The following is a 52079-nucleotide window of genomic DNA, read 5'->3' as shown; positions in this document are numbered from 1 at the left end:
ACTCTCACTTGTTAAGAGCTCCTACAATGCATGTTAGCACTTAGTTATCTAGTTCTTCCCCAGCCTGTTTCACACTGGCAGGTGATAACCCAGATTCCCTGTGTTCATTCATCTCTGGTCCAAGCTTGCTTCCCTGTGAATTGTGATGACAAATTTCTCCTGATAAGTCTTAAGTCTCAGTACAGGGGAAGATCTCTATTGCTGATTTGCTACGGTGATGCCTTTGAAACCCTCTAGCTGAGCTGATCTAGAGTTCAAGTAGGGTCAGAAGCTGTCTTTGAGACATTATGTTTGTCTGTTGAAGTGAACAGCTGAACCTGTCTCAAGGTGGAGAACACTCCAGTTCTGCTTGCATGTGTTCTGAGCACCCCTGAAACCTCCCTCAGTGCATCTGTGCTGCATCTTACTCATCTTGAGAAGCAAAACAAAAGAAAACACCAGGAAAACTCTGCAGGAGCTGCCTGTGGAGCCAGTGCTGCCCAGAGGTAAACTCTGGAGAAACAAACACCAACAATCTTTGGAGTCCCATGGCAGGATCTGTATTGGCAAAGCTGACATCCAGAGGAAGGTTCTGAAGGGCAAGGAGGTGCAACATGAGGACCAAGCTTTCCAAGACATTTGTCAACATGTGCAGAAAGGTACTTACTGGAATATTCAAAAGCACTTAACTGCACAGGTCCCCTAAGGGTGCTGTGATGGCAGGGCAGTACAGCGGGTACCAAACACTGAGGCAGTTAGCATGAGCACTGAATATGTGAAAGCAGGGTCAAAAGAGCAAAAGCCCCTCTGAAACAAACATTGGGACCAGTAAGGCAAAATTACATTTGTTTGATTTCTGCCATAACAGATCTGTAAATTTAGCAATAAGTTTACTAAGGAGGATCTAGAGTTGAGCAGCCAAAGCAGTCCTCTTGTCCCAGTCACATTTAAGTGGCAGGTCTCTCCAAACACACTTTACATTCAGTTGTGCCTGCCGTAGGCTCACTAAGCGCTAGCACTCACCGTTTCAGCTGCTGCCTCTGACAATGACTTTGAGCTGTTTAATGCGTCTGATGATGATCATTCTTGCCTGGAGCCATGGTGAAATGCATTCAGCAATCACTGCTTTATTTAGTGCCGAGGTATTTTGCTGGGGGCATTCGATGGGCAGAACATCTTTCTTTCCTCTTGAGATTAGAGATTATGTGAAGTACATGTGAGTTAGTATTTTTTCAGCTTTAAATCCATTTGCCTTGACTTTCTAGAGATTTACTTCAGGGTTGAAGAAGAATGTTTCCAGGTGAGCCTGATTGGGCTCAGCTAGTTGTGACAGATGCAGTTCATTTGGGGGTGGGAGGGAGAATGGTGAAGCGAGGATAAAAGGCTTTGGAAGCCACCCTGGAGTCTTTTCTGTCAGGGAAACTTTCCAGTCTTCTTAGTAGCTGCCTGTTGTTTTCTCCATCTTATTATGCCATCACCTATTCCACTTAATTGTTTTCTTCCTTTGGAGTTTTCCCCATCTGCGGATTTGCGACCCTGCAGCAGCCCCTTAGTTATCCCTGGCAAAGATAGCAAAAACTTCTTGGGGGAGCTCCTTCAGCCAGGACTCGCCGCTTGCCTCCACGCCTGGCCTGGTGCTCCATTGACTGGGACCAGCTCTGCCTCCTCCAGCCCCTAGGCTCAGGGGGCTTCGGTTCTGTCTACAAAGCCACCTACCATGGTGCAACTGTGGCTGTGAAGCAAGTGAAGAAGAGCAGCAAAAACCGTCTGGCATCCCGGCAGAGCTTTTGGGCTGAGCTGAATGTAGCCCGGCTACAGCACGATAATGTGGTACGTGTGGTGGCTGCCAGCACGTGTGCTCCTGCCAGCCAGAACAGCTTGGGCACCATCATTATGGAGTATGTAGGCAACATCACCCTGCACCATGTAATTTATGGCACTGAGGATGCATGGAGACAGGGTGAGGATGATGAAGGAGGATGTGGAAGGCAGGCCCTGAGCATGGAAGAGACTGTGTGCTATTCTTGTGACATAATGACCGGCTTAGCCTTTCTTCACTCGCAGGGCATTGTCCACTTGGACCTGAAGCCCGCGAACATCTTCATCACTGAGCGAGGAGTGTGCAAGATCGGAGACTTTGGGTGCTCCCAGAAACTGGAGGAGGGCTTTTCCCAGAGCCCCCACGTTTGCCAGCATGGGGGTACGTACACACACCGCGCCCCTGAGCTCCTCAAGGGAGAGAGGGTGACTGCCAAAGCAGACATCTACTCCTTTGCCATCACCCTCTGGCAACTTGTCACGCGAGAGCAGCCCTACCTGGGCGAGCGGCAGTACGTGCTCTATGCTGTGGTCGCCTACAACTTGCGCCCTTCACTGGCTGCTGCCGTTTTCCACCAGTCGCCAGTGGGCCAGAGACTCTGGAGCATTATCAGCTGCTGCTGGAAGGCTAATGCAGAGGAGCGCCCGAGTGCATCCCAGCTGCTTCCCAGCCTCAGGGCCCTCAAGAGCAGCCTCTAGGAAAGCTCAGGACTCGTACTGTTTCTTTTATTGTCCATGTTTCCTTCCCTCTGAACATAATGGATTTAGCCACTGTGTGATCTAAAGGCTTTGTTGCTGTTTTTTTATACTAAAAAAAGAGAAACTAATTTGTTATAAGAAGATTATAAATAAAGAGATGTAACGAAACTGTGGGTTTTTACCGTGGGAGAGGGATAGAGTCAAGGATCAAGGTGTTGGCAAATAGGACTTTCTCGTTGATCCGTTGTGTGCTGCCTTGCTCAGGGAGAAACTAAGGGATGTGACGTGCAGAAAAATAGTTGTTTTCAGATAAGTGAAGTACCCTGCTTTTGGAAGGGTCTTTGTACATAATAACTTTTAGTATTTCCAAAATGTCAGATATGAGTAGTTCTTTACACTAGCTAGGCTTGTCCGTTTGAGCTTTTCCTCTTCGTTTACCAAGGAATGAGTATGCATCACAAATCAATGAATGCAGAAAAATAAATACAAAGTGTCGGTGTGTTTTTTTTTTTTCTTGTTCTTAGATGTACTTAATTTCAGTAAGTGTGCTGTTTCTGAAATGGAAAATGTGAACTACCCAATTGAAATAACGAACCTTTTGTCAGCCTAAGGCTATTAAGAGTAAGAAGATACATTAACAACCTCTGCTTTTATAAGACCTCCATGCTACCAAGTGTGTTAATTGCAACTTGCTAACTGGTATATTGTAAACTTTCGGGTCTGAAGTATTGTAAGAGCATCTTGCATGGAATAGAAAGTTTCCAGGCTTTGGAGGTACAGGGAGAGTTAAAAAAAGAAATAAATAAAGGAAAAAATGAAGGGGAATATAGATACAAACCCCCTCATAAATCAGAGTAAGGGGAAGGAATTATGCACCCTTCATGAGGCATGGGTCAGTATTAGACAAGATATTGGAAGTAATGAAAAGGAAGATTGCTTAAAGCAGTATAATGATACTTTGCCAGTGCTCACAGCATATGCTATTCAACCATCTTCTATGCTGCTTATGTCTTATCTACTGTCTTTCCTAATTTGGTTGTAACGTGTCTGGGAAAGGAAGTGCTGCAGGTGATGCTGAAGACAAAGAGCTCTGACTCCCGATTTATCAGAACTGATAATTATAGGTCTTAACCCTTATCTGGAACTATGAAGATCTGACTGCTATAGCTGATGTTGCCATTCTGCTCAAAGACTCCGTTTATTTTTAAGATAGGAGAATGATGTTTCAATCAAATTGTTTTTCTTCTTTCCCCTTCCTCCCCCTTGCTTCCATTCTGGAAAAAATCCCAAAGGAATTGAGCCAGTTTCCTGATTTCTGACATGCATCTGTTCTTAGCCCCGTGAAATCCTGGAAATGAGCAACGATGTGAATTTGAGATGATTCTGTAGGTCTTTATGGTATTTGCATTGGTCATTGAAATTATTGGTTTATAAAGCATATCTAAACTTAACCATTTCTTGCTCTTCTGTCCCTCTCAAGTGGAACTGTAAAATGTTGTCTGGAACAAAAAAACCTAAGGTAAATTCTGGAATAGATTTCCTGTCTTTTCTCTGTCAAAATAATTGTGCTATAGAACCAGAACTTATGTTTTTTTCATGTTGCATAACTTCTTTTAATAAACAAGAAACATCTTATAAGAGTTATCATAATAAGCCATTGACCTTTTAAAATGAGTAGCTGAGGGCATGTAAGATAAAATGTCAGATAAAGCCATTGGCATGCCTCACCTTAAAATCAAGCCTTACACAAAAATGTTTTCCCAATCTTCAAAGTAATATAATAAAAAATTGAATTAAAGTTTTTTAGTAGTTCTTAGATGCTTATGTGTTGTATTTATTTTGCCAATCTAGGTAGCTTGTTGCTTGAACTGCTAGAAACTTGATGTTTTGTGCTTAATGATACTTCAGCATCAGTTAAGTGCTACTTGAGTCTCTGTGAAAAATCAAGCACCCTTCAAATTCTCTGTTATACTTGACAGAAGAATACTGGATGGCCAAGACCTACTCTTGAAGTGTAATCAGCTCTGCAGGTGTCTCTGTCAATTTTACTGAATTCTCTTTCGAAAGGGAGTGGGAACTCTGCACAACACTCAAGATGTAGACACATCATAATCTGCTGTCATAATGATGTTCTCTGGTTTTTAGTAACTTCTAAGATTTTATTTGCTTCTTTTGGTTGCCATGATAGCTCAGAATCCATGGTTCTATGTGATGAGGATTATTTTGCCTATTTGCCTCCTTTTACATCAATCAGCCTTGAATTTCCTTCTGCCAGTTTGTAGCTGGTCCTTGCGCTCACTGCCCTAAATAACTCCACCAGCAGCAAGTTTGTTTATCTTGTGGCTCACCCTCTTGTACTCTGTTTGAGAGTGTGCTGAGCAGTGCAGAACCCTGTGAACCACCACTGGGGACTTTCTCTAGTTGAGAGAACTGACACTTTACCCTCTGTTCCTATCTTTGACTTATCCAGCCCAGGATTTTCTCTCTTAAACACGGCTGCTTAGTACCTTTAAAAAGTTTGCAGTGAAAGATTTTTCAAATGCCTTTAGAAACCCAGGGGGAACATATCAGCCAGCTCCTTATCTGCGTGCTGTTGGTGTTCCTGAAGAGTTCTGATACAATTCAGCACAATTGTGCAGCACAAATCCTTTCAACCAAAGCAACGTTAGCTCCTTCTAAACAAATCATATCTCTCTGTGTGTCTGCTAATTCCTTTAATATAGCACATGCTAATGTATCTTGTACAGATGTCAATGATATCATTAAGAAAGCTATTTGTTAAAGACTTCCATGGGGTATGGTCTTGTGGAGAAGAGAGGTCTGGGAAATCTGGTTGATTTTCAAGGATTACTTTCTCCAGGCTCAAGATTGATCCATCCCCTGGGCAGGAAATCAAGCAAAGGGGACAGTATGTCTCCAAGGATAAATAAGGAGCTCCAGATTAAACTCAAATATGAAAAATAAACATACAAGAGGTGAAAACCCAATGGGAAGTCTGGAGCAAGGAAGACTTATCATTGGTAGAGAAGGGTCAGGTTAGGGAACACTCAAACAAACAAGACATGCAAGTTCATGGGACCTGATCGAATGCCCACACAAATGCTGAGGGACCTGGCTGATGTCATTGTGAGGCTACTCTTGATTATCTTTGGAAGGTTGTAGTGGTCAGGAGAGATTCCTGAGGACTGTAAGAAAGCAAATGTCACCCCTATCTTCAAGATGGTCAAAAAGGAGGATCTGGAAAACTACAGGTCGGTCAACGTCATCTAAATCCCTGGGAAAGCGATGGAACAAATAATTCTGGAAACTGTTGCCAAACATATGAAGGGCAAGAAGGTGACTGGGAGTAGTCAGCATGGACTTATAAAGAGGAAATCATGCTTGACCAACCTGGTGGCCTTTTACAATGAGCTTACTGGCTTGCTGGATGAGGAGAGAATATTGATTGTTGCTTATCTTGACCTTAGTGAGGCTTTTGGCACTGTTTCTCATTACAGCCTTATAGAGACACTGATGAAGTACAGGCTAGACAGTGAAAACCAAAAACTAGCTAAGCTGTTGGAGTTAGAGAGTTGTGATCAGTGGCATGAAGTCCAGCAGGAGATATGTCACTAGTGATGTACCCCAGGGATCGATACTGGAGCCAGTAGAAGTTAACATCTCTGTTAATGACCTGGATGATGGGACAGAGTGCACCTTCAGCGAGTTTGCAGATGATACAGAATTGGGTGGAGTGGTCGATATGGCAAGTGGTCATGCTGGTTTTCAGAGGGACCTTACCAAGCGGGAGCAATCTGCAGATGGAAATCAACACAAGGAACTGCAAAATCTGGCACCTGGTGGAGGATAACCCCACGCACCAGTACAGGCTGGAAAGCAGCTTTGCGGGAAAGGACCTGGGGCTCCTGGCAGATACCAAGTTGAACAGGAGCCAGCAATGCTCCCTTGCTGCAAAGACAGCCAAGTGTCTAGGGATACACTCCAAAGGGTGTTGCCAGCTCTTCCAGAGCATTGCCAGAAGAGATTATTCCCCTCTGCTCAGCCCTGGTGAGATGTATCTGGGGCACTGTGGCCAGCTCAGAACTCTGTCAGAACAAGAAAGTCATGGGTGTACTGGAAAGAGTGCAGCAAAGGGTCATTTAGCTTGAGTAGGGGACTGGAACCTCTGTCCTGTGGGGAGAGGCTGAGAGATGGGACTGTTCAGTCTGGAAAGAGAAGGTTCAGGGGGCTCTTATTAGGTTGTATAAATACAGATAGGAGGCAGTAAAGACGGAGCCAGACTCTTCCCAGCCGTGCCCAGTGACAGGACAAGATGCAATGGACAGAAAACTGGAGGACAGGAAACTCAGTTTAAATGCAAGAAAAAAACATTTTCACTGTGAAGATGGTCAAACACTAGAACAGGTTGCCTAGAGAGGTTGAGGAGTCTTCCTCCTTGGAGGTACTCAAAACCTAACTGACATGTTACTGAGAAACTTGTTCTAGTTGACCCTGCTCTGAACAGGGGCTTAGACTAGACAATCTCCAGAGGTCTCTTCCGAACACAAAAGTTCTGCAATTATAATAATATTTGTAGATGTTTGAATTTCAGACAGCACCTGAGTTCTCCTACAGATGTTTCTAGCATATGCCTGTTTTGTGTTTCTTTCAGGGACAATAAACATGCAAGGTACACACTGATTCTTTGCAATGGCTTTGTTGTCTTGGAGGAGGGATCAGGTTTCAATGATTAGGGTTTTTTGTTTTGTTTTGCGGTATTTTTTTTCTTTTAATAACCTGACAGCAGTAGATCTACTAGAGAGGCTTCACAGATTTCTTGTTCTTTATATCCTGAAAATTATAAATTATGTCATTAATGTTTGTTTCTTGAAGTTTTTTTCCATCTATTTTTTATGTTTAATCCACCAGAGTTTCATCCTTTCCATTTTCTTCATCCGGACATGGATTTGTGTTTTTAAAACATGCCTTCTTGCTTCTAAAGGTGGCATAAAAGCTAACGAGTGTAGCTGCACACTGTTCTTTAACTTCATCACACTTGCATACCTCTGTATAAAATGTTAGCAGAAGGCACATGATGCTAGCAGAGCAGTTGCAGACAATTGTGTTACAACTCCTATGGGATTCTGTTCATCCTAATTTTTCCCTAAGTCTTTCTAGAAGCTGGTTTTGTTCTTCATCTCTCCTTCCCCGTATATATGTATGCAACACAATTCCAGATGTTTAGCAAGACATAGTTTTAAGTCAGGATAAACCTTAAGGGTTATTTGTACCTACTTTATTTCTTCTCTTCATTCCTGGAACGGATCACCAGCAGCTTGATCAGTGTAGACAGAGGATTTCATAGATTTCCAGGTTGGAAAAGACCTTAGAGATCATCCAGTCCAACCGTCCCTAATCTCCCGTTAAACCATATCCTTAAGGAGTTCATCGACCCTTTTCTTAAAAAGAAAGATTTTGAAGGCCTGGAGAAAGCACTACAACCAGGTAATTGTAGTTTATCAACATACTTTCTGAGCATGAAACACTTGTGAAGCCAGTGCTGAGGATCCTTTGTATGGCTGCCCCAATCCTCCAGCCAACCAAATATAAAAAGAGACATCACTTTTTCCTTCTGTGGAATAAATGCCTTGGCAGGGTGTATATAAAAGCATAATGAGTTTGAAAGGCTGAACTAGCATTCCTATCCTGATGGGCTCTGTAAGGTCTAGCAAATTTGGAAGTACGGGATGCAGTATTGCACAGATTCAGATGATGCAGCATCAGTGTAAGTCTGGGGACAGTGGTATTATAGCATGTCTTCGGGCTGTGGCCACCAGCCCTCTGCCAGCCAGGCATGCTCTATTCAGGGCATGAGTTATCTGATGCTAAGAACAGGCTGAACCTCCTCAAATAAGAGCGACCATGCATCTTGACTGTGCTCTTAGGAAGGAACAAAGCCACATTTGTCCCAACTGGTAACTGTCAGATCTCTTATGTCTTACCATCAACCACATTCCACAGCTTGATATAATTATTTTTCTTGGAAACAAAACTACTCTTGTATTTAGGTTTGTTGTTTTCTATAGCAGCAAATCAAGCGCCGTTTCTGGGACCCTGGGATGCCATGTCACAGTGGCCATTTTCTCAAGGTGAGCTGTTTCTTTGGTTTTGTTTTACGTTCCCTGTTCATGAGTAGCACAAGCTAACTTTCCAGCTTCCAGCTTTGCAGCACTGAGAGCTAACTTCTCAAAACCAGGTGGGTTAGCTCCAGCCTCATAGCAGTGTGGGGTAACCATAGCCCACATGGAAACTTCAGCTAGTTCTCTTCAACCTCCCAGTACCTAACTACCGAATCTGGCTGCATTTACTAATTTCAGAAAGTACATGTGAGGAGACACTGTAAAGTGCTTCCTTTCTCATGTCTAGTCATCAACAGCAGTAGCTTTGGACATATTAACCATATTAGAGTGTTACATTTCGTGCTTTCTTGGTTATACAGATAGCATTGTCTACCAAGGGAAAGCATGAATTAAAAGTTCTAATTCTGGCCTTTTTTTCTTTTTTTATAACTAATGGCATTCACCACCTCTGACCTCCCCCACGTGCCTCTTCTTTTCCCTCAAATAGGCACATGTGCGAAACTTGACAGGATGCAGTTAAGAAAGAGATTTTACGTAATTTTATCTAATTCAAACTGAATCTCCAAATAAGATCCAATACTAGTTAGTGCTGAAATGGTTTTAGCGCAAAATTGATTTTTTTTCGTGCTTTTCTTCATGATGAAAAGCAACTTCCACATGCTTTCTTGAGTTCTGTGCAGTGCAACAATTACTTTAGCAGTCAAGTGATTATAAGAAAGACAAGAAAAGATGGCTAGAAGCATGGGAAGTATGCAATTGTAATAAACAGTTCCTAGGAAGAATGAGAAAGAAGGAAAAGGAAAAGCACAGATGTATAATTTTATCATTCCGTGTTACTCTTCACTTAATATAGCTGTTACTGAAGGTTTAGTGTCTTTGGTTCCCAAATAGAAATATCAATAGACATTTCAGAATCAGTTTTAAAAAAAGTAAGCACAAGCTACAGTTCTGATGCTACTCTCTTTATTTGGGGGTGGGGTGGGTGGGAGTATTACAGTTAAACATATTTGATAATGAAGCGGGGAACGGTTATCTGTTTCTCTTTGACATAGCTTCTGGCTTCCCATCAACCAGGAGCCTCTGTAACCCTGGTCCTGGCTTGTTCTGTTGTTTCTCTTTTCTTGGAGGCTTCTTCTGTGCTCACTTTCTTTTTCTTTTTTTTTTTTCCTTATTTTTTTTGTGTCATACTTTGTCTCAACCTAGAAAGTAGGAGGTAACAACACTATCTTTGAATGATAAAAATACTATATAACTTGGAGGTGGGCACATCCTTAGTACAGAAGGTAGGATGGGAAGCATGAAGACCTAAGTGTGAAGATGTATGGGTTGTTTCTGTATTCTGTGCTAAGATATATCTGCAGCAAAGAAAACAAAACAAAATAAATGTTTTACAGAATATACCACAAATATTTGTAAATTCAATGGGACTTCAGTGGATGCTTAGTGTTTGACTTGTTTATTGATTTTTGCAGCTTCAGCATCTGTGTTTATAAATTCATCCACTGGAACAAAGATGAAAATAAGGGTAGAAAATGAGTGTTTTTTAAAAAAATTGTCTGTACTTTGAACATCTTACTTATACTTTATTTTAGCCATTTATCTGCTGCAAATACCTTAATGCAGTGCTCAAAGAGCCTCTTTCTATGCTTCAGTTAACCCAGCTGCCAAATATTTGTCTGCCTGTCAAATGAAAAGCCTTAAAACCATTTGAAGAAGGAAAATGGAACAAAAAACGTCCACTGGCGTCTATCCCAGTCTGCCATCAGCTAAGGGTGCCATGGGACAATTTGATAGTAGAGGCATCATCCACCCCTGGACTTCTCTGAGCATGACGCTGTTTCGTTCTCTACCCAGCCTGAAGTTCAATAGCTCAAGTGTTCAGCAGAGCTGGGAGGTGACTACATTTGCCTTTGCAGAGCACCTGGGAGAATAGGGTAATTCATAACTTAATAAATATTCTACTGCACACGTGCCAGGCTACGAAGAGCAAAGTAGCCTGCGAATTGGAAACGTAAGTGTCCAGCTCTTTTTAAGTTGCTCCCCCCAAAAGGGTGGAAGGAAAATCAGTTTTATTTTCAAGCCATGTATTTTTCTCAACCACTTACTTCAAAAATGGTGAAAGGGTTTTGATTCAGGTATGGCACAAGTGAAACTGGCCCCAGAGACATGTATAGAAAGTTGCACCTGAACAGAGATAGTAAAAAAGCTGCCTGTAAATATGTCAATCGATAGGCTGAGGAGGTTGGATTTTTTTTAATAGTAGTTAATAGTAGATGTTTTATAATACAGTAAGTTTAGAGAGATATCATATACTTTGGCCACATCCTTGTTTCTCTCTAACAGTTCCGCTAAAATGTTTTGCAGATAACACAAAAGCACACACAGTCTTTTGGAGGAATGTACCATCGCACTGACCTGCCGGTAGATGAATGTCACCCGAATTTCTCTTCGTATAGAAAGTGGCAGAACTTCTCTAGACCTCCCTTAAAGTTGTCAGTCCTTGTATAGCTTTTGGGAGTGAAATGATTGCTATTAGATGATTTCTAATTTAAAGGAGAGAAAAAGGATATTCTTAAAATTTAATTAATCATTCCTGCCAACAGCTGGCTTTCAGATGAAATAAACTTAAATTTTTTAAAAACGTTTCACACTTCCATAATTCATTTAAAAAGTTGTGTATTGAATTGCAAACAGCATTTGAAAAAGTGTCCCGACCATAAAAATTAGCATTACCTGACCAATGATAGCAAGGGTATTATGAAAGCGCCACTTGCACAGGCAGACAAGGGAGGTGGCTGGAGAGGGCAATGAGACAAGTCCGAAACAGGGAGAGGGGAGGCACCCCCGAAACCAAACCTATTTGCTGCAAGCCTTTCAATCAGTGACACTTGTACTGAAAAATAAGTTCATGTGCTGGCACGTGAATTTCTGTGTTGTACGGTATAGCTATGTGCCCACTGGACTGTTGGGACTGATATGCCTTAAACTAAGGTCTTGCACTACTGCTTAAAATTAGACGATGCTACTGATTCAGTTCAGAGCAGTCACCCATTACCACCACGTCGTAGCAGTCTCTTGTTTAGTTAAAAGAAGCATAGATTTCCTCTCACTCCCAGCCCCAGCCTCCCAAAACCCCAACTGTCCTGGCCCATCAAAATGAAAAACTGGCTAATTTTAAATGCTCTGCAAACCGTTACCAGCCCCCAAACTGTCTGTGAGGTTTTTTCTTTCTTTTCTTGAAGGTTGTACTGCATGCTAATTACAATGGTGATTAGTTAGTGCCATACCTTAATGACACAAATGATTCAGCGATGTATACAAGTAATGGTGGATTCTTCACTGGAAAAGAAATTTCTTTCATGTACAGAAGATTTTAAGAGTAAAAAGCTCGATTTTCTATATCAAAGGTGTGGGTTTTTTTTTTTTCAAGAAAGAGGAGAATCGATCCCTAGGTATTAGCAAAAGCATTTGTGCCTGCCAGAACAAAGGGATTGGCTCTACCTCACACCAGGAACATTTCACAGAAGTATATGAGTAGCAGTTCTTCCTCTGAACACATAAGGGACTCTCAAAAAGGAAATACACTCGCTGCAAGAGTACGGGAAGGGGGACATTGACACAACGAAGTACCTGCTGGGTGCTCTCAGAAACATCTTCCAACAGCTGTACTCATTGAAAGGTTATTTTGTAATGTATGTGTTTTGTACTTAGAAGAAAAACATGAGATCATAATGCTGAAAAAATCACAGGTATTAATCTTTCTCGAATTTTTTTCAGGGGACATGGCTGCCATACTCAAAATCACCTTCTATGTATACACAATAATTAATTTTATTTGCCTAAAAATGGAATGCTTGACCACAACCCCGTTAAGCGCTAATACTATCTTTTCCTCAGTTTGAAACCAGTAGATAATACTGCTCCCCTTGATCTGCGTCTGGAAAACCTATTGCTAGAGTTTTCACTGTGCACAGAGGTAGGAATGTTGGATGTACGACTGTGTGCATCTACATATAGTTGCTCTTACAACATTTAGGTGATTGTTGCAGGGGAAAAAGGCTTTTATATTTTATAGTGTTTCCTGGGAGACTAACCAATCCGTATTCCATATTTGTAACAATGATGTTTTACAGACTGGTGTGAAAGGACATGTACAAGCCCTGTTTTCATTACAAGTGAAGTAGTAACTGCTGCCGTATATTTAGGTGAAAGACAAGTTGAATAGACTTGCTGTGCTCTCCTCTAAGTTGTTCTCTTCAACAGAACTGCTGGGTGCTCTACGAAACGACGTTACAGCCTCTACAGTTGCTCCTGCCCCCCTACGGCAAACGCGTAATTTCTACGTAGTAAGCAGCAGCTGCCGCCTTGCCACATTAGCTCTTTAGAGACGTTAGCAAACCCTTTGAAACCCAAACTTCTTACTATTTGATGCCTCTTGGATCCCTTTCATGTTACATTATGGATTCGACCAGCTGTTCTGAACAATCAGTGTAATGATTTCCTCAGTGGCTAATAATTCCTGTTTCTAAAGCACATCTTTAACACCACAGTATCTCCTTTAGTTCCAGGTCCTAAGTTTTATGTTATTACTCCTGTTTCTGTCAGGTTTTGAGTAATTTAGCTTGGCTAGTTCACAGAGGGTCAGGTCACAACAGGAGGAGCATTACTGAATTGGCTTTAGTCTTTCTTTACAGATGCCAGTGTTGGGAAGGGCATCTCTTCGCAAGTCCCACAGAAGCCAATCTGACACCTGGATGTAATCTAGATAAAATTGTGAGATGCAACTAATATCCTGCTCTAATAGTCCTGTACTATCAAGAGGGCAATTCTCCTTTGTTTTAAATCTTATCATCATCTATGGCAAGCATTTGCTAAATTTTGTGCTTGTGAATGTTCATGATCTGAAAACCAGTTGGATCAAGAATACCGTAAAGAGGAAACTTATCTTAAAGGGATGAGGAAAAACTTCTCAGGAAAAAAAAATAAAACAAAAACCATGATGCAGTGATGCATTCTATATCAAGAGAAATTTTTTCCTCTAGTCATAAGGCAGTGTGAGGTCAGGATAATTCCTTAAATTATCCCTGCCGCATAATAGAGAGGCAGCACAAGCACCGTGAAAAAATTCTCTCCTACTATGTCTCGCCAGAGAATTAGATTAGATTAAACCGGTCTTCGAAAGAAAAAAATGTGATCGGTGGCTTCAAAACTGGGCTCTAAAACAGTAGACAGAGGGTCATGGGCAAAAATAAATGTGGACTACATACGTTGGTAAACATAGTTGCTGTAAAATCCATCGATGTTTTCTTCCTCAAGGACAGACATCCAACCATGCAAACACTCTGCTGCTGGTAGCTTCCCACAAAGTCTTTGCAGGAGACAGATGTAAGGAGGAAAACCAACTCTGAAGTTGTTATTAGCCCACTATTGCAAGAGTTCGTACACACCAGCATGTACTGCTAGTTCCTAAATACTCTGAGTACGAAGCATCCGTAGAAAAGCCAGCAAGGTAAGCACAGCAAACCAACCGGCACCCTGGAAGCCATTTCCAATTCAGTCCTTAAAACAGCTTCCTATGTTCAAAGAGTCCCATGGATATTATTTGAGTAGATGCAACTTTTCATCACATGCTACAAACTCTTGCAGTCTTCTTGAACTGTCTATTTTTGTCCAAGTAAAACAGATCACGACAAACAGTGCCAAGCGCTGCTGCCTCAAGTGGCCAAATCTGGATTGGAGAGATTTGTGTAGTTTGGAACACATTTTTCATACTTGATTAACCTTTCCACACATGAAGTCTTCCAAGGTGATTTCCAAAATGAAAACTGGATGCAAAAACACAGTTTTGTTTGTGTGTCCACTACTTCTGCTTTCACTGGACTGATGCTGGGGATTTTTTTTACAGGAATTGCATGACCCCCTCTTAGTAAAGTGTCCTAGATAACAACAGACGATACGGTAGGAATGTGTGTGTAAATAATACCCAAATCGGTGTGTTCTGAGAGGATGTTTGCCCAAAACCTGATAATGCTAAGAGGAAATGAACAATAACAAAGCTTGTTTAAGACAACAATCACCCCGATTAAAGAGTAACTGGGGGATTAGATTCCTGAGAGCCTTTGGAGAAAAGTTAGCTTGAAAAGCAGCATGAGAATTTGTGATTGTTAGAAGAAACCTTGGGGTGGGAAAGCAGTACCAGAGCAGCAGGTGTTACTGCTTCTAAGGCCTGACAGCTTCTTCCTCATTGGACACGGTCAGTAGCTGCCACCCCTCTCCCAGTACAGGCTGGGGGACTGTCAGCATGACACATTATCAGTAGGGACCCACCTCTCACGTATGGGAACTCGCAGGATACGCTTTCATCGGCCCATTGAATTGGCTGCACAGGTACCCGTGCCCACATCTCCAACAAGAAGGATTTAGAAACAGGGAAATTTGCACTCCCAAAAGTGGGAGTGTGCATTTGCAACCCACGCTTCTTGGAAGAGAGGGGATGAGCTGTGTGAATAATTAAGTTGGAGTAGAACTTGGGAGATCAGTTGTAGAAGGGTATGTAAGAAATTTGTAGGTGCTTATTAACACTTTGTGAGGATCTAGTATTGTGATTTCTTTTGCATTGCTGATTCTGATCCATAATATATAGTTTACTGGTAAATTACATGTTGCTAATCAATAAAACACCCTGGTGCTGTCAAGACTACGTGAGTTGCAGTTATTCTCTGCAAAAAGTTGCTGTTTCATTATTACAAATTTGACAGAAGCATCACATCTGCAGAGCAAGGAGTGGAGAGGCAACAAACATTCTTCCAGACAAGCAGAGAAGAAGTAACCCATCAATTTGAAAAAAAAAAAATCTTCAGACTGAACTAGGGCAGGACAAATTCAAATAATATCCTCCTGAAAGCAGCTCAGATGTACCATCCTGTTTCAATCCAGAGTGTTCAAAGACAATTTGCAGTGATGTGCCACAGCTTTGGCATCACTAGAAATGCTGTAGCATATTAGCAGTTTGTTGCCTCTGTGATTTGTGCCTCTGTGATTTGTGCCAGAAGAACACAGCAACCCAGGCTGAAAAAGGAGAACTTCTGGGGAAGTCATGCCCTTATCAGGTCAATAATATTAGACGCCAAGTGTATTATCCATCAGGCGTAAAATACATATTTAGAAGGAAAAAGCTTGAAATAATAATTATGAAGCTCATGCTGCCCACTTGAAAAAGTCTCTTAATTGTCAATATTTGTGGCAGCAGTTGTCAACAGTAAAGGAGTCCATCAAAGTACAATTGCTCTTTTTCTGAGTCATGGATCTAGTTCATGTTTTCTTTCAATACATAAAAAAAATTTTAAGGTAAAGAGAGGCTAGTATTTTAAAGGTGTTTGCATTTTTATATGGTGATCTTTATGCCAGAATTGGCATGAAAATTCAGAAAATTTAAAATGGACAGGCTAGGTGCAATATGAGAACTCCACCTGCAGACGGGTGCTCACGCACTGTGCGTTCTATCTGCCTGCTACCTGCAGAGAACATTAGTTGCCAGTCAGCAACCACCCAACTACACAAATCAATCTTTAAAAGGGGGATATTTTCAGTTCCACTGGTTTTTCTGGAGGTTTCAACAGCTGACCCAGCTGTAGACTCCATAAATGCTGATGTTCAAAATCTAGACAGGACAAAGAGGTATTAACAGGTACTACCTAACTGCTGAGCAAAGAACTTGGAAGAGACTTCTGAGACATGATACAACTGAATAACTTCAAGTTAACGCAAGAGGATCAGCAAATACCTACAATTAAGACCAAGCAGGTGCTCAAGCCTTTCTTAAAAGGCTTGAAAATAGCTTTCATTGGATTGCTGCTCACTGGTTTAGATACTCCACCACCTATGGATGATTTCCTGGGAAGCCTTGAATATGATCCTACTTCACAGGTATTTTATGATCAGAATTTCAAACAAAATCTGTAAAAGCGTGTTCAGATTTCAAGGACTTTGGAGAAGAAAGTAGCTTTCAAAGTAAATAGGAATACATTTTGGCAAGATGTTAATCACAACCGAAAGCAAAGACTGCAGGTTCTAGGCTGGTATAACCCAGGTAGCTTCCAGGGGGCTGCCCACATCAAATAATCACTAGGAAAAATGACAAAGCAGATTTAAGGAAGCTACTGTGAGCCCTGCCAAAACCATCCACAGGCACCTGTGTAAAATAAGTAGAATGAATGGGGTTCACAAGACAATTTGCAAAGCCTGGGGAATCCATCTGTCCTTTGACCCAACCAAAGGTGCAGAGTTCAGCATTGATCAGAAGACAGCAGAAGCCTTCATTTTGAGAAATGATTACAACACTTTAGAAGATACTGAGTGACAGCAGGCACTTGCTCGCTCAGTTAACTCTTCCGTTACACAGGTAGACTCATACCAGGATCTACTCTTGAATTACGGCCACTGTAGCACTTCAAAAACATCTAGGAGATCTCCTCAAAGATCCTTTTTATCATGTGATCAAAGGAAGATAGAAGGTTAACTGACATCTAGACTAAATGGATTTAGATTTGTAAAATATTGGGACATCTTTTCTGGATAAAAGACTGTATAATTTAGCCTGTCACAGAAGTGAAAAAAAAAAAAAAATCTTTGCAGGCAAAACTTAACAAGATTAAATGTAATGGCATTAAAGAGCTAAAGAATCAGGTGATCATTCATTTAGCACAAAGTAAAGGCCATCAGGGTAAAATTAAGCAAACGACCAAAAACCTGACAAGAACCTAACTCCCTACACATACATATTTAATTAATAGGAACTGAATTACTAATTTGGAAGCATGAATTGAATGTAATTGGTTGTACTATAAGCTAGTGGAAAATATATGGATAACAAAATATTCAGTTCATTACTCAGGATTGTTTCTGAAGGACAAACTGGTCAAAGGAAGAGAGAAAACCCCTTGGTAATCTATAAAAAACAAAATAATGTCAGAAAGTGTCATGAATGCACATGGAACAACATTCTGCATGATAAATCATGAAATTAGGTATTAAATTGTTTCTGCTACAGACTACTAAGTCATGTTAAAAGCACGTCTTGCTTCTTAATAATTTATCTTCTTAATTATGTGACATGAGGAATACAGTCCTGGAAGCTTTATGTAAAAAAAACATATTCCAACAGTGTATTAAGTCCAAACTCACAATCTCATATCTAAAGTTAGCATTAGCTGGGGTAAAAGCAGTATGTAACCAAAGGAAAAACAGACATAATACAAAATATGAATTAGAAGCTATGAATGATGAAATATTTGGAAAAATATTTTATTATATTCATATATTACTAATAATACTTTAATAAGCAAAGAGTTGTATTTACAATGGATAATTTACTCATGTGAAGAGCATGAAGAAGTATTTTTTTAATAGTGTATTTCAGAGAAAGCAGGAAGTTCAGATAAATTTCTATTCTACATTTGTGGAGAAAAACAACATATTCATATCAAAATTCTGACAATAGCTAAGGAAAGGCTTTAACATAGGAACAAAAGTAAGGCGATTTTTAAATCAGCAGCTCCAGACAGCTTGCATCCAAGAATTTGAAGAGCTGGCAAAGGAGACTTGTGTGCTGTTAATATGGATTTTCCATAAGCTTTGAGAAATCTGGGGAAGCTCAGGGAGAAAAAAAAAATCTCAAAGAAAGCTGAGGTAGTGCCAATACTAGTTAGAAAAAAGTAGGAAAGGAACAAATTCAGGAACTTACTGTCAACCTTGCACTAATCCCAGAGAAAAATAAACAACTGACTTCTTGATATTGGAACAATAAATAAATGAGGAAATTCTATTTAAATTACACAGCTTAAATGTATGGAAAATGTATCTTTTCAGATTGACTTTTCTTCTCATGCAATTAGAGCACACATTTGGTAGGCAACAGGAACAGTATTGATGCAACACATTTGTACATTGACTTGTTTAGTGGGACATGGAGAAACTGGCATAGTTGTGCACATATAGTTCGTAGTAAGTAAATTAAAACTAAGGTTACAGGTCTGTGTCATCAATGAGGAATCAGTCAGGAATCCCACAGGAATTAGTTCTTGGCAGCAAGCTACTCAATATTTTATCTGGAAATAAAGTTTACTAAGAACATTCATAAAAGTTCTAAGTAAATAATGTAGCAAGATTGCTGATTGGGAACCATCTGGATTACTGGAAAAGACAGTGTTTCAGCATGATCAGTGTGAGGTCATGTATTTAAGAGTGATGAATATAAAACACTTATAGATGGAAAACTTCCTCAGGAAGTAGTTGGAATAGCTGATAACAGAGTAAACATGGGCTCCTTATGGATAAGTAAGTTCAAGATTGTTAATATAATTGTTAAATGGCTCAGAAACAGCCAACCAGAACCAAATGCTGCTTTCACTGCAGGGAGGAAGAGGCCAGAGAAACAAGACTATCATCAAAACAGATTTTTCAAGTACTGATCTCCATTGGCAAAAGACATTGCTGCATTTCAGGAAGCAGCAACAGGACAACAACTTCTGTATCCATGTTTACTGGAACTGCTTTATCAGAATGTAACATCTAGCCCAAAGAAGTTATTAATAAACCAGAGATTTCAAAGAGCAAGTACAAACTATCCAAGTGCAAAAAAAAGTCTGAAATTGAGCATCACAATAGAATAATTGGCATACAAAAGTTAACTTCATTGCATGAGGTTTAAGGACCATGTGAAGACCTATAAAGTACTTTGCAGGGGAAAAAAAATTGTAGTGCAATAATCAAAAGTAAGCTCATATGAAAACACTAAGCAGGCTTATTTCAAACAACTGTAGTAATTACTAAGCTTGCAAAGGTGACAGTAGTTCTGCTAACATTATACATGTCTATGATTACTGGACAAAACCCCAAACTGGAGCTAAAATATTATTTTTAAAAGATAACTGCAGTGACCTTACTATAGGCTATAATTTCATAACACGTAACATCTGTTACTCCAGTTTCCACAAACCTGACAAGCAGTGATGTAACTAGAAACGAGCACGCTCTCAGCAAAATGCTTGGTTTGGGATTGAGTTACCAATGTCCAGGCCAAACCGAAGAGTGTTCTCACAAAAACCCATCTCTCCAATGCCCGATCAGAATGAATAACAGGGCTTCAATAAATAAAATGAAGTTAAGTTCTTATACTCAAGAATTAATAAAGCCAGCTTTATTAGAGCTTCTGTTCTTGCACCTCTGCTTTCAGCAGCGACTGAAGAGGGAAAGGGAGGGAAAAGACAAGGGAGGAAAAAAAAAAAAAGGAAAAAAAAAAAGGAAAAAAAAAAAAGGAAAAAAAAAAAAGGAAAAAAAAAAAGGAAAAAAAAAAAGGAAAAAAAAAAAAGGAAAAAAAAAAAAGGAAAAAAAAAAAGGAAAAAAAAAAAGGAAAAAAAAAAGGAAAAAAAAAAAGGAAAAAAAAAAGGAAAAAAAAAAAGGAAAAAAAAAAAGGAAAAAAAAAAGGAAAAAAAAAGGAAAAAAAAAGGAAAAAAAAAAAGGAAAAAAAAAAGGAAAAAAAAAAAGGAAAAAAAAAAAAGGAAAAAAAAAGAAAAAAAAAGGAAAAAAAAGGAAAAAAAAAAGGAAAAAAAAAGGAAAAAAAAAAGGAAAAAAAAAGGAAAAAAAAAAGGAAAAAAAAAGGAAAAAAAAGGAAAAAAAAAAAGAAAAAAAAAGGCTGAAATGGGAACAGGCTCGCTATCACTGGAAGCAATAAAGACCTGCTTGCATGTCAAGTCCCAGTGCTTCGCCCAACAGAAAACCGAAGTCTACCGGTGAAAGCGACCAGGAGCACAAGGCGCCCGCGGGGCCCGACAGGGAACGGCGCCGGGCCCGGTGCAGGGGGCACGGCAGCCCCACGAACCGCGGATTCCGGCCCACTCAGCACATCCCACGGCGGGCCCCGGAGCTCAGCCCTGCCGGGTGCGCGGCAGCGGCCGCCTTTCCCCTCACTGAGGCGAGCGGGCAGAACGGCTCCCTCTCCCTTCTTTACGTGTCTTCAGCACCGCGATCGGAACCGGCAAAACCGCCACCGCTCAGCGCCCGCCACAGCCGGGACCCGGCCGCCCCGTCTTCCCCTCCCCGGCGCTTCCGGGCCGCGGCTCGGCGGGTGAAAGGTCCCGCAGCGCCCGGATGGAGGCGGCACCGCCCACTCGCTATATAAGCGCGTCGCGGCTACCGCGCCCTCCTCTCCCCGCGCCGCCCGTCGCCTCCTGGCTCACCGCTGTTCGCTGGGCCCCGCGCCGCCCCTCGCCCGGGAATAAGTCGGTCAGGAAGGCCCCGCTGCCGCTATGGTGAGGCGGGGGGCGCCGGGGAGGGCGGGGAGAGGGAGAGGGAGAGGGGCCGCCGCCTCCCCCCGCCGCCGGGAGCGCCGCGTGGCCGCCAGGCCCGGGCGGCCGCGTGCGCCCCGCCGGTGCCGGCGCCGGCCCTCGGCCGCCGCCTGGGTCTCGGCCCCGGGGCAGGGCTGCCTGTCGCGGGGGCGGGAGATGCGTGCAGGATCCCCCGCTGCTGGGGTGGCTGCAGGAGCGCGTTCCCCGAGCCCCTAACAGCCGGGAGCGCGGGAGCGGGGCGCCGCAGACCGGGGCCTTGCGCCGGCTCCCTCCGGAGGCGGCCTGCAGGGAGGGCCGTGCGGGAGCCCGGCCGCGGCGGCCGTAGCGCTTCCTCCTCGAAGCGCTCCCCTCCGGGAGCCGCTCCTGTGGCGGCGGGGGAAGCGCGGGCGGAGAGGCGGCGATCTCGGCCCGGCGTGAGTGGCGGTGACAAGGCCTCGTGCCATGCCCCTTAGAATCGGCTCGTGTTAGAGGAGTGTACGTCAGTTAATACGACAGGTAGTAGCTCATCAAGTGAGAAATAGCATGCTTCATCCACCTTTTCTGAAGACCTTTTTTCCTCCTCATTTTTACTTCTGTTGTCTTTAATCAGTTCACTTGGTCCACGTTAACGCCCGGCTATTTGCAAGCGTTTAATTGCCTAAGCTCTTCACATCAGTCTCCCGAGAGGCCGGAGTAGTTTTTCTGGCCAGATGCCCGGTTTTGTTCTCGCTGTTTAATTTATTGCTGTTTTGCTGCTGTCTTTGTTACTTAATTCGTGCTGAGGTTAAGTTGTGAGATACGTGAAATCTGAAATGTGTTTATTTTTGAGGACGCATACTGGTGACTGGACAGCCTGCTGTATATAGGCCAACTAGGGCGGGATGTTCCTGCAGCTTCCCATCATGAGACACACTTAGAAAACCAAAAATTGGTTCTTCTCAGAGCAGTTAGGACTTTGGCCTTCCTTTATGTTCCCACCGTTTCTTCCGTGCCGTGGTACCCTTCTGATACGTCATCTAGTCAGTAGAATAAAACAGTCCCATAGCGAAATTGTTCTTTATGCTCTAGAACTCTGTTTTTAAGAGGCTGCAGGTAGCGTTAGGTGGTGTTGACTGCAGTGTCTGATCTTTGTAACTTCAATGTTTCAGGCGTTTAAAGATACTGGCAAAGCACCTGTGGAACAAGAGGTAGCAATTCATCGCATTAGAATTACCTTGACAAGTCGAAATGTAAAATCACTTGAAAAGGGTGAGTGATACTTCTTTTCTTAACTGGCGTATGTTGTTAAGTAAGGAGTGGTATACATGATACAATGTATTGGAAAATACAATGTATTGAAACCAGTTGTAATTGAAGATGATAGCGTTTGCCAGTTCGTATGTGACTCGACTAACAAATTCAACTCAAAGTGCTTCATATGCTGACAAGTAGATTCTAATTTAATTTTTAGTGGAAGATAGTGTTTGGCGTTTTTCAACATGCCGAAAACTTCCTGTCATAATGACTAACTTAAGAGAGTGCAGTTTCTTCCCTGTAGTTCTTGTGGGGGTTTTAGTTGTCAGTGTTTGAATCTGTAAGAACTGAAAGGTACCACTTTCTTGATTGATGTTTTGTCACTCTTGTTATGAAGAGTTTAGTTGAGAAGTTTAACGTTCTTTAAGAAATTACTTAATCTTGTTTAGGAACTGGCTTTGGCTGCTAACAGCTTAAATAGAGCTTAAACTTGCAGTAATGGCTTTTGCCTACTGTTATACCATGATTTTGCTAACCGTGGCATAATGCTTCCACTTGTATGTGGTTGGCTATGAGGATTACCCTTAAAATGAATGGCAGTGATCGTTTCATACGCTATTCTGAGCCAACATCTTGTTTGAAGGCTTCAATTTTAACAAGCAAAAAAAAAAAATACAAACCTGAGCTATCTTATGTGCTGTGTTTTTTTTAGTCTGTGCTGACTTGATCAGAGGCGCTAAGGAAAAAAAACCTAAAGGTGAAAGGACCTGTTCGCATGCCCACTAAGGTACTTCATACTGTTTTCCTGTCTAAAAGTTTGTGTTTTTTTCTGCAAATGTGCATCTAGAACATCTTTTTTTTTAAAAAAAAGCCAAGATGAAAAGCAGCACTACTAAATTGAGGGTGACCCAGAGTAAACAGATAATGACTTCACAAGTTGCTTTGACACTTGGCGCTTACTGTTTTTAGTGCGAAACATGTTGAACAAGGGGCTTTTTGTCCTTCAGTTTATTTTAATTGTGATTTTTTTTTTTTTAATCCAATATTGAGAAGGAGTGTTAACATCAGTAGAATATAAAAAGTTTAACTTTCCAATGACAGATACCATATGGTATTTTTAGGTGATTTGGTTTTAGGCGATTTGGATTTAGGTGATTCGATTTGATTGTAGATTAGTCTCCTGTTTGCAACTAAATACCCTGTGTTTATGATTTTCTTCAGACTCTGCGAATCACTACCAGGAAGACACCTTGTGGTGAAGGTTCCAAGACCTGGGACCGTTTCCAAATGCGTATTCATAAGCGGCTCATTGACTTACACAGCCCCTCTGAGATTGTGAAGCAGATCACTTCCATCAGCATTGAACCAGGTGTAGAAGTTGAAGTTACTATTGCCGATGCCTGAATGATGGTCATCGTTGAATAAAGTTGATATACAAATTTTCATCACTGTTTGTTTTTCGTGTGCATGCCAAGAGTCTTGGGTAGCCCTATGATGATTTTCATGAAGAAGGACAACAGAGATCGTAATCAAAATGCTGTGTGGGAGGACTGTATGATATTTAAGGAGGAATATGCCAGTTGTAAACATTAGGAAGATGAGACTTGGGCATCATAGTTTCATTGGAGGTTGGTGGCTGTATGGACGTGCAGCACTTAAATTATTAAAAATATATTTTCCATAAAGTATTTAACTTCAGATGAATCTTAGTCTATACCCAGACAAGCAGTAGCATTAAAATTGATGTTTAGGTAAAGCACCAAGTTTTCTATTCTTAGTTTTTGCTATGCAAGGTTGAACTAATACTTAGCTTACTTGACTTTTTTTTCCGTGCTTTTCACAGACAATGAGTCTTGAAGATGTTAGTTATAAAACTTCATAATTTGTGGTTAATATGTTGAATTCACCAAGGTCTTTCTCTAGACTTGCATGTAGAGTTACAAAAATAAGCTGTGGAACTCTCTAGTTGTCTTTCTAGGTTTACATTTCAATAGATTTGAATATTAAAGGTGGTGCTAAAGGTAAGCTTCATATGTAAAGCAATGAAACAGTCATTTTCATTGCTGCTACTTAGGGCCGCTCAAGTTGGTGGTGGGTTTTTTCTTCTGCAAACTAATCTGTAAAGGAACTATGATTCATTCTTAAACGTACAAGACATAAAGCCCCCAGCTAAATGAAAGAACACTTTCAGTTAAGATCAGGTTGCTGCTTCTGCCTCAAGCGTAGGAGAGAACTTGAATTCTAATTAAACAAGCAGAAGTGAGGAAACATGGTTGCGTGGGCCCTGAGGTCCCATTCGTATTTGCCAAGACCTAAAAAAGTGGCCAGAGCTTGAGCTTTCTTACTCAAAGGGATTCAAGAGTCCCTCACCTGCCCCCTTGTCCTATTTTCATTAGATGTAAAGCTTTAGAAGGATTCTGTCCCTCTAGTTAGCAGGCTCAAGAGCTTTGGTAGAAGGGAGAGGTGAGAAACTTGGTGGCATTTACACACACATTGCAACAAGCCTGCTGCCTTGGGAAGCATCTCAAAGAACTCTGAGCAGAGGAAAAAAACCAAAACTGTCTTCCTAAAGGTCAGTTTCTGCTGGTATGTTACAAATATAAGCTGCCTGATGAATACTTCCGGCCTTAGTTTTAAAAGTATTTGTGTTTTATGGGGTGCTGTGAGAGGCATGGTGAGAACTTGACTTGGTGACACCAGTAAGATTGAAAGGGATAAACTGGGGCAGAGCAGTGACAGACCAGGAGTGTTACCAGCTGAGGCTGACTGACCTTTGTGTGTGGTTAGCTATTGACTTTCACCCAAGTCATCTTCCCTCTGCTTCACCCAATAGCCTCCTGACTGAACGCACTTGGAGGGATCTAGGGAGGGCTGGCTAGCTTTGATGTCATTTTTATCTTGGGTCTTTCCTGCTGGTCAAAGCATAATGGCTTTTTATTGGTACCCCTGAGTCACACGGCACCCCTTAAACATACCTAAATGACGTAAAGTCACATCTATAGATGTTCTCTGAGAAGCTGGGGCTCTTTAAAAACAAGTTTTCTGTGGTCTTTCGAGTGTGTTACTCTCTTTCCACCTGCTTCCAACTTAATTTCAGGAACAAGGACAAATGGAACTTTGTGTCTGGGTCGTGTGCTTCACAGAAATGAAACTGCCTCCCTACTCTCTGAATAGATGGGCTCGCAATAGATGGGCGAATAGTGGAAAACAGGAGTTCTCCACTCTTTACCAGAAAAGTAGATCGTTCGTTGTTGAAGGTGCTGAACCGGACCGTCAGCTCCTCTGGAGTTCCTTCAGCAGGGAGCCAGGTCCGGCCTCCCCTCGGCAGGCATCGTCCCTCTGGCCTGTGGAACGCAGACTGTCCCAGTCCTGGCTTTGTGTAACCTGAAACATTTGGGCATTTATTTGTTTTCTGCTTAGTTTACGACAACACCGCGTGGTGTCGAAGCGCTTACGTAACGCCCATAATAACTTTATATAACTGTTTTGATGGAAATATTTAGGTATCCGCGTCTCCCCTCCTGCGTGCCCCCTTCAGCACGCGCTCAGTCAGGGAAGACACCCTCCTCTAGCCGCTGAGCTGCCGCTGTCGGCGCCGCCTGGCTTCGCTGTTGGAACCCCTTCCGCGCCCAGACGGTTACTAAAAACGACAAATAAATCTGCGTCACGACCGCCCGCTGCAGACTCCCCCCCCGTCGTCCCCGCCCCTGCCGCGGGCGGCGCGGGGGCCGGCGGCGCCGCGGCTCCTCGCGCTGTGCGGCGGCGCCCCCCGCCGGGCGGAGGGAGCGAAGCCTGAGCGCGCGCGCGCGCGCCTGTCCGTCACCGCCCGCTCCACCCCGCCCGCTCCCTCCCGTTCGGCCAATCAGCGCCCGCCTCCCCCCGCCCAAATGCTCCCTCCACCGCCCGCCGCGCGGTGTTTCGCGGATTTCCCGCGCGCGGCAAGGTAGCGGCGGGAGGTGCCGCGCGAGCGGGTCGCCCGGCGGGTCACGGCGTGAAGCCGCGCACCGGCCCCGGCCCCGGCCCCGGCCCCGGGCGCTCGTCGCGGAGCCCGGGCGGGCTGCTACCTCCCCTGCGCTGAGGAGGGTCCGCCCGCCTGGCGGTGCCTGCCCGGTCCGCTGAGGCCGCTGCTCGCCCGTGTGTAAACGGCGCCTTGTGTGAGGCGGTGGTTCGGCGGCTCGCTCCGGCCCGGCACGGTGGCTGCGGGCTGGGGCTCCGCCCGGAGGTGCTGCGGGCGGGGGCCGCTCGGCCGGCGCCCTGATGCCTCCGTGGTGTTGAGCCTTTCGGGGTGGCGTTACAGGCTGTGGGCCGGTGCTTGCAGGTGGATGAGGGGAAAGAATGCCCGACTGAGGCAGTTACTGCGCTTTAAACTCGTACCCTCCTTAGTATCGCTCAGCTGTCAGTTTTTGGGGTTTTTGAGATGCCTTCACACTCCAAACTTCTGTAGAGGACTTAATTTCTTCAGAAGTGCTTGTTTATACACAAGCTCCTCTGATCTCTGTTTTGCTTTCTGTGTATTTTTGCCTGTTTTGTAAGAAAATTATAGACTTTTTTTTCTCTTTTTTGTTCCCGTACAAGTTCCTTTATACAGAACGATGGATGATGAGGGGAAAACCCATGTTTCTGCAGAAGTATCTGATACATTGGAATCACTTTCTTTTCTGAACGTAGCGGGTAAACCTCACCTATGGAGTCAACAGTATTGTCCAATACAGACGAACAGGAGGTGTGGATTGGTTTTGTAGTATGTCTTCTGATTATGGTGGTTTTTTTTTTTTTTAAGCTTTAATTCTGGCAAATATTTATTTGGTAGGAACTAGTGTATTCCCCTGCCCCCAAGATGTGTTTGATTCTTCTGCTTACTTTTTGTTGCTTACAGATAGATCATAACCAGTACCAAATGCAGATGGTCAATGCTATGTGATCTGTTGTGATGAGCTTTTGACAAGGAAGTACAGGACTTCAGTAATTGCCCTTTGAATGTAATGTGACCATACTGTTCTTTTTAGTAAGCGAAAAAGGGTTATAGATCCTTGTTGAAAGCTTGTTAGGTGCTTGGAAATAAAAATTTATACTGCTGTGCTGCACTACACTTTTGAACATAGTAAAGCCATCTCTGCATTTTTAGAATGGTAGGTTTCCTGATTGACTTCCTTCAGGTAACTTAATTTTGTATGATTAGGGGAGTGTTGGTCACAGGAGGGCTGTGGAAACTTCTGGTAAATCCATCTGCTGAATGAACAAGTTGCCAAAGTAGGGACTTTGAAACTCTGTGGAAAAGGAAGAAGTGCTGGGATCCCCCTCAAAATCTCCTTGCTATTACTGCTTTGCCTTTATAGGGAGACCTTTGTATAATGGTATGACATAGAAAAGCCCACCTTAGCAGCTGAGGACTGTTTCATGGTTGTTACTGTGAGGAAGATGAAGGACTAGTGCCTGGATGGTAGTAAGGAAGTGGTCTCTTGAGGCTAAGAATGTGTGAATCCGTTAACTGAACATGCTCTGTACAAAATAGAAGTGCAGTACTGCAGAGCAGCTGTTTGAAATACAGCTTGAATTCAATACAGAGGGAGACCAGGAGGTGGAAGCAGTGCAGTTTATGCCACCAATAGTGTGCTTTTTTAAAATCAAAATCTAAGCCTTCTCACAGAAGAACACTAATGGGGGGAGAGGGGGAACACGACACACACACAAAAGGGGTTACTGAAGGACATTAGGAGGTAAAGAAGCAAATGAAGTCTTAGGGTTTGAACTTCACAAGGAAGGAGACAGTGAGGCAGTAAGGAAATAGCAAATACTGCACCAGAGATGTATGCTGGTATGATTTTGGGGGTATTCTATTTAAAAAATGGCCATTATAACTGTATTTTTTTCTTAATGAATAGGCATATCAACCTTTGAAAGTCTTCTTGCGAGTAAGACCCTTTTCTATAGCAGAGCTTGAAAACCATGAATCTCAGGTTAGTTGTAGAATTAAGATTTTCTTCTCCCGCAAAGAATGCGTAGTATTGTAAGCCAGGACTTTCTTTTATAAAGGCCATGTACTGCTTCTGAATAGAATTGGTGGACACCTGGATAACGTGGGTTTCTTTTTTTTTTTTAATCACAACTTTTACTAATTTGCCTGGTACGGATACGCACACCTGTAGCTCTGCAAAACTCGGCTGAGTAAGATATTTAAAAGGTGATGTCACTCTTGACTCTGTACAGTGCTCAAGAAACAAAGAAGTTTCGTGCAAGAAATTGTGCACTTCTAGGAGTAATTCAGGTATCTAACCCTTGAGTTTCTTTGGAATGCCTGAATGATCTACTGCCTGGTCCTGGTGACTTGCTGTTTTTCTCGTCAAATTTTTCTATAACCTCTACAGCTTATACTGCCAGGTTCAGATGCTTTAGTGCTTTACATAGACATACATGTGCACATGCTAACATGTAGAAATACCCCTCCTGCCCCCACATTGTGAACACTGATGCAAAGAATTCCTTTAGCTGTCCTTGAAGGACAAGGTCTCTGCAGTGTATCAGTGTATCCCTCAGCCCTCATGTTTGCCAGGCCTCACAGGCTCTCTGATAGACCTCTTGTTCCTGATCTGTTCAGAGGTTTTAATGTTAGTTCTGATTTGCCTCTTGTGATTTGCTTTTTAAAAATGTATTCTTGCATTTAATCTGCTTGAGTTGGAACCTTTGTATGTTTTTCACTTGGATTTTTTTTTTCCCTCAACTTCCATTTATCTTTACTTAGGCAGTTCTCTTTGAGTGGTATGCGCTGCCACAGTTCTTCCAGTTTGGTATTATGGCTGTAAGGGTAAATTCATTTACAAAATCAAATTGTTTTACGATTTGTTCATTATTTATTTTCCTTGGAATGGGAAATTTCTGATTAACTGATAATTAGTGAAGCTCCTTACTCTTAAAAGCAGAGAGGGAGAGGAAAAAGTGTTGAAGTTTGTACTAGACTTTTTTAAAGCTCTTGTCTTCATGTAGTTCATTATGAAATAGTTGATCTGCCAACATATTAGCTGTATAACCTGTTTTGCACGATATGAAGGGTTTCCCTCAGCCTCCAAAACCAATGAGTGCTTGAAAGATCTTAAATGTCTTCAGTATTTTCTACTACTGATACTCTTAAGTCACCTGAATCCTTGAGTAAGATGCTTGGTAGCAAATGGAAAAAGAAAAAAAAAAAACCACAACCAACCAACCGAAAACCCCTTCCCATCTCTATAATCAATGAGAGATCAACTTAATTTTTAGGTCCTTTATTCCTCCCTGCCATGCATAGTTTTCAGGAAAGCATCTTTGTTCCAAATATGTAACAAGAAAAGAAAAAAATAGAACCTAAGCCCTATTTCTTATAGCTGTAAACTAATGCTTCAGAGACAATCAACAGGTTAACTGATCGTTGTTGCTTATAATGATTTATGCAAGTAATGCGTAAGAGTTCTGCATGAAATTCTATACTCTTGATACAACTGCCAGTGATTCTCTGGAGTCACTCATGGAAGAGCAGAAAGTTGTGTTCTCTGGATATAAACCACCATGTGTACAGTGCCAGAAATGGTCCCAACTCCTGCCAACTTACCTGTGGGCTTAGCTGGAGGAGATAATGGGAGTGATGTGTTACCAGCTGGATTCCAGCTCTGCAGATCTGACTACTTCAAAGCCTCAGTGTCTATGAGGCCAGTGCCAGGTGGTGGCACATGCACATCTGACCTACATTCATCTTCCTGGCAATATGAGAGGAATGTTGAAGAGTGCATGGCTTTAGAGCCTGGTACAGTGAGCAGGTGATTGGTCTAAATTCAGTACTCAGCTTCTCAGAGCTTCTGTACCAGTTGATAAATAGACTTGTTAATTGAGACTCCTAGGAAAAGCAGTACTTCCTATGTACATGCTATGCATGGATTATTAGTCTTACCAGCTCTGGCCAGCCTCTGAACACGAATGTCAGATTTAGTTACAGTCAATCCTTGCAGCTGATGCTTCAAGACTCTGTTAAGCTGTACTGGTAGTTCAGTTTGTATTTTTGGTAGCCTGCCTGGTGTAAAATTTTCCTGGGATACTATGATCTACATTTATCTAGTTAGTGACTGCTAGGTAATTGCATCTCACTTTACTTACTTGGGAAATAGCAATCAAATTACTTGAAACTAGATCAGTTTTCTTCATTACTGATAACACCATCTATCAATCAAAGGATAATGCTTCAAACTTATTTTACTTTATTTACGCTGATCATAGCTTGTTTCACACTGAAAATGGTTGAAGTTGAAAACCAGTAGGGTTTCTATATAGCTTTGTTTTCATAGCTACTGTGCAAGCCACAATCACAAATACCAGGGTTTAGAAAGTGTTGTTTTAAAAAAAAAAGTTGCTGGAAGGAGTCCCAGAAAAACTTTATACCTGTTAGAAAACTCCAGACAATTGCCTTAACTTTGTCTACACTCTGGCTTTCATGTAAAGTGAATATCTCTGTAATTGTTACATGCCTCAACAGAGATTATATGTAAATTTGCAACTCTTTGTAGCTCTGGTAAATAGATGAAAACACTAGGGTTTTTGTTGTGTTTTGGTTGTTTGGGTTTGTTTGGGTTTGTTGTTTTGTTTTTTTTTTTTTCTCGAAGATAGCTTTCTTCCTAAATAATTGTATGGTGTTTTGGTTTACCTTGTCTTGTTTTTTAAGGGTTGTGTAACTATTGAAGATCCCCAGACAGTAATTCTTAATGCACCCAAAGAGTCTTCTGCAATGAAAAACAGTGAAAGAGGGGTTGGTCATTCTGTGCACAGGTTCACCTTTTCTCAGGTAGGCAAATTTTTTCTAATTTTAATTCTAGTTTGGTTTTTTCCCCCTCTGTAATGATAAAATTGAATTTTCTACTATATCATGCAATGTGATTTTTCTTCTTTGAACTACATGTAGTAGTAGCTGCCTTAAAAAAAAACCAAAACAAAACAGACTGCTTATTATTTACTGTTAGCCTGTCAAGAAAGCTGTATTACAATGGAGGGTGCCTATTAGATGAGACAAGGAGCTTCTTTGGTAGCTCTGTTGTTTTCTTTTGATTAGATGCCATAGAAACTTCTTGTAGGCACAAACTTACAGTGATTCTGCTGTTCCCGTAGATGCCCTCATCTAGGAAGCGTTACAGGAAATCACTTGTTTAAAGGGACTTAATGTAAGCATGTGTTTAGGGACTTAACTTTTGAAAGAATAGCAGCCTAACTGCTTAAACACTGGAAGTGAGTTTCTTAACTCTGTTACCTACTGCAAGAACGTCTGTTCTTACAGTATGAAAACACAAACAGCTCCAGGCATTGAGTCATTTAGACCATTGTAATGCTGATATTCTCATCAATCATCATCAATATGGGTGACTGGCACAGAGGGAGGAGGGAGTTGTGCATCACCAGCAGAGCACTTGAAATTATCCCCTAAACGATGTGTGCTTAGTAGCATTCTCAATAGTTTTAGAAGTACGAAAAATATGCAAAACAAGTGCAAGCCCACGTGCCTCTCAGGATTAAGCAGGCATCCTATGAGAACCCAACAGAAAATGTTAATCAGAAGGGGTACAGGCAAGACAGGAAACTAAGCTGGTATCTCCTCAACTTGCTCTGAAAAACTAGTCACTGTTAATAAGTGCTTACTATTTTGATATATTAAACTCCTTTTTTTTGTCTTCTTTTTTTTTTTTTACCCTTCTCCAAGGTCTTTGGACCAGAAACTACTCAGAGTGAATTTTTGAAGGCTCAATGAAAGAGATAGTAAGAGCATATGTTAATGGAGTGAATGGACTGGTGTTTACTTATGGGGTTACAAACGCAGGCAAGACATTCACTATCCAAGGTATAAAACGTTTGCCAGAAAGCATCTATAACAACCAAGCCAAAATCAATGAGAAGTTTGTATGGATGTCTACATTTTATCTTTTGTTATTTTTAAGGGACTTCAAAAGATTTTGGTATTTTACCTCGCTCACTTGATGTGATTTTTAACCACATAAGGGGAAGACATTACCTGAAGATGAAGTTTAAACCATATTTGAGCAATGATGTTAAGAAACTAGAAGATGCACAAGTAAGCAAGAAGAAGCCATAAAAACTGCTATTCTTGCATCACTGAAAGAGGTCAGTGACCAAATACTTCCTTGTTACTGAATGAAGCTTCTTAAAAACTCCCTGTCTAACAGACTATCTTTAAAATCTCTGTTTCACTATTGATTCTTCAGATTTATCTAAATCTGCAGTACAGATACTTGGTGAACCTTGGAGTAATAAGGCAGCTGGCTGGTTTTGGAGCTCAGGGTAAACTGGAAGAACTTTCTGCAGCAAGCAGCACACAGTTCAAACCAAGAACTATTGCAAAGCCTGTTTCCATAGAGGAGCAGTTCTGACACTGTGGTGAAACTAGCTCTTGAAAAGTCTGAGAGCTGACCGGTCTAAAACTTGCTTCTTAAGTGAATCTTCTTTTGGGTCAGGTTCCCAGGCTGGATCTCTGGGCAGTTGCTCAAATTCCAGTACTAGCTTGGGAGAGATGATGGGCAACATCTTAGCAGGGGCAGTGAAGAAGGCAGAAGGTCTTAAGGCAGATTAAAAGTTGGTAAACCTGTGATTCATGTAACTTCATAAAGAAACTTTTCTGATACGGCAAGTGAAGTGAGATTGCCACAAAATGAATTTCCAAAAAGGATACAGCCTGCTTTAGAGGATTGTATGTATCTTTAACTCTGCTCTCTGAAGATTGTAGTTAGAATAGAGGAGTTGTTGCTGTGGCAGCCCCCTGTTCTCATTATCTAGTCATTTCTGTTTCCAGTGTAAGAAATGGGTCTCGCCAGAAAATGGGCACCTTGTGTGTCTGACTATTCTATACTTCTAAGCCCAGTTGCAAATTGTCACAAGATATCTGGCCCTTTTTTCCTTATGTCAGAACATTTTAACCTGAAGTGTGAGGCCTGCTGCATTTTGGGATTGTCATTAAAAGCAACTCTGAATTCTGGAAGTATAGAAGTAATGATTGACTGAGTTTTCTTTTTTTTTTCCTGTGGTCTTTAATACTAATGTTGTTAAAGTGTTCCAGTTAGTTCTGAGAGAATATCCTTCAATGAATCAAATTCATATGTAAAGTTCCACTCTAAATTCTGTTGCTTAATTAAACTCTGCAAACCTAACTTAGTTTAGTCTGAGCCTTGTTAACTTTTGAGGAAAGACTTCAGACAAAAAAGCTAAAAGATACTAAAGATTGCATGTTTATTTTGAAAGTATCTTAAAAGCTCACTTGCACTCTGTGTGTGTATGTGCAGGGGGTGAGAGTCTGAAGGAAAAATTGAGATGGTCGGGAGGATGGTAGGTAAATGTTTTTTAAAACTTTATGGAACATACAAGTTTGCAAGAAGGAATGAGCATGAGCTCAAGGTCTAGAACCGGAAGTCAGATATCTTATTTGAAGATATAACTCCTACTTTACAAATATTCCTTTCTGTTAAATCACAGTCTGACTTTGTTAGTAATTTTTAGTTACTGAATGTTGCAGCAGGTGATCTAGGTGCTGATGCACTGCAGTGTAAAGCGAGCAAGATCCCACATCAGGAAGGAAAGGTAAAAATGCATCGAGAAAATAATACGTGACAAGACCTTGCTTATGTGTTACAATGCTTCCATAGGGATAGCTCAGCTATCCCCAGTGCTGAAGCTGTGCTTCTTGATAGCTTGTGAATAGCATCACTGTTCAGATGCTCACTCAAGCTTGTAATGTGAGAGCAGATATGGTTTGATGGGCTTGGTTTTGGTTTACATGGATTTCTGTGGGCCCTTTTCCCAGGCTCAATTTACATGTCATGCAGAAAGAGCCTGCTGTTCCTTTCGTCCTCTGTTAAACTGCTCTGAGTTACTGCAATACCTTGTATTTCATGTTCTACTGTTTTTCTGTACAGTGCTGCTTCAAAAAGTCTTGCTTGGCATGGTTCACACCCTCTCTTCCTTCCCTCTACTTGTTCTATTCACTGGATTAAATACTGTTTTTTACTGGATTAAAGCTGCTTTGCTTGCATTCCTATTGCCCCCTGTCCTCGTATTTGCTATTAAATGTCAGCTTCTGTCGCTGGCAATGTCAGTTCCTGTTCCCACTTGTTTTCAGGCAGTCATCTTCCTGTCTTTTCTGCATTTGGTCTTATGATTTGAATAACAGTATAGCAACATAGCTAATTAACTCAATTTTGTTGAAATACCTTTAGAAAAACTTACCACATGCCAAGTACTGTGGTACTGGGTTTTTTACATTCATTATGCTATGCCAATCCACCTCTGCTATGAAGACAGGCTGAGAGAGCTGGGGCTGTTCAGCCTGGAGAAGAGAAGGCTCCGGGGTGATCTTATAGCAGCCTTCCAGTACTTAAAGGGGGCCTACAGGAGAGTTGGAGAGGGACTTTTTACAAGGGTATGTAGTGATAGGACAAGGGGCAATGGCTTTAAACTGAAAGAGGGGAGATTTGATTAGATATAAGGAAGAATTTTCACTCAGAGGGTGGTGAGGCACTGGAACAGGTTTCCCAGAGAAGGCGTGGATGCCCCATCCCTGGAAGTGTTCAAGGCCAGGTTGGATGAGGATTTGGGCAGCCTGGTGTAGTGGGAGGTTTCCCTGCCCATGGCAGGAGGGTTGGAACTTGATGATCTTAGAATGGTTAGAGTTGGAAGGGACCTCAATGATTACATTTTTGACATGCATAGATGTGCCATGCCTGTCAGTTCCTTACCCTGCTTTAGAATTCTGCTTTGTACTTTACACAAAAATAATTGGAATTCATGCTTGTGGTTGTAACTACTCAAGCAACATAAATGTATAGACAGTGCAGCCTTTGTAAATGGTCATTTAAAAAATAATAGCATATGATTTATTGTCATTTATCTTTAAAGTCGAAGATCTGAAGTATGACTTCATACTTTTCTGTTTGTAAAATTCTGTTTTGGATATACCAGGTGAATAACACATGCATCAGTAGACAATCCATAATGACCTTAGCACTGCATTCTAGGAGCTATAACATGAAAGTTGACTTCTTTGAATCTGCTCCCCTCTCCTATTGTAGGATGACCCTCTATCAGGATTGGGCTTTGCGAAATCAGGGTGAATGTCCTAAAGAAAATTTATATCAATGTCTAAAATATGGGGAGGGGAGACAGAGGTAGTACGTGGAGATGTTGGAATCTCTAAATAGTGGGAGTTGCTACTTCATTACATCAGTTTTCCTAGTGGCAATTTGAAGCTATGCTTTGACAAGTCTTGGCGGGTTTTTAAATAATTTTGTTTGTAAAGAAATTCAGCGAAGTATGTACTTAAATAAATTGTGCTGTATCTATACAGGATTTTTAATGGCCTTTAAATTCAGTCATTAACCAGCATAGACTGTGGTTTATCAGATCTTTAAGTCCTTTATGGAGCTATCATTTCACTCTGTCTGAGGTCTTTTAAGTTTGACTCGCTCTCACAGACCCTGGTACAAACCTGTGATTTGCAAAAGTGATTGGCAGCAAGCAAGCAAATTAGGAATCTCTGCTGCTTTAGTCTCTGTTGCCTACCACCCTGCCATCTGCCCCTGAAGGAAACTTGCTTCTCCAGTTCTCCTGGTTGACTGAAATACTGTTCATATTTGTCCAGTAGTTCATAAAGGCATTCTGGGCTGTCACAGTCTGACAGGGGATCTTGGTTCTCCCAGAGCTGTAAAGTAAGTCTATCATGTTAGCAGCAATCGGCCTTCAAAACGGTTGCTGGGAATAGCAGAGAGCAGTAATTCTTGTGAGGGAAGGAGCATATATTGATTTAGTTTGGTATTGTTAAAAACATTCACTTGCAGCCAGAGGAAGGGGGGCTTAACTGGGGTTACTGCAGTATTACTAGTGCAATATTTAAATCTTAAATACTGGAATTACTGTCATTTTTTATTTCTGCTGTTCTCATGGTTACATCCACATGAACGACTGTCTCTTATTTTCTCAAGGACACAGAAAGCATCTCGAATACTGTTACAAATATGTGTGATGTGGAGTCAGCTTCTTCCGACAGTACTTCAAAAAGTCTGTCTTCTGATTCACCAGGTAAAATAAAGTAGAAAAATGTTGTGGGGAAAAAAAAGAATAGAAATTTAGGAATATAAATGGGTAATTATTGGTGGATTAAAAACAAATACAAATAATAAATACAAATATTTATAATTTTTAACCATACTTTGATGGCTCAACTCAGGAGATAGAGTAACAATGTAAAAATATTTTGATAGCTTCGCTCCCTTTTTGGGGAAGAGGGAGGCTTAGTTCTGCAAAGCTAGTATGCCGCTGGAAACTTGTGCTAGAGAGGGGGCAATAGCTTAGAACATGTGCATATTCTGGTTACAGGTGACTGCTGAGAAGTTTGAACCTTCTTGGTTAAACTCAAAGTTATACAGTACTGTGTATTTCACTGTAGAACACATATATACAAGCCTCCTCCTTTTGGAAGGTTCTATATACTGCGATTAAAATTTATCAGTTAGTTGCTTGATCATTGAACTCTTTCTCTGTTTTGGCTTAGCAGAGAACAACTTTGTTCCACTTGATGTATATAGGACTAATCTACACCAAAGAACCCAAGCATCTGTATGGGTTTCCTTTTGTGAAATTTATAATGAATATGTGTATGACCTATTAAATATATTATCTACATCAAAAGCTCAGAAGCGCAGAGTCTTAAGAATTTGTGAGGATCAAGGAGGAAATTCCTATATTAAAGGTAATAATACTGGTTATGACCTTGGCAGTTTCACAGCATTTCTTTGATCAGAAGTGTATGTAAAAGATCTCTTTTCACAGACTTAAAATGGATTAACGTTCACAGCACTGAAGAAGCCTGCAAAATACTAAAAATAGGAAACAAGAACCGAAGCTTTGCTTGTACTAGAATGAATGAGCAATCAAGTAGGAGGTTTGTTCCTCTAATTATAAGCATACTCTGTCTCTTTTCTTTTAAGGGGAGGGAAGAGGGGAAAGGAGGAGAAGACTTTAGAATGTGTTTGGAATGAGCCACTCTTCAATAATAATTTAAGACTTTCCTTGATTATTCTGAAATTCTTTCTGCAAGAAAGCTAGGAGAAGCCCTATGACATTAATAGTAGCTGGACTCGGGTTGCTCTTCATGGCTTTGGACAACCAAAGAGATCAAATCACATTCGTTTTTGAGTGCCAGCAGGGCTGTGCATCTTGAGAAATGCTAATGGTGCTGAGTGGGAATGGCCACGTGAAGGTGTTGAAGGAAAAGCTGGATGATTCTTTATCACTGGTAGTATAGTTCTTGGAAACCTGTAGTCTGTCAGTAGGGGATGTAGGAAGGAGCGAGTCATGGAGAATATTTCAGTGCTGGTAGATTATCGAGATGCTTTTAGATTGCTGTGTTCTGTCTGAGCTTACTTGGTGTCTAAGAATTACACCCCTAGCTCTTACCCAGCTCTGGGAAGAGGGCTCAAGGAGCATCTAGTTTGATGGAGTGGGAGGAATAAATAGAGAAGGTGGTATACTTTCTGTTGAAATGCCTTCTCACTTGATTTTAATGTCCTCTTATTAATTTGTTCTTTAAGTGTGGAAGACCCTCATTGTATATTTAGCTAATATAATCGTAGTGTTACTAAACCTACCTTTTTCTAAAAAGCAAGAGTTATGCCTGATCTATATTAGCTAAAGACAGCTGCCATTAAACTTCCTGATATGATTCCACCTGAATTTCACTCAAGCTTAAAGTAGTGCAGAAAAGAACAAGGTTTTTCTCCAGAGTTTTCTGCGTAGGAGGTCCACTTTTTGCTCCAGAGAATATGCTGACTTCCACTTAGCTTGTTGCTAAGTTGTGGGGTTTTTTTTGTTTTTAGAAACCTCATCTTAAATCGTGGGTTAGTGCTGAGGAGTGAAGCATTGCTTTAAATCTCTACTAGAGAAGTTTGTCTTCTGTGCTTCCTGATTTACTGCATAAACTGGGAACAGGGCACTTCTGGTTCTGGAATTTTCTCTTGGTTTCAGACAGTATATGTCTGCTGCCTTGGTAGCTTGATGTCTAGACCACAGTAACTGGATTTTAAGTGTTACAAATTCAACCTTTCTAGAAAACAGAGTAACTTCAAAACGTAACAAATAACTGTGTATGTCGAAGCAGGCAATATTACAGGACTGTCAAACCTTATTCCCCTCCCCCACCACCTATTTATTTGAAGAAGTTAATTCTTCAGATTTACTGGGTTCAGGTGCTGTTTTAAAGTTTGTATGCTAAGTGGCTACCTGAGTACTCATCTTCTGATCAGTAAACTAAAGTGAACTGGCTTGTTCTTTCTCCAAGAGAGCTTGTAGGCTTCATGTGATGTTTTTCCCTTTTCTGTATTGAAAGAAATAAAATCACAAAACACAACTTTTATTGCTGCTTTTTGCTGTTGAATGAAGGAATTGTGAAGGTACCTAATGTAAATTAGTGAATTAATTCTTGTTCTTTCTTCAGCACTGCACTTTCTGTAGCATACAAATTTTACTTTGCTTCAGTGGCTGCATAATTTTCATAAATGTGGTAATTAAAAGGTCTTCTTTCCATTCCAGTCACAGTATCTTTTCAGTCAGACTACTAAAGCTAACTGATGAGCATCAGCCGTGTGTTCTCGGAGTTTCAGAGTAAGTGAATGCTTCTGCTGATTACCAGAACATAAATATTTTAGAAAAGTCATAAGGTGTAAGCATGCTAAACCGGTGAACTTTCTTTTAATAAATCCCGTGAGAGCTGAGAAGGAAATCAGAGCTCCACTGACTGGAAATAAACTGACTGGAAATCTGATAGGGGCAAGCTTAAAGTGTTTCTGTGTCTCTCTTATTCTGTTAAGATTTGGCAAATGGAACCTGTAAAACTCTGTCAGTAATACATAATTGAGGGAAGTATATGTATATTGTCTTACATAATGGTGAGGCGGGGACAGAGTAGTACTGTGTATAGCACACTATATGTTCTGCTACGCAGAATTCAACTGGCTGGCTGATAGATGCCACTCTAAAGTCAGAGCACAGCAGCTAGTGCTGAAGACCCAAGGTGCAAGCTATGCCAACGTATCTTTCTACTTTGGGACCAGGCCAGAGTTTATGGGTCGACTGTTTGTGGCAGGACGTTTGATGTGTTCCTGGAACCCAAATTCAAGTCTGTCATCCAAAAAGAATGCAGATAACATGCTCTGGGGACTGGTCCATGGTACAATCTACAGTAAGAGGGGATTGTCAGGTGATTTGTTTAAAAACTGTTCTGATCTAAAATGCTTGTAAGTGCACCTTGAGAGCAGTGCTACACCTTACACGTCTCTGTTCTTTTGTGATTTAGAGGAAGTGGTGTGGAGCTGCTTGAAGCCATTTAGATAGCTTTTTTTTGTTTCTTTTTTCCCTGACTAATTGTCCATTTAGCTTGATATGGAAAAATGAGGACAGTCCTCTAACAGTGTTTTAGTTCAGTCATGGTTCCTACTGATTCCTCTCTTGTCTCTTGTTTATTACCAACCGAGCAGAGTTGGTAATAAATATACCTCACTGTGAGATAACACCTTTTAATGTCAGATATTATGGTGATAAATACTCTAAGCAAAGATCACTTGAGGAATGACTGTGTCTGCATTCCTTGCAGTTCTCTGTGTTGGTGTATTTCCCTGGCAAAGCTTGCAGCAGCTGTTAGATGAATGACAGAGTTTGTATGTTGCTTAGGGAAGAAAAAAGCTTTTCATCTTGTACTGTAAAGGATAAAGATCAGAAGATCATAGCCTTTCACACAGTTGATATATGTGCCTTATTAATATGTATATTATTTTAATATGTACTTATTTCAACTCTGAAAGGCTATGATGTTACAAAGGTGTTATTTTATGTAAATAAATGTATGTATAGTGAGTAATAGTTGGGTTACATAAATTATCTAACTTCCAGAGCTTCTGTATTTCAAGGGCTTTCTTACTATAAAGTAAAACTGATGAAATTCCTTGATTATCCAGGATAATCGTCTCTGACTGTAATCTATTGTACATGAGGGACAATTCATTGGCCTGAGTTTAGTAGCACGTAATTGCTACAGCCAAACAAAGAGCTCTGAGGTGATCTGGGAAGGACTTCTGGCCTCTTATTTACAATAGTCAACAAATGGTTCTGCATCCAAAAGAGGCAGACTGTGGTGTACTGATGCATACTACTACCCTGCAATCATCTCAGTGCTGGAACTGGTGAAGGTGACAGTCAAAGTGCTTCCGTAGTATAGCCCCACTATGCAAAACTGTTTCAGAAATCCTCTTATCTTGCCTGGAAGTACTTACTTTAGGATTACAACAAAATTTGGGTTCCTAAACTGAATTCTTTATGTAAGAACGCCTACAAAGTTTTAAATGAGCACTACAAGCAGACTTTTTTGAATGTGCTGAATAGACTGTCTTAGAAGCAGTAATCTTGTTCAAGTATCTTTATATACAGTGGGAAGATAGGTTAGTGCTGTTACCCTAAATACCTTCTGTAGTGCCTTCTGGACAAAACGTCAATGTTGAAGTACAATTTGTTCTGTGATCTAGATAGGCTGAAATGAGTCACTCATTTACACTTTAGACACATAAAGAAATAAAGACATGTGGTTCTATTTTCATACTGTTAAGTAAATTATATGTGTGTTCTGGATAATTCTTTCACACAGGTTGTCTTTCTGTGACTTGGCTGGATCAGAGAGGTGTAATAAAACACAAGCCTTTGGAGACCGACTAAAAGAAGCAGGAAATATTAATAATTCTCTTCATATCCTTGGAAAATGCATTGCAGCATGAAGCAAAATCAAATCCAAAGTAAGTGACAAGTTTTAAACATGCAAGTTTTAGGTTGAAAACCCTAAGCATCCCTTTGTGTTTCTGCAAGGGGTTCACATAGTCAGAGGAAAATGGAAATCTATGAAATCTTGTAAGCCTTCTTCCTTACAGATGTCACTGGAATACCTGAAATGAACATTCTTTCCCTCTAAACCTGTTGTTTGTGGAGAATAAAAAAAGGCAGTTAGTAGCAAACTACCAAGGTCGTATACGAGCAATACATTTTGTGTACAGAGCTCCTGTTTTGTCCTCTTCCCTTTCACCTCAAATTACACAATCATCAAACAGTTGACAGATGTCCTATATTTAGCTTTTTGCTTGTTCCAGTATCTGTTTTCTAATACTAAGGAACTGTGATGCAGACACTATACTACTTTCACTTTTAAATACTTCAGTTTGTTGGAGAGCTTATGAGATCCAAGAAAGGTCTTGCTCTTTGATGTGAAATAGCTCGGGCTTAAATATGAGCATCCCACTGGATCTGTTTCCTGAAAGAGAATTAAGCTAAGTTACAGAATTGCAAAATTTTACAACTTTTTTTTTTCACAATTTCATTATTCTTTTATCCATGAGGATGAAGCCAAGCTATATTCCATTCAGAGAGAGCAAATTGACTCGTCTGTTTCAGCCCTTCTTTTGTGGAAAAGGCAAAGCTTGCATGATTGTAAACGTTAATCAGCAGCTTCCACATACGATGAAAACACTACATGTAATGAAATTCTCAGCTATAGCCAAACAGGTAAGAGTACATCTGTTTTCTCTGCTATTCTGCATTCTTCATTACTATTGGTTCATAAAATGATCAGATTGTATGGACTTGAGTGTGATTAGGACTTCCGATACATCATATTAATTCTTCTGCATGTGGCTTCCCTCTAAAAGGCTTCCAGTAGTCTTGCCCATCCTCAAGCTATTTGTGGTAAGAAGTTAAGATAGCTGCAGCTATTTGTGGCTTATTCAGTTCTACACCATAGACACTGTGCAAAAAGTAGTCAGGGCACATTCAGATATGACTGGTTATACCATATATCTGAGCAAATGCAAGATTTCAACTCAAGCTTTTGATGAATTGTTTAACCTATGTGCAGCGAAGCATCTGTTGCCCAACATGACAATTGTTCAAAACTCTTGGACAGCTGGCGATGGTAGTAAAAGGAGGAGCCTGCCTCTTATTTTGTAGTCTAAATGAGATTCTTGTGCCTGCATTACTCCTATTTGCCCAAGTGCAAGTAATTGATAACAAACAATAAGGGAAGACTTTTTGGTGGTAAGATAAGCTTGAAGGTAGTGTGCTCCTCTCCTTTGAAGGCAAAAACCCCTCTGCTAAATCTACATGCTCTCATGCTTTTACTGTTCGCTCTGCTTGTCAGGCTCCATTAAACTCAGGACTTGGGTGATGTTTGGTCTTAAGTTCATTCAGCTTCCTGGAAGCTGCTTCTTGCAAGGAGTGGGGTGGTGGGCTATACTGTGTTTCATGGCAGAAATAACTCCATTTCTAGGCTGGAACCATTGATTAGTTCTGACATGTTTCAAGTCTGTAATGGCATGTCTAATATGATCTCAGAGAGAAAGATTTTCTAATTCTCTTCAGCTGCAAATTTTATCATGAGAATGTGGACTGAGGAGACAAGCTATGTATTTTAGGAGCAGAGAAACACCTTTCTAGACAACCGCACTAAGTTTGTTAGTAAATAATCTTTCCCATTTTCACTTTGTTAGAGTACCAAAGTCTTATATTCGTATCAGTGGATGTTTTTGCCTGCTAAAAGACATGTAAAATTTTGTTAACATTCTTGTAATCATTAAATATAGTGTAAATACAACGCATTCATACCACTTATTCTTAGTGTTCTGATACCTGCAATATTGACAGCAGTGATAAATCAGTGTGTTCAACTCTGGATTTCCAGGTAATCCAGACAATCCTACCCAAAAATTTTGGTTATTTTCCACCCAAGCTAGTTGGAGGCGATGGCAAGCCTATCGTGCGCTTTGATGCTAACACATCTGTAGATGACTCTCCTGACAGTACTGAAACCTCTGCAGAAGAGGAGTGGACATCACCATTCTGAGTCATGAGGTAGATGCACATCTACTCAAAATTGTACCAAGAAAGCCATTGCTATTAGTTCTAGTATTAGAATCTTCTACTGTAAGAGATATGCTGGAAGCTGTATCAAATGAGAACTGTAAGCTTCTGCTCCGCGTCGGGCAGACCTAGATTTGAAGTGGTCTAGTTCGAAGGGAACAAGTGTAGTTGTGGAAGGCTGCTTGTGGCCTTCTGGTTGGGCCAAGTGCTAAATTTGGAATTCAAATGATTGCTCAATGAGAAGAGTAAGGAAGCAATATGTGTGTTTAAAGCAACGTTTAGTCACCTAGTCACGAGTGGCGTCCCTCAGGGATCTGTGTTGGGCCCGGCCCTCTTCAACATCTTTGTTGGTGATGTGGACAGTGGTATGGAGTGCAGCCTCAGCAAGTTCACCGATGACACCAAGCTGTATGGTGCCGTCAACACCCTGGAAGGGAGGGATGCCATCCAGAGGGACCTAGACAGGCTGGAGAGGTGGGCCTGTGCCAACCTCATGAAGTTCAACCAGGCCAAGTGCAAGGTCCTACATCTGGGTCATGGCAATCCCAGGCACAAATACAGACTGGGCAGAGAATGGATCGAGAGCAGTCCTGAGGAGAAGGACTTGGGAGTACTGGTGGACGAGAAGCTCAATATGAGCTGGCAATGTGCTCTTGCGGCCCAGAAGGCCAACCGCGTCCTGGGCTGCATCAAGAGGAGCGTGGCCAGCAGGTCGAGGGAGGTGATTCTCCCCCTCTACTCTGTCCTTGTGAGGACCTCACTTGGAGTATTGCGTCCAGTTCTGGAGTCCCCAACATAAGAAGGACATGGACCAGTTGGAGAGGGTCCAGAGGAGGGCCACGAAGATGATAAGAGGCTGGAGCACCTTTCCTATGAGGACAGGCTGAAAGAGTTGGGGCTGTTCAGCCTGGAGAAGAGGAGGCTCCGGGGTGACCTTATAGCGGTCTTCCAGTACCTCAAGGGGGCCTACAAGAAAGATGGGGAGAGGCTGTTCAGGAGGGCCAGTTGTGATAGGACAAGGGGTAATGGTTTTAAAATAGAGGGAGGTAGGTTCAGGTTGGATATTAGGAAAAAATTTTTACCATGAGAGTTGTAGAACACTGGAACAGGTTGCCCAGAGAGGTGGTGGATGCTCCATCCCTGGAGACGTTCAAGGCCAGGTTGGACGAGGCCCTGAGCAACCTGATCTAGTTGGAGATATCCCTGTTCCTTGCAGGCGGGTTGGACTAGATGACCTTTGAAGGTCCCTTCCAGCCCTAACCATTCTATGATTCTATGATCTGTGCCCTTCTGGGAACAGCAGGAACAAGTTAAGATGCAGCATTTTAAAAACAAAGCTATACAATGTAATTGTGATAAACTGTAAAAATCAAGTGGACTTTATGCTAAATGGTTGTACAAATTAATATTTAAATGCCAAAACAGTAGTAAATGTCTTTGATTACAGAAACCATCAAAGTTGGTTTTGAGGTAGAAATTAATGCTTGAAAATCTTTAACTCTTAGTGCAGCTGCCTTGAAAATGTAGACTCGTAGAAATGCCCTCTTTGGATGGCTGTCTGTATCAATATTTCATTTGACATGCATGTCAATATGTGTTTCTAGCCTGTTTTCTGAACCGAATATGTTAAATTTAGGACCTCTTGAAAACTACAGAGAACCTAAAGGAGAAGCTAGTTGCAGAAAGGCAAAGTAAACTCCTTCTGGAGGTGAAGATACGTAGAGAGATGGCAGAAGCAATGTTCCGACAGCTGTTGGAAACAGAGGAAGCCTGGAGGCAAGTCATATTACAATCCTCCTCAAGACTGAAGGATTCCACATCTATAAATGCATTCATTTATATATATACATATTTATGCATATACATACATATGTATATGCAAGACATGCATGCTAGTGTTATTTAGAGAAGTTGGGGCTGGACAGTTTCAAAGTTTCTGATGAAAAGGGAAGAAGGGACATTAAAATAAACTTGTACAGATCAGCCTCTTCCCACGTACAATGAAAAAGTAATGCTACTTTCTGTTGAACTTCATTCTGTTTAATTTGTAATTACTGGAGATTGTCTTGACTTGTTAGTATTTAGCAGATGTGGAAGACTTACAGATACCCCGCTGAGGTTTGTGATTGTTCCAAAACTTATATTTGGTGACGTTAATATGCACGTATGTGCTTAAGGTAGTTTGAATTGTATCTCTTTGAGCTCTCCTTCTGGATTCTTGCTCCTAGATGATTTGTGAACCATTGTTAGCTTACTATCATAAAAAATAGTGTTTGCCTGCACTGCACTGCAACTTGGGAATTTTTTTCAAGTGTATCCGGATTGCTAAAGCTGAGTTCACTTCCTCTTAACTCTTCTCTTCTTGAAATCAGTTTCCTGCTGTTTGAATTACTAACAGAGGCTAACCAGAAGTTAAGTTGCCAGCTGAACACACTATGGTTTAACGCCTGCGCTGACTTTAAAATCAGTTGGGTGCCTTTGGCCAAACACAGGAAACAGCAGTGACACTTGTTCTTTTTTGAGGTGATGTTCTGTGTCACTGCTGGGGCATTTTTTTAAGTTGTGACAAGAGTAATGTGTAATGTATTGGAATAATAAGGTGATGTGCATTTGGTGTTTATGTTTAATTGGGGAGGAAAAAAAACCCAAACCCATGTGAAAGACACTCCCTGGAAATATGTTTCAAATAGCAGGTCTAATTGAGTTGAGTCATATCTATCACTACATGTTGGTGGATTTTTTTTTTATAAAACTTTTGCTGGACAGATCCAAGTATGTCTTCTTCTATAGCACTTTTCTTCCTATGTGCAAGTAGAAGTTATGCTGTGTTGCAAGTCTGTAGGATCATTGAGAATGAAAAGGAGAAAAGGGAGAAAAGTGTTTCTTGATCTCAACTTCACTATTTATGATTAGATGAATAATTTCGATATTGCCAGTTGAACACATGTAGTCAAATTGTAATAGCCAGAGTGCTAATATATTAAATAAAAACAGCATGTTCTCCTCAGCAACCGCTTGGAAGATCTGAAAGACAGTTATGAAGAAAAACTGGAGAGCAAATTTGAAATGTATAAAGAGGCCATCAAGAAACATGCATATGTGTGTGCAATGGAACAAATTGAAGACAATTATGTTCCCATAGAAGAATTTCTAGCTGAACAAGAGAAAGTTGAGGTATGACTTGACTGCTGCTAAAAAAATGCATGCTAGCCTCTTAGCTGTAAGTTGTGCTTTCCTTCAACAGAATTATTTAGGAATCCTAAATGTAATGCTGACCAGTCGAAATAACTAGCAGTTCAGCCTAGCTGTTCTGGTGTCCAATGCTAACCATGAGCATAGAGATGTCTTCTAACGCTACCTGTAGCGTATATCTGAACTTCCCAATGTTTGAGGGTACAGTTCAGTTAAATCCAAGTCATCTTGTCTCTGTAGTGCAATGATTGGAACACCTAGAGGGATGGTGTAGACAGCAATCTGGCTTTGTGGAGATCCTTGGGATTGTAGAGTGTAGAGCAAAATGCTAGTCTGAAGGGGCTGGTGGAGAATTTAGTACATGGTAGCTATTTTAATTATAATGGATCTCTACTCTGAAGGTCTAGAGGGAGGATTGTGGGATAAGAAATTGTATTGAGAAATCAAACTTTATGCAGGAGAGAACCTAATCTCCTGAATGTACTTAGACCTAGAACTGCTCAGAGTTGGCATCAGTAAGTTACTATTCCTTTTGCAACTGAGCCAACTTAGCCCATGTGCAACTCTATCAGTATTTACTTCTAGCCTCTGCTACAGGTCTCAGTTTTGTCACGAGGTCTGTAGTGGAAGAACACAACGACTGTGGTGTACACCACACAGTGAGTGTGCTTTCTCACTGCACTCTCTTTTCCAGGAACTGATAAGATGTCTCACTCCACTGGTAGGCAGGTTCCTTTCAAGACATGAGGGAAGTGGATTTCTGTTGCAGATTGTGATAAATGAACATTTCTGCTTTTACAGCTCTCCATTCAAGTGCTGATAAGCAACACTGTAGTGTGTAATGGCCTCTGTTTTTCCAGCTCCTTCACATTTGTCTTTTTTCCCTGCTTAAACTCTGTTTTTATGCTTAACACCATACTGGGGTGGAGGAAAAGAGTTTTTAATAGTGCTCTCTGTATTTATAGCTGCCTCTTACACTGGCCATAAGGCTGCATAAGGGACAATTAAAAGAACAAGATGGTCTTGGTAGCAAGTCAGATAAGAAACTGATGAAATGCTGAAGATGTAAAATTCTTAATTGACAAAGGGGATCACAATATGACATTTGAGCGAGCAGCTTCAGAGAATCAGAATAAGATGAATAACTTTCTTGATAGTGACACTTGTTTGATTTTTCCACTCTGAAATACCACCCTAGCAATCTGACAGGTACTGAAAAAGAGACTGAGATTAAAACTTATTTCTAAGAAATATGTTCTTCCTTATACAGTAAGTTTACAAGCAACAGTGTTTAGCACAGCTGCACTAAAGTTTCTTTTCTACTGTATGGTAACTTTTAACATAGTTTGGAAGTCTTCAGACTGGAAGAGTTGACTCCTATGTAAAATAACTTCCTCCTACAAGGTCTCATGATCTGAATGTTATTCCTTACTGTGGTTTCTCAACCATAACCATCACAACTTCCACCTGAAATGATTTAAAACTGTGTATCTATGTGTAGTATAATTGAAGGATGTGCAGTAACACATCAGGTTAAGCAGAAATTTAGACAAATTTTACCATGTGGCCTTCTTTTTTCAGGATAGAGAGAGTAAAATACTGCAGTTGGAAAAGCAACTTGATGAACAGTCAGGGAGGCTGTTGGCTCTGGGAATTTCAAATTCAGATATACCAACTACTGAAAATAACATGGAACTAGGTAGGAATCTAATCTGGATATTCAGAGTTGAGTTTACTTTTGGTATTGTGTATAAACAAGTAAACTTTTCTTTTGCCTGTAGATCTTATGAACAAGACGATGAAGAGAGCCAATGAAGGATTGCAGAAACAATGCAAAGAGAAAGAAGAGGTAGCTCTTGCTTAGTATTTAACAAATCTGGGGATAACGGTACTAAACTTGGGCATGGTTCAATGCTTAAAGATTTGCACTGTAGACAAAGCATGAAGATTCCTGCAAGTTGGTGCCAAGTTTACAAAAAAGCCCTTGCCCAATTGTGGATGACTTGTGCCAGAGGTTGGCTGTGTTCTGGCTTTACTCTAGGTTGTAAAGACATCTGCTACTATAAGAAGTCACATGGTGCACATGATGCAAGTTGGAAGTAGGGAAATGTATAGCCTTGGATAGGAATTTGTTGTAAACATTGCTGCTATGGCCTCAGTGCTTTCCTTTCTGAAATGCTGCCTGCTTATGCATGGGGATACAGTTACAGAATCTTGTGGAAGTTTAGATCTCTAGCCAAAACAGTGCCTTAAAACAGTCCTTTCTGTAAGTATCGACTACACTATCCCCTTAAGTACAGGGTAGTGTCTGTTCATCAAACAAACAAGATCCCCGAATAGCATATAGAGGTGGAAATTATGAGCTTCAGGCTGTGTTACGGAAAACAGCTATTAATTATTTTTAAGTATGCATTTTTAGTCTACACCTTGAATGAACTTGTAAGGCCATGGTTAGTTTCACCTGTCTAAAAAGGATGGGGAGGAGGGAAGAGACAAGCCTTGCTCCTTTCACCGATAACAAACAGGAGTAGGGGTTGGAGAAATAGTTCCAGCTAGTTCTAATAAACCATGTAAATGGAAAGTGAACTTAAATGTCTTTCTATTGAGAAAGTGTACTCCAAAAATAACTTTTTCCTTACCAAGTTTAATGTCTTGTGTTATAGCCCTGGCATTTGTTTTTCACTCCTGTTCTTCAGAGCTGTATGTAACTTTCCATTTCCTATGTCAATTTCAAATTTTGATGCTAGAAAGAAAGTTTGGCTTTTATCTTGATAGAGGGATACACTATTGATTGTTTTGTGTGGCTAGAAAGTGTTAGAATGATAGGACTGCTGCTTGGCAATAACTGAAGTGAGAGCAGTTTAAAGCAGTTGGTTCCATCAGTGCCCTTCTGTTTTGCCTCATATGTCTGTGTATGAGTGATGAGTAATTCACTACTTTTTTTTTTTCTTCCCTCCCATTCAGCCATTAAACATGGGCAAAGGTTTTTTCTTGGCAATCTAGATGCTTTCCCTCCAGTCTTGTTATATCATTTATTTATTTCTACATTAATTTTGCTGGTTCAGAGTTTCTTTTCCCTCTCAGGACTTAATCCATTAATATTCCCATCAGAAAGGTGAGGTCCTCTGTTCTGTGTTCCAATTCATTATATGAATAATGTTAATGAGACAAGAGCATTCTTTTAACTATCCTTACTGACAAGGAGCAGACTGTTCCAAAAGTAGCTTAGTCTGTGCTGCAGTTCTTTGATTGACAGGTCTGTGTAAATCTCGTAGTTTCAGCACAGTAACCCTTGAATGCTCCAGCTGTATTTTATCACCAGAAATGATGGGTTGGGACACAAGAGGTTGAGAGAAGCAGCCTTTTTCTTCATTGCTTTGATCTTACAGATTGCACTGATCAATATTAATCAGAAATGCTTATAGTGTCTGTATGACTTCTAGTAATAAAATTCATGTAAAACATGCTCTCTTGAACTTCAGTGTGTATGGGTTTTATTTTCAGCTTATAAAATCTCTGAAGTTTAAAATACAGAAATTAAATGAAACCCTGCTAGAAGCTAATGAAGGCTACAGAAAAATGGCAGAAGAGAACAGTCAACTGAAGCATACAATTATACTCAAGGTTTGTCAACAATTTAAAAGCAACTTTAGTATGGCTTGTATGTATATTTGTACTGGATGTTTCTTCATCTTTACATGTAAAAACACCTTTCAGACTTAGTTTATTTTGATGTTAGCATAACATCTTTACTTAAATTGTTTTTTTTCTTTCTTTTTTTCTATCCCTAACTTCCTGAATTATGAGCTCAGAACCTTTGTGTTTCACTCCTTGACTCTGTGTCTTGTAGGACAAGACTCATTTTTTCAATTTAAATGGTAGACTTGGTCAATAGGGTAACTTTGTGCTTTCAATTCTTGCTAATCTAAAGATACCATAGATTATTGTCAAGTCAAGAACATACTACTCAGAACTCCAGTCTTGAAGTGTGTTGCTGAGGGCAAGCAAGTTGTTAGTGCACAAGTGTTAGTGCTACAAGACCTAAAGATCTATGGCTTTAAAGCTATACTGACAATCCAAAAAGCTGGATAAGAGATATGGGCAGGTAAACAAATTAATACTGAAATATAAGAAATCTTTCCTTCAAAAGCAGGGGCTTCATAGAATTGACAGCATCTGACCCCAGACATCAACTACATTCCTAAATAAAAAAAATGAAAATTTTGAACTCTTGACATTTTGCAGCTATGCCTGCCTCATTTGTAATCTGCAAATGAAGCAAGGCAGGTAGAAGACTGCTTAGTGACATCTTCCTTTGAACATTAAATTACCTTCTGCATGCTTTTTAGTCTAAGTCTGAGACTGAAAATTATTCGTCTTGAACTCTGTTTCTTAATTGGTTCTACGACAAAGGAAGGTGACTTTTTGTTAACCACAAGGATTAGAGAGCATCTTTAAAACTCTGTTCTGCCCACTCAAAGTATTTATTCAGTCCTGGTTAGCAGACTTATGACTGTGGTAAGAGTTTTGATTTGACCAGTTTTGCTTTCAGTAATTGCAGCGTAAGCCAGGAAAGCCTCCTTTGATTCCTGGAACAACAGCAATTCTTCGCATAGTGTGGCTAAGCATTGTAGCATCAGGTTCTTCAGTCGGACTTAGTCTATAACTAGATCTGATGGCCCCGTAGTCTGCTGTTCTCTAAATTACATAGAAGTAATTCAGAAGAAATAGGTACTGAATAGCCATTTGACATAGTAATAACAGGGGTGTTCACTGGTGTAGTAAAATAATTTGAAACAGAAAATTAACTACATGAAAAAGGTATGTGAACGCTCCGAAGTCTAACACAGCCATATCCTCATAGGATCAAGAAATGAATAGTCTTCAGAACTGGGCTAAACGTGTTCTTGAGCTTGAAGAAACAGTGTCTTCCCTGCAAAAAGAACTTGATGAACGGAAAAAGCATTTTTCTACAGAGGAGCCAAAACAACAAAAATCCAGGAGAGGTTTGTTGGCTAACCTGAAGTCCACAGTAGCAGCCACTGCTAGTACACCTCTTGGTAAAGGCTGGGGGAAGCATGAAGATGCTTCATCCTCTTCAAGAAAACAAGTACTGTTTGCTCATAAAGCAAAAGAATAATATTTGATTAATCAAAGTGTGCAATTACTGGGCTTCTTTATCAATCTTAAACTGTTGGTAGCTCTTTCTCATTCTAGAAGCCATCTTCACTGTCATGTTAACTAACAGAAAAATGTTTACTGCAGAAATTTTAAAATTGAATCAGAGCTGAATTTAAACTATGTAAGTATAGACCTAAACTTGTACTTTTACTGTTGATGTAGAGATGTGATTTGAGAGGGAGAAAGATATACATTTATCAGTATAGAAGACCATGATAGACTCAAGAATTAAAATTTTATATGATTCATGCAAAGTAGGATGTTCCTCATCTGCTGCTCTTGTTACCTTTTTAAATTATTTCATTTTCATTGTTGATTCCTATAAATCAAATGTTTTAAAATAGCTTGGTTCTTCAGTTAATATGCTGGCTTTGATCTGGAAAGTGCCATGTTGGGACCAAACTGAGGGAATTATTACTAAACATAAGGCCTCATAAAAGAGGCAACAAAATGAGGTGTTCTCTGGCTCTTTGCTGTTTTTAGCTATCTTGGCTTTGTAAAGGAACTTGCTTTAATATCATTTGAATTTTCACTAAGAATATGAATTAAACTTTGAAAAATCTATTTATAATAAAATTTTCCA

General features: G+C 40.8%; 3 protein-coding genes and 1 non-coding gene across 4 annotated transcripts; all 4 read left to right on the top strand.

Annotated features, from left to right (window-relative positions):
• Positions 1 to 1447: 1447 nt before the first annotated feature.
• On the top strand, positions 1448 to 2766 carry MOS (MOS proto-oncogene, serine/threonine kinase). Its single transcript, XM_009991168.2, is given in 2 exon segments — positions 1448 to 1559; positions 1562 to 2766. Coding segments are annotated over 2 exon segments (1047 nt in total). The 3' UTR covers positions 2497 to 2766.
• Positions 2767 to 20822: 18056 nt separating this feature from the next.
• RPS20 (ribosomal protein S20) lies at positions 20823 to 23616 on the top strand. Its single transcript, XM_086609290.1, is given in 5 exon segments — positions 20823 to 20923; positions 22087 to 22186; positions 22884 to 22921; positions 22923 to 22958; positions 23393 to 23616. Coding segments are annotated over 5 exon segments (360 nt in total). The 5' UTR covers positions 20823 to 20920; the 3' UTR covers positions 23576 to 23616.
• On the top strand, positions 22738 to 22802 carry LOC147529023 (small nucleolar RNA U54). Its single transcript, XR_015222094.1, has one exon. It is a non-coding gene; the product is annotated as a small nucleolar RNA U54 (small nucleolar RNA).
• Positions 23617 to 26763: 3147 nt separating the features above from the next.
• Positions 26764 to 51455, top strand: LOC104375540 (kinesin-like protein KIF20A). Its single transcript, XM_086609289.1, is given in 22 exon segments — positions 26764 to 26848; positions 26851 to 26894; positions 28054 to 28128; positions 30852 to 30971; positions 31878 to 31905; positions 31908 to 32015; positions 32113 to 32244; positions 32247 to 32296; positions 36160 to 36256; positions 36732 to 36926; positions 37007 to 37118; positions 38765 to 38836; positions 40869 to 41024; positions 41608 to 41773; positions 42945 to 43086; positions 43089 to 43114; positions 44760 to 44899; positions 46132 to 46297; positions 47897 to 48014; positions 48097 to 48164; positions 49820 to 49939; positions 51180 to 51455. Coding segments are annotated over 22 exon segments (2496 nt in total).
• Positions 51456 to 52079: the final 624 nt, after the last annotated feature.

This window comes from Tauraco erythrolophus, chromosome 3 (genome assembly GCF_009769465.1).
Source record: "Tauraco erythrolophus isolate bTauEry1 chromosome 3, bTauEry1.pri, whole genome shotgun sequence".
NCBI classification, from domain to species: Eukaryota; Metazoa; Chordata; class Aves; order Musophagiformes; family Musophagidae; genus Tauraco; species Tauraco erythrolophus.
The sequence above is the reverse complement of the archived record's forward strand: the minus strand, read 5'-3'. Positions and strand labels throughout refer to the sequence as shown.